General features: G+C 40.4%; 1 protein-coding gene and 1 long non-coding RNA gene across 2 annotated transcripts; both read right to left on the bottom strand.

The window, feature by feature from the left end:
- Positions 1-1,043: 1,043 nt before the first annotated feature.
- Positions 1,044-7,855, bottom strand: LOC133248673 (uncharacterized). The gene is made up of 3 exons (XM_061419038.1): positions 7,798-7,855; positions 5,460-6,413; positions 1,044-4,186 (listed from the first exon to the last, which is right to left on the bottom strand). Exons 1-3 carry the CDS (start codon positions 7,853-7,855, stop codon positions 4,155-4,157), a joined length of 1,044 nt encoding a protein of 347 aa, XP_061275022.1. The 3' UTR covers positions 1,044-4,154.
- A 28,380-nt stretch (positions 7,856-36,235) lies between these two features.
- On the bottom strand, positions 36,236-37,888 carry LOC133247492 (uncharacterized). The gene is made up of 2 exons (XR_009736409.1): positions 36,906-37,888; positions 36,236-36,408 (listed from the first exon to the last, which is right to left on the bottom strand). It is a non-coding gene; the product is annotated as an uncharacterized LOC133247492 (long non-coding RNA).
- Between the last annotated feature and the right edge of the window lie 34,201 nt (positions 37,889-72,089).

The following is a 72,089-nucleotide window of genomic DNA, read 5'->3' as shown; positions in this document are numbered from 1 at the left end:
GACCAGTCTCACCTAAACAATACTCTTTCTTGCTTTAGAACCCAACTTCCCATCGCCATCACTCAGGGCTTAGTCACTGAGCCTCAGGAAGGCTTCCTTCCTCACCCCTCTTATTCCAAGGACTGTTTGCTAAACCGTGTGGTGAAAACGTTTTAGAACCTATGCTGTCTTGTACCCCGAATTGTTCACGTTTGTAGTCTTGTCCTACCAGGGAGACTGTGAGCACGCCAGGGCAAGTTTGGCATTTGATACACAATTAAGACTTTCACACAAATTCCCCGATAACACTGATCAACTCTTCTAGACTGGACAGCAATCTTAATAGTGGGTTAGGAAGGACTCCTTGAAAGTTCCTTACTGTCAAGTTTCAACTGATGAAAATCAAAAGGTCTTAAGTCACTTCTTCATCCAATTTAGTCCCCTGCATAGTCTGAAGTGATTGTGATTGGCAAGTCCTACTCTCAGACTAGTTCTCTCGTCAGTTGAATTTTTTGGTGGTGTGTATCACAGTGCATGGGCTTCCTTGGTGGCTCAAACGGTAAAGAGGTGGCTCAAAAGGGCTCCAGTGCAGGAGACCCGGGGTTCAATCCCTGGGTCAGAAGATCCACTGGAGAGGGAAATGGCCACCCTCTCCAGTATTCTTGCCTGGAGAATTCGATGGACAGAGGAGCCTGGTAAGCTACAGTCCATGGGATTGCAGAGTTGAACATGAGTGAGTGACTAATTTTCACTTTCATTATAATGCATGCTTAAGGGAACCTTTAAATTTGACTCGTGTGTGTGTGTGTGTGTGTGTGTGTGTGTGTGTGTGTAAGTTGGGAGGAGGGCTGTAATCTTGTTCTGATTTTTCTATGACAAGAACCTGAACAGTAAATGACAAAAAAGAGGTGGAGGTGTTGAAACATCAATTTTTCCATTGGCAAGTTTGATTATATCTGATCACTCAAGTGGCTTCCAAGTGAGGCCTCATGTGTTTGAGATTTTGCTCTTACACTCTAGAGTAAGAGCTAGTAAGGGCTAGAGTGCATGGGACATAGTGCTGCTGCTGCTGCTGCTGCTGCTAAGTCGCTTCAGTCGTGTCCGACTCTGTTCGACCCCATAGACGGCAGCCCACCAGGCTCCCCCGTCCCTGGGATTCTCCAGGCAAGAACACTGGAATGGGTTGCCATTTCCTTCTCCAGTGCATGAAAGTGAAAAGGGAAAGTGAAGTCACTCAGTCGTGTCCAACTCTTAGCGACCCCATGGACTGCAGCCTACCAGGCTCTTCCATCCATGGGATTTTCCAGGCAAGAGTACTGGAGTGGGTGCCATTGCCTTCTCTGATGGGACATAGTACCCTGACCCAATTTCTAGGAGACTAAACTGCCAAATTCTTGTTGGTCAGAAGTGCTACAATTTTGCTCTTTTCCTAAGCGAATGTTTAGCAGAACAGTGCCTTTCAAACTGCAGAGTGGGTCCCAGGAGTCGATAGTGATGCATTCAGTGGATTACTACAAACTTTTTTCCCCTTTAATTCAATAGTACAAAATAGAATTTAAAATTTCAGTATGCCATATGTGGAAATGCTAAGTACTAATCTATAAAATTTTACTTTTGATTATGTATAAATATGTATATATCCTGAGTTATGATGTAAAATCTGTTTCATACTGTGAACTGGGATCAAAGAATTTTAAAAGCTAGTGAGAGTAAAGACAGAGACATAATCACAAATATAAGTTGTCAACTCTGGATTTTCAGAAATGCACTACATTGTCAAGATAGTTTGGTAGCAGTTTTTAAGGACGGTGGATAGATTTCTTCTGTAGAATTATTTGACCTTTATCACCTGATAAAAATAGAGCGGGTCTGTTTCTAAGGGCTTCAGTGAATTGTTTCCTAACCTGTGGTTGAACAAGATCATATTTAGGATGGTCCTCAAAATTTTATTCATCCAGCATTTCAGATTGCTTGAAGTGGGCTCAAACACCATATTGGTTCTCTCTACCCTTTATGGGACTTCCCAGGTGGCACACTGCTAAAGAATCAGTCTGCCAAAGCAGGAGACACAAGAGACGTGGGTTTGATTCCTCGGTCTGGAAGAGCCCCGGAGTAGGAAATGGCAACCCACCTTAGTCTTCTTGTCTGGAGAATTGCACGGACAGAGGAGCCTGGAAGGCTACAGTCCATAGGGTTGCAAAGAGTCAGACACGACTGAGCGTGCAGGCACGCATCCCTCCTGTCCAGCCGTTCTCAGGTTGGCTTTCATGGCTGTCTCTGATGTGGCACTAGTCTGTGGCCTGCGTGTGTGCTCAGTTACTTCAGTTGTGTCCAACTCTTTGTGACCCCCTGGGCTGTAGCCCACAAGGCTCCTCTGTCCATGGGATTCTCCAGGCAAGAAGACTGGAGTGGGTTGCCATGCCCTTCTCCAGGGGATCTTCCTGTCCTGGGGACTGAACCCATATCTCCTGTGTCTCCTGCATTATAGGTGGATTCTTAACCCATCAAGCCATCTGGAAAGTCTGGCACTAGCCTTTATTTCCACCCTGATCCCCCACTATTTCTTGTGGTAGGTAGCTTCTGAGATGGAGCTCAACGAACCTCACTTGATATTCATACTTATTTGTAACCCCCTTTCCTTGAATGTGGATTGGACCTAGTGATGTGCTTCTATTCAGCAAAGTGATGGTATATTACTTCTAAGATTAGGTTACAAAGAGTTCTGGCTTCCATCTTGTTCTCTCTTGCTCTCTCCCTCATTTGCTTTGAGGGAAACCAGCTACCATCTTGTGAACTGGCCTACAGAGATGCCCCCAGGGCAAGGAAATAAGTCTCTCTGAACAGCCCAGGGAGGCCTGCCAAGTCACAAGAGTAAGCATGGAAGCTGATCCTGCCCAGTTGAACCCTGAGATGACTGCAGCCCCAGCTAATACATTCGTGAGAGGACCCAAGTAAGCCCAGCCTGGATTCCTGACCCACGGAAATAAGTGATAATAAATGTGTATCATTTTACACCACTAAGTTTTTTACTGGCCATAGGTAACTAATACATTTCCCTTCTTATACCCTATGCTTTTGCCACTCTTCTCACTAGAAACCATTTCTCATTTAAGTGATACCCACTGCTTGGAATATTCTTTATACCTCCTTGTCCCTGGTATTACTATGTATCTAAACTTTTTCCTTTGAGACTCACCTTAATTTTTTTTTTATTTGATACTCCCATTTGAAAGTGGTCATTCTATTTTGAACATTGTACTTTTAAAATATCTTTTTGTGGCACTTCTTTTCCTGTTGTCAATTTACTTGATTTTATGTTAGTTCTTTCCGGGGTTGTTTTTAAGACAGCTCCTAAGCCCCCCAAAATAGTATTAACTCTGAGTACCCTGGTGACTTCGGCGCGTTTTTCTGGTATTGAAGGGTACTCTACTAGGTATTAATTGCTGTGGAACAAATTATTTCCAAAACTCAGTGGCTGAAACTCTCAAACTTTGTATGAATCAGAAATTTGAGAGCAACTCAATTGTGTGTTTTAGCTTGGAATCTCTTATGAGGTTGTAGTAATCTGACAACTATGTGTATAGTTATCTGATGGCCTGACTAGGGCCGAAAGATCTGTTTCTAAGGTCACACACTAACATGCTGGCAAGTTGGTACTGGCCAGTTGACTCTTCTCCAAGAAGGCTTCTTCACAAGCCCGTCTGGTGTCCTCATGACATGGTAGCTGGCTGATTCCAGAGCAAGTTATCCAAGAGTGATCAAGGCAGAAGTTGCAATGTCTTTATAAAGCAGACTTGGAAGTCACACTTATATTTCCACCATATTCTCCCAGTCACAAAAGCAAGCCTGGATTCAATGTAGAAGGGGATTATACAAAGACATGAATACCAGGAGGTAAGGATCATTGGGGCCTTTCTGGAGGCTAGGTACCACCCAGAAAGGTTGTCAGTTGCAGAAAACTGTTTATTGTAAGAAACACAATATGCAATTAGAAGTGGCTTAAATAATGATACTTAGTATCTCATATAATAGAAAGTCTACAGATAGAGCAGACCTAGAATTAATTCTTAGCCTTTTAATCTCCTCAAAGACTGAGAGGTCACCATCTTTTCATTCTGTCATCTTCAGCATGCAGAGATATCTCCTGGCATGGGCACATGTTGGCTGCAGTGGTTTCAGAGCTCCTGGGCAGATGGGGCCATGTCCACTGAAAAAGAAAGAACTGTCAATTCTGTGAATCATTTTTATTAAGAGAGATAATATTTCCTGACAGTACTGTTGTGGATATCTCTGATCCTATTGGCCAGAATCAGGTAATAGTCATGCAAAAAAACCATTTTATATTGTGAGTCTATGTTTGCAGGCATTATGTTTTGCAAGTGCACACCTTCTCATCCAGAAAAGGAAAATTATGGTGCCCACAGAAATTCAATCTTAAAAAAAATTTTAGAAATGTTTAGCTTTACAGACCTGTTAGTATAAGCATATTTAATTATGTTAGGACTGTAGAACAACTACCCAGAGTGTCAGTACTCTGTTTATCGCATTTCCTCCCCAAATAAAAAGGGAAGGAATGACTTGATTAAAGATCTTTTTGTGGTATTTACACAGTGGCCTTTTCCTGAGACCCTGGAAGAGTCCATTTTGGTAGGCGTGGTATATACTAATGAATATGAACAAAAACTGTCAGAAAGATGACAGATTTTTAAACTGACAATAGTTCTTTCACTGGATAAGTTAACATCTGCTAATTAGTAGTAAATGACTTAAAAATTTCACTCATAATTTTCCATAATAAAGTGATTTAAAAATACTTTTATTTTTAGTTTTTAATTGTTAGCATTCTGTTTTCTTGTCCAGAGAAAAAGGACAGCAACTGTGTGATGTATGCCTGTGAGCTCAGTGGTATCCAACTCTTGCTGACCCCATGGACTGTAGCCCACCAGGCTCCTCTGTCCATGAAATTCTTCAAGCAAGAATACTGCAGTGGGTTGCCATTTCCTACTCCAGGGGATCTTCCCCACCCAGGGATCAAACCCATGTCTCTTCTGTCTCCTGCATTGGGAGGCAGATTCTTTACCACTCAGCCATTTGGGGCCATGATGGACATTTATTCCTGGTCTTCAGTTTCCCACTCTTTCTTTGCCCAGGGCTATAAGATACTAAAATAAGGTTTTATGAAAATTAACATATGTACAATTCTGGTTCTTAGATGAAAAGCATTTTAATATCTGGGCTTGGTTCTGGGATCTTTACTTAGGTAAAACTACTGTTTTGACTGAAACATTTGACACCTGGGTCCACCTTCAAGTAACCTTGTCTTGGGACACGTGGTGTACCAACGCCACTTCTCAACCCCTCTCCCTATTCAGCGACACCCATTTGCAAGAATAGTCCAGGGCCCACCAGTCCCCGAAATTGTTAAATTTTGTTTGCTGTCTTGAAGTGAACCATTCACATAACACATCCCTTTTGAGTACCGTTTGTCAACCCTGGATGGGTGAAGTCAACAAACTCCCCGAAGTTGCTGTCTCGGGAATACATTTTATTCGTGGCTGGGGAAATGAAGTGGGGAATGTCAGGGACAGAGAAAACAACTTGTTTTCCAGGTGGTGAGCGGGGTAAGTGAACTACAATAGAGCTGACGACACGCTGTGTCTGAACGACGACGCAGTGCAGGGCGTCAAATGAGTGGAAGCCAAGACGCCCATCGGAACCGTGTCCTCCCTTTGTCTTCTGTCCTTCCCCTGAAAGGTGTGGGGGGACCCGTATCACGCGGATCGGAGGTGGCGGGGCCGTGGGGGCTGTGGCGCCCCTGAGGCGAAGGCGGAGGCGCCAAGACGCCGCTCCTTGTCTTTCAGGATGCCAGCGGGGTACAAGCAAGGTCGCGGGCAAGGCCGCACGGCGGCTCGGAGCTCCAAGGTGGGGCACGAAGGAAGCGAAGACTGCCGGCCGGAGGGCCAAGGCGCGGGCGGCGCCAGGCGGGCGGGGCGCGCGGAGCGCTGCTCCCGTGGGAGAAAGGAACCTCCGCAGAGGCGGCTCGGGCCGCCGCCGGAAGGCTGGGGGCCGGGGTAGGTGCGGGGAACAGAGGGAAGGGAGGTGGGGGCGGGGCCACGGGCGCGCAGCCGCAGTAGGTCTCTGAAAATTTTCCACTAGGGCCCCGAGCGACCTAGCCGCCGAGGCGCTGTCACCCTCTGCGCATCCGTGGCCACGTGACCGTGACTCAACAGGCGCCGCCTTCCGGGTCTCAGGCCGGGTAGTGCAAGGCAGCGGAGGGAAAGTGGAAAGACTGCTAGAGGTGCGGGGATGGGCGTTTATCTCGGCCCCACCAACCCCCCCTCCTCCGTCCAGCTCGGCCAACTGGGAGGCTGCCAAGTGCGCGCCAGCCGGGCTCGCCCGGGACGCGCCCAGCCCGCGTCTGCGACGTGGAAAACCTAGAGAGCCCTAAACATCAGGGCTAATCTGGGGTTCTTTGAGGAAAGCCGCAGCGAGCTTCGAGGCCCCGGGGAGTTTTCGCGGACTCGCCTGACCGCGTGGGGGGATGCATTGCGGAAGACTGCAGCCTGGAAAGTGATCACGCCCTTTTGGCAGCTGTCGATGCTTGTGTACGTGGCTCCTGCCGTGGGGAACTGTGGCTGTGACAGCCTGCACAGGAGGGAGGGACGAAAGAGTGAGGCCTTGACCCATCCCCTGTGCCCAGGGAGTCCCAAAGGCACTGGTATTTTTCAGATGAAACTCCCGGACCCACCAGGAAATCCTCGAGGCTTTCTGTGAATGTGAGATTTGTCGTGCAGCAGGTTCCAGATGGTCCCCCGTTAAGACTTTTGGAAATCGAAATTGGCTTATCGAAAATTTCCTCTGATCCTGCTACTGCATTGAATAGACCCAGACACACCGCCCTATCTGTGCTCTTGTAAGGAAGGAAACGTTTGTTACAGAAATACTCCAACTGTTTCATCTCTCGTGTTTCTTTCTTGTCTTTTTTTTTTTTTTTAAGATTCTTTCTAGTAACTGTGACCGTTTCCTTCTCCTGAAGTCATTCCATCAAAGTCTTGGAAGCAAATTTAAAAAAGAAAAAGAGAAAATACTAGATCAAATTAGAAAGTTAAGATCTTTGTTTACCGACTGCTTTGCCTGAAAAGACAGCCTTATGGATCTGCTACGTTCAGGTTTCCTAACAGCCTCTTCTGGGGGCCTTTTCCTCTCACTCCCACCTTGAGAAAAAAGCCCAGACTGGGACTTGCCCGAGGTCCCTGATTTTCCACAGCGGTTTTAACTTTCCCACCAGAACTGCATTTTTTTTCTTAAAGGCTTGTATAATTAGAATTATTGTAATTAATAAGAATAGCTAATATTCATATAGTACTTGAGGCAGTTGTTTATAAATATGCGTTTATTTAACTCATCCACTGTGTGAAGTATGAACTATTATTGTCCCATTATTCAACTTACTTCATTCCTTAGAGGTGAGGAAATGGAGGCACAGTCAAGTTAGATGACAAGGCTCTTTCAGCTTGTAAGTGGAAGAAGTGGGATTTGAACCCAAAACTGTCTGAGGTAAAATCCATATTGTGGTCACAGTGTTATAGAAACGCTGTGCTAACAAGCATGATTGTACTGAAACATAAAATTTACATTTTGTTAGAGATTATTTTCCTTTTACTTATTTAGCCTTCCTGAAGTTTATTTCGGAGAAATGTCTGAATTTAATGTGGATAGAAAACCACACACAATTTAAAATAGAAACACTTGAGAACAAACCATACATTCTGGGGCAGTTTTATGCTTTTCTTAATGTAAGATTATTGAACTTTTTACCTAGGAGCTTATTTTCGTTGGTAGACTTGTTTTCATATATCTTGAGCCCCGAGAGCATGGTGAGCCCTCCAGGAAAATGATAATGAAGCTCTTCAATCACCAGTTTGAAAAATATATATTGATTAAATGTGCTCAAGAAGTGAACACCCTTGAAGTGATTGATGATGTAATTCCAAATGAAAAGGAAATTTCCAAAAAGAAACATAAATATTAGGTGGATTCAATAGGGAAGATACTCCAGGGTAATTTTTTTTTTTTTCTGGAACCTTCTTCTCTGCCCTTGAACTGACCCTCCACGACTGGGTTAGAAGCCTCTTCTATATGCTCCTGTGGCACCTAGAATCTATGCCTGTGGTGGTACATTGAATTCTCATTGCTTGCTCACCTGACTCTACTTTTAGGAGATCCTTAAGTTTCTGAGGGGCACTCTGCCCTTGTCAACAGTGTGTCTCCAGATCTCAGCACAGTTGTTTGTCTTAAAAAGGAGCTTAGCAATACTAGTTAAAAGGATGAGTTTACTGGTAAGCCTGGTCTTGTTGGGATGTACTGAGTTGAGATTATAATAGAAACTGAGAGATGAGTAAGGGCTTCCCAGGTGGCACAGTGGTTAAGAACCCACCTGCCAATGCAGGAGGTGCAAGAGATGTGGGTTTGATCCCTGGGTCCGGAAGATTCTCTGGAGTAGGAAATGGCAATGCATTCCAGTATTCTTGCTTGGAAAATTCCATGGACAGTGGAGCTTGGCGGGCTACAAAACTGAGCAGACACGAGACCAGTATACCCACTGTGAATGCAGTCTCCATCCAAACCCCTCCCAGTTTGCACCTTTCTTACATTTCTTTGTTTTCTTCCTCCCTTCCTTTCCCACTAGATATAAACTAGCTGTATATTTTGAGTGTTTGTATAGATCCTATTGTCCGGCTTGTTATTTTGCACATAACAGTTTTTAATGTTTATTAGAACAAAACAACCTGAAAAATTTTATGTCAGGTTAGCTAACTTTATTTCTGCACCCAATTAATAATCCCGGCCTTAATCCTGACCTCACAACTCGCAGTCTTTAGAATGACAGAATCACAGGATTTTCCTTTTTTTTTTTTTAATTGCTGAAGGAAACCTGATAACTCTCTAAGACAGCCAGTAGCCACAAGAGACTATTAAATTTAAATTGATTAAAATAAAATTAAAAATTAAGTTACTCCATAGCCTTAGGTACATTTCAGGGACTTAATAGCACATGTGAGGAGTGGCTCCTCTATTGGTCAGTACTGATATATAGAAGTTTTCATTATTGCAGAAGGTACCATTGGACAGAGCTGGTAAGTTACAAAAAGTAGGTAAAAGGGCATAGTTTTATTAATTTAAATATATCACTATTACTAAAAAGTATTTCATACTAAAAAGTATCACAGCAGTTCTTTTACATACAAAGAACAGCACATTCCTCTCTAAGATGTGTGTTATTTCACATAAAGATTTTTCCTTAGTAGTTGTGTTTAATGCACATTTAAACATATTCAGAAGAATATAGATGGTTCAAAAGTATTCCTTTTTGTATACCCCTAATGTGAATATGCACTCAGTCAGTCCTTTGGTAATCTCAATTTTTTCTCTGTTTAAAAATACTCTGATCATCTTTGAGTCACTGCACAAGTTTGACATTCATTAGATTCGGCTGTGCATTTTAAGCTCGCGTGATTGAGAAACTAGAATACTCAGTAATGTTGGTAAAGGACAAATGCCAGATAGTTTTGGACTGACCAAATATATATTTAATGACATCACACATACCATAGAGACAGTTCTCAATTTACAAACACTCTATTCAGAAGCAGCCCAAATATAAAACACACTGGTGTAATTTCCTTAATCTCCTCCTTAGAACAGTATTGCCAAGGTAGTCATGGTACAAAAAAAAATTAGTCAATAAATAAATAAATCTTGGAATTTTTAGAGAATGGATAGCTTGAATTATAGAGGCAGTAAAGACACAGAAAAACCCTGGGGAATTGATAGAGGTTATTTCTGCAGTAGAGCAGATTTGCTTAAGTGGTAACCCCCCTGACAAAAATAGTCTAGCTCCACCTTTCTCCCCGAGGCTCTGCCCTTCCTTGTTGAATTTCTGTTTCTCCTACTCCCCCAGTCTTTTACAGTTCTCCAGTTTAATTTGTAATTCAGTTTTGTGGCCTCACTTCTCTAAGCCTCAGTTTTCTGAACTGTAAAATAGGAATAATAACATGCTGATTGTCAAGAATTAAAGGAACATTTATGTGAAAATACTTTATAGATTAGCAAATGAATGTAAAACAAGAGACTATGATTATATATCTTAATAAAATTCAGCTCACTGCACCCCAGGGTTAAATGGCCCTCGAATGTGCATATGGTCAGAATCTGGTTGATCGGAATATTTAAGCCAGAGTTGATGGTTTGAAGGATCTGAGGGTTGCAGAGGTGTTCTGGGAGATGGAAAAAGATTTTAAAAAGGAAATGGAAGGCTGTGAAAGAAAATAGTTCAAATTTGGCAAGAGTTTGTATAAATATCACCTTTTCCTTTAAGGAATGAATGTAATTGCTTGCATTTTCTCCCTTCTTCCATCTTCTGTTTCATTGATTATTCCTAAGGCTAAAGTTTCTACTTTACATCCTAATTCATCTGACAGGGCGTGTTTTAAAAAACTTAACGTTGCTTACTTTGATTTTCCAGTTGTCTTTTGCTGATGGAGCTTCTGTGAAGGGCAAATTCAAAGTACAACTGACTACCACAGCAAAGGGAGAGGAAAATGGTGGTTGTGTTTCTGAGGGGTCCTGGGCAGCTAAGCCTTTAACTCTTGAGGTAGCAGTGCCAGTCACAGCTACTTGCTGGCCTAAGGTAGAGGAAGCAGTAGTTAGACCAGAGCAAATCAAATCAAACCAAATAAAGCCAAACAAAAATGGCATCGAGGGGTGAAGGGAGAGGGAGAGAGAAGAGAGGGAATGAAAACGAGAATGAACAAGGGAGCGGTGGTGGATGAAGAGGAAGGGAAGGATGCCAAAGAGAATGCTGGATACTGTCAGTAGTTCTAAGCACAGTACATGTATCAACTCATTTAAGCCTCACGACAGTCCAATGACATGAGCACTCTTATTTTTAATCCCCATTCAGTAGATGAGAAAATTGAGGCACAGAGATGTTGAACAACTGTTCCCAATGTCACACGACTCCTAAGTGGTAGAAGGAGGACTTGAACTCAGCCAGTCTGGCTCTGCAGTTTGTGATCTTAATCACTACACTAGCAATTCTCAAGCTTTCTGGTCTCAGGACAACCCTCTCTCCACCCAACCCCCCACCTCAACACACACACTTTCAAAAATTATTGAGGACCATGAAAGTTTTGTTCATGTGAGTTAACCTATTGATATTTACCATATGAGAAATTAAAACTTTTAATGAATAGAGTTCCCTGTGCAATACTGTATGTTCTCATTAGTTATCTATTTTATAAATAGTGTTGATAGTGTATATATGTTAATCCCAATCTCCCAATTTCTCCCTCTCATCCCCCATTTCCTCTTTGGTGTTCATACATTTATTCTCTATGTCTGTGTCTCTATTTCTAAACAAAAATAAAGTCATCTATACCATTTTTCTAGATTCCACATATATGTGTTAATATACAACATTTGTTTTTCTCTTTCTGACTTACTTTATTTGGTATGACAGTCCCTAGGTCCATCTACATCTCTGCAAATAACCCAATTTTGTTCCTTTTTATGACTGAGTAATATTCCATTGTACCACATCTTCTTTATCCATCTAGTCAAAGCTATGGTTTTTCCAGTAGTCATGTATGGATGTGAGAGTTGTACCATAAAGAAATCTGAGCCCCAAATAATTCATGCTTTTGAAATGTGGTGTTGAAGACTCTTGAGAGTCCCCTGGACTGCAAGGAGATCCAACCAGTCAATCCTAAAGGAAATCAGTCCTGAATATTCATTGGAAGGACTGATGCTGAAGCTGAAACTCCAATACTTTGGCCACCTGATGCAAAGAACTGACTCATAGGAAAAGACCCTGATGCTGGGAAAGATTGAAGCCAGGAGGAGAAGGGAATGAGATGGTTGGATGGCATCCCCGACTTGATGGACATGAGTTTGAGCAAGCTCTTGGAGTTGGTGATGGACAGGGAAGCCTGGCATGCTGCAGTCTATGGGGTAGCAAAGAGTCAGACATGACTGAGCAACTGAACTGAACTGAACTGCCTACTTTAATTTTCAATGGGTTGTTTGGATTCTTTCTCTTCTATATATATGTGTGTGTGTGTGTATACACGTATATATACATACATACATTTATATACATATATTTACACATACATACATGTATTTGAGATTCAGTAAAAAACTGTCTGTAGGATAACTTCTGAATTGGGAGGCTTCCCTGGTAACTCAGAGGGTAAAGAATCTGTCTGCAACGCAGAAGACCCGAGTTTGATTCTTGGGTCAAGAAGATGCCCTAGAAAAGGGAATGGCAACCCACTCCAGTATTCTTGCCTGGAGAATTCCATGGACAGAGAAGCCTGGCAGGCTGCAGTTCATGAGGTCGCAAAGAGTCAGACACAACTGAGCCACTTGCATTTTTTTCTGAATTGGGAGGGATTTTAGAGATTATCTGCTTAGTCTTATTTTATGGAGGAAAGCATCTGAAGCCAGGCAGGAAGATGACCTACTGCAAGACTGGTGGCAGAACACAGGTCTCCTGTGTTCTCATCCACTTCAGAGAATCATGGGTATTAATAAGTTGTATTATTCAGCCATTAGATAAATCTGCTTCTACCAGAAAACCTGTGATTTGACAGCCATAAGATCTATGGCACATTCACAGACTTCATCACTGCCATGGTGAAAAATTGCCCTTCTCTTCCCCAAATTGCCTCTCCCCAGATATCTTGCTCTGGTGGGTATTTTGTCAGGACTTATTACCACTCCTTGCTTATTGCCTTTTGCTTTACAAGTTGTGCTGAAGAGAACATGAGCTTGATATTGAAAAGAGGGTAAGGATGTGTGAGGAGCAGCCGTTCTGAGACATCTGAGAATCCTGACTGTCAGCCCCGTTATCTGCAGGACTTGCTTTTCTTAAGGATGAGCATATTTGGCTCTTAAGGTTTCCAAGACAAGCACATTCCTGCCAACATGATCCCCGGACAAGCCGTTCTGGAATTTGAGCTTGCTACTGAAAGGGGTTAAGTCCAGGACACACACACTAGTTTCAGTGGGGGGTGAGCCATAGTTGGCTATGTTAGCACCTCATTATACAACAGTTCCAGAGAAAGTGATTCCAGATGTGCTCTCAGAAAGTACCTAGCACTTAATGTTTTTAACTCATTAAGCCAAAAATCTACCTTTTCAATTTTGGAGAACAAGAAGTTAGTTGATTTACTAGTAATTTCTAGTTACTTTGTAAAGTTGGTTCTAAATTGGCCTTACTTTGCAATGTACTTCAAGTACCTGATTATAACCAGAAAAAACTTATGTATTTACACATTGTTGTTGTTCAGTTGCCAAATCGTGTCTGACTCTTTGTGACCCCATGGACTGCAGCACACCAAGCATCCCTGTCTCTCACCAGAATTTGCCCAAGTTCGTGTCAGTTGAACTGGTGATGCCATCCAGTCATCTCATCCTCTGTCACCCTCTTCTTCTACCTTCAGTCTTTCCCAGCATCAAGGTCTTTTCCAATAAGTTGGCTGTTCGCATCAGGTGGCCAAAGTATTGTATATTTACACATACATCCAAGTAATCATGGGCTTCCTGGTGGCGCAGTGGTAAAGAATCTGCCTGCAAAACAGGAGACCCAGGTTCAATCCCTGTGTCAGGAAGACCTTCTGCAGAAGGAAATGGCAACTCACCCCAGTATTCTTGCCCAGGAAATCCCATGGATGGAGGGCCGGACAGAGGGTTGGACAGAAGGATGGACAGATACTCCATCAGGTCACAAAGAGTCAGACATGACTGAGCAACTAACACACACACATGTGCTCATGCATACATATATCTTTGACTACAATTAGAAATTCGTTTTGAGTACTGACTTATGATCACTAAGTTCCTTTGTCCTGGAAATTTCATTATGAAAAGTAAAGAGAACATATATCTGAAAAGTAGTATTCTAGTTTCCTTCTAACTAATCACGCTGCTTATGATTCTGAAATTTCATGAAAAGTCATTGTTAAAACTCTCCCATCACTCCTTATTTTTTTTTAACACAACTTGAAATTTTTGTCTTCATAAACTTTGTAACCTGAATTTACAAAGTATTGAAGAGAAAAGTTGCTGAATGCTTTCTCTGACAAGTCAGATGATTATTTAGAGTGGGATTTTTGCATCCCTTGGTCCCGAAGAGAGGGAAGATCAGGGTGAGTGTTTCATCTTGCTTTAAATTATTTCAGATCGCAAAAATTATGGTTTCTGTTGAATACAAAGCAGATCTTCTTAGCTGGTCTCTGTTTACTTGAGAACATTGTATCCTAATATTCTCTTTTGATAAGATATCTAAAACATTAAAAAAAAAAAAAAAAAACTAGGGATTATATCTGGCTTCAAGGACCACAGCATTTATTTGCCAGACTTTAACCTGGGGCATTATTTACAACATGGAGGGACTGGAAAATAAGTTTTTCAGAGGTGACTGTTTTGTTGCAGATAGAGTGGCAACTGTGCTGTGCTTGTGTCAGACTCTCTGCAACCCCATGGACTGCAGCTCCCCCAGATTCCTCTCTCCATGGGATTCTCCAGGCAAGAATAGTGGAGTGGGTTGCCATTTCCTGATCTTTCCAAGGCAATCCAGACCAAGGGATGGACTCTGGGTCTAGACAGACTATCTTGATTCTTGGTTCTGTTTGTTAATAGCTGTGAGCTTCAGTTTCCACAAATGTAAACTGGAATAATAACTGCTGAGGATTTAATGAGTTTGTACTTGCAAAGAAAGCACTTAGAATCCTGCCTAGCTCATGTTAACCATTATGCTAGTGTTTTTTTAAGCAAATAAAAAAATCTCAAATTTTGTCTTTGCCATGTCAGAGATGCTAATATCAAGTGGCAGTTTCAGCAATATATCACTTGTTAAAGTTAAAAGGAAGATGATCCTTGTGATTTATCCCCTCTTATGAAGCACCTCCTAGGTGCTTCTATCAGACTGGGGCTATAATCAGAGGACAAGAAGATGAAGAACACATAGCAGAATGTGAAGGCTATTGCTTAGAGCCCCAGGTGGGGGCCTTGCTACATACTGATTTGTTTATGTTATTTCCAATTGGAGATAAAGGCCCTTGGTAGTACCCTTCAGTGTGAGATGGGCCTTAGTCAGTGTGTGGAGTGTCAAGCAATTGTAGTTTGATCATGTGAAAGGCTTTCTCTGGAGAAAATGGAAAAAGTCATGTTTTTTCCCAAAATCATTTATGGACTCACTACTGAGTCAGTCAGGTAAGGCTCACTAGTCTCTATGACAGTTTTGTGACAGCTAGCCTTGCAGCCCTTCAGACTTATGGGCTTTTGATTTGGAGAAGGCTCCCTTTTTCCTGGTGGATGCAGGCCCATCCCAGGGTGCAGGGCTTGACAAGTGGAATACAGGCTGGATTTCAGCCCCCACCCCCTTCTCCACCCAGCATTTGGCGTGGTACACAGATTGCATATTGAATGTGGTAACCCTGAAAGCAGGTGTTTGAATATTACCTCCTATGCCTCAACTCAGATGTGCTGTGCATTTGGTTTGATCATAGTCTACTTAAATAGCTGGAGCTGGGGAAGAGATGGTTGAGTGGTTTTTGTCACTGAATCCATTGGGCAGTTGTTAATTACTACTTAAGATGATCCACAAGCATCTTGCTGACAGTCCAAGACTGTTTTCTATCAGAGGTTTTACTAAGGTAGTTAATTTAGGGTTAAGATCCTGCTGAACTATATATATGTCTAAAAATGAGGAGAAAGGCATCAGGATATTAGACCCTTTTAGCCAGAAATCATATTTCTGCAATGCCGTTGGTTTGTTTTATCAATATGCACTTATAATTTGAGATGATGCTTTTTATTCTATTTCCAATGATTTATAAGCTGAAAGACCAAGTACTTGGTGAAGGCCCTGGCTAACAACCAGTCAGTCTATTGACATAAAATCATGTCAAGAGTGGCCTCACAAGATTTGTGGTTTTTGGCCTAACTTGTTTCTCATTCAATATATCTTTTCAGTATTATCGTCAGTTAAATTCCTCATTGGACAGGCAATAGATTAAAATCACATTAAAGTCTGGACTTCAACCAAACATAGCGGAAAGTCTTGACTCTTTGACATTACCTCCGCAGATTCTTCTATTACAGTTTCAGTGGTCATTGTCTCTGGAATCAATTAATATCTCTACTAGCCTGTCGGGGAGAGTGCCACATGTAAAAAGGCATTTCAGAGTTTTATTGTCCCAAATATATTTACTCACATTCTCAGCGAAACTTGAAAGAACGTCTATTGGTTCTGTTCTTATCCTTTTTTCACTTAGAAACCTTTCCTTTCCATTCCCATCTCCTGCCCTATTTTTTTTTTTATATTCTGAAATGAGTAGGAACTCTGCTTTTTAGCTCATTTGTGGTATAAACATAACTCTAGAAACTGTTGTTTCTATTATCAGATTTCTATTTAATAGTAAGTAATATGCATTCAACACATTACAGTTTCTAAAGTACTTTTCAAATGCGTTATCACATTTAATCAACCTGAGTGTTCGAGAGGGCTATGATGATTTTCTTCATTTTTACAAACTGGCAAACTGGAGTGCTGTCTACACTGCTACCTAAAGGACATAGGAAAAGAAACAGGCTTTGTTTTTTACCGTTTATTGATTAAAAAAAGATGTTTGTCTCCCTATTTCCCACTAACCAGTACAACAATTTAAAAACATCTTTCACTTGCTTAGTTATGTGTAGCGTAGTTCGTGTGGTGGGAAACACATACCTTGGTAGCTAGCCTGTGAATTTGTTCCAATTTATTTAGAGGAAACTTTTGGAATGATTTAAAATTCTTGGGATTTTCAACTCAGACTAGACAAAGGACAGTAAAACAACTCTGGAGCAAATTTTAAGTAGTTAGTATATCTAGCCTTTCCAAGTAAATCAGTCAGAGAACCTTGAATTTCTGTTTTGTTTTGCATATTATATGCCCCAGTTAATTTGACATTTTCACTTTTTCTAACTTTTTTCCTGGTGTGTTGACACTTAGGTTAATTCTGAACTGCTTTTAAGGACAGCCACTGCCTAGCATATTATAGGCATTTAATGCGTTTCGAGTAAATGATTGAATTGTTCAACATATGGACACATGGCAATTTGTAAATACATACCCGTAAATACAAATAATCACATTATATTATGGTTTTAAACTTGAAGGTTTTGACAGTCTGAAGTGGTGAGAAAGAAGCAAGGACTTTGGAAAGATCTGGATCTGAATCTTCACCCTAATATTCACTGTTTGTTATTACACTTTCCTTAGGCAATAACTTCTCTGATCTTCAGCCTCCTTACTTGCAAGTTTGGAATTTTATGGCCTACTCTGCAAGATTGCTGTAGGGATCATTTGAAACAGAACATGCAAAGTATACAAGTATGCATAAACTGTGCTTTGAGTTTATGGTCGGTAGTTGATGAAGACAGAGATAACCGTCATGGGCTCTACATTATTGCACTTTGATAAAGATATTTTTGAGTGCCAGTAGGTATTAAACATGTGATAAGAATGTGAAGATAATATATAACATTCTCCTAGCTCTGTAAATTCCTACGCTTGGGATGGAGGCAGTGACAAGCCTAAAATTTCCAAAGAAGCACAGACTAATTTAAATCCTATCTCAGAATTTGTGTGACTCATGTTGAGGACTCTGAAGGGCAAGCAGTTTGGAGCAGTGCCGGGGAGCAGTATAGATGAAGTGGGACATTCTCCAATCTTGCCTTGCACACTGGCCAGTGAAACAGTACTGGGACTTTCTCCTGTGTCATTAGGAACTGAAGAAGCTGCTGCCAGCTACTGACACTAATCAGGAGGGGAAAGAATCGTTGGTCACTGATTGCCATTATATAAAGCAGAGTGAGGTGGCCAAGTCTCTTATTGATGAAAGACCCAACATCTGTCAATATTCATAACTAACCAATGTTTTACAGCAATCATTTTTAATATGATTTGGGGATATGGCACTTTTCAAATGTGTATATGTAATTATTAGTATTTAAGCTCCCACTGATCAGATTGTACATATCTATTTAATCTTTGTTTGTAAAAATCAGCTGCACAATCCATAGCATAAAATGCTCGTCAGGATAGTAGCAGTTCAACAAGATATTTTAAATTTTGCACAGGAGAGCAAAAAGCCAAAAATAGTTAAGATAATTTTGAAGAATAATAGAATTTTGCTTTAAAAGAAGTGCAGAATTTTACTTTCGTAGATACAAAGACTTACTATGAAGCTGTAGTGATCAAGATAGAATAGTAATGGCAAAGGCTTAGATATTTATGCTTGTGCCATGAACTCCTTACTGCCAAATTCAGACTTAAATTGAAGAAAGTAGGGAAAACCACTAGACCATTCAGGTATCACCTAAATCAAATCCCCTATGATTATACAGTGGAAGTGAGAAATAGATTTAAGAGCCTAGATCTGATAGATAGGGTGCCTGATGAACTATGGAATGAGGTTCGTGACATTGTATAGGCGACAGGGATCAAGACCATTCCCATGGAAAAGAAATGCAAAAAAACAAAATGGCTGTCTGGGGAGGCCTTACAAATAGCTGTGAAAAGAAGAGAAGCAAAAAGCAAAGGAGAAAAGGAAAGATATAAACATCTGAATGCAGAGTTCCAAAGAATAGCAAGAAGAGATAAGAAAGCCTTCTTCAGTGATCAATGCAAAGAAATAGAGGAAAACAACAGAATGGGAAAGACTAGGGATCTCTTCAAGAAAATCAGAGATACCAAAGGAACATTTCATGCAAAGATGGGCTCGATAAATGACAGAAATGGTATGGACCTAACAGAAGCAGAAGATATTAAGAAGAGATGGCAAGAATACACAGAAGAACTGTATAAAAAAGATCTTCATGACCCAGATAATCACGATGGTGTGATCACTGACCTAGAGCCAGACATCCTGGAATGTGAAGTCAAGCAGGCCTTAGAAAGCATCACTACGAACAAAGCTAGTGGAGGTGATGGGATTCCAGTTGAGCTATTCCAAATCCTGAAAGATGATGCTGTGAAAGTGCTGCACTCAATATGCCAGCAAATTTGGAAAGCTCAGCAGTGGTCATAGGACTGGAAAAGGCCAGTTTTCATTCCAATCCCAAAGAAAGACAATACCAAAGACTGCTCAAACTACCGCACAATTGCACTCATCTCACACGCTAGTAAAGTAATGCTCAAAATTCTCCAAGCCAGGCTTCAGCAGTACGTGAACCGTGAACTTCCTGATGCTCAAGCTGGTTTTAGAAAAGGCAGAGGAACCAGAGATCAAATTTCCAACATCCCTTGGTTCATGGAAAAAGCAAGAGAGTTCCAGAAAAGCATCTATTTCTGCTTTATTGACTATGCCAAAGCCTTTGACTGTGTGGATCACAATAAACTGTGGAAAATTCTGAAAGAGATGGGAATACCAGACCACCTGATCTGCCTCTTGAGAAATTTGTATGCAGGTCAGGAAGCAACAGTTAGAACTGGACCTGGAACAACAGACTGGTTCCAAATAGGAAAAGGAGTTCATCAAGGCTGTATATTGTCACCCTGTTTATTTAACTTCTATGCAGAGTACATCATGAGAAACGCTGGACTGGAAGAAACACAAGCTGGAATCAAGATTGCTGGGAGAAATATCAATCACCTCAGATATGCAGATGACACCACCCTTATGGCAGAAAGTGAAGAGGAACTAAAAAGCCTCTTGATGAAAGTGAAAGAGGAGAGTGAAAAAGTTGGCTTAAAGCTCAACATTCAGAAAACGAAGATCATGGCATCCGGTCCCATCACTTCATGGGAAATAGATGGGGAAACAGTGGAAACAGTGTCAGACTTTATTTTTCTGGGCTCCAAAATCACTACAGATGGTGACTGCAGCCATGAAATTAAAAGACGCTTACTCTTTGGAAGGAAAGTTATGACCGACCTAGATAGCATATTCAAAAGCAGAGACATTACTTTGCCAACAAAGGTTCGTCTAGTCAAGGCTCTGGTTTTTCCTGTGGTCATGTATGGATGTGAGAGTTGGACTGTGAAGAAGGCTGAGCGCTGAAGAATTGATGCTTTTGAACTGTGGTGTTGGAGAAGACTCTTGAGAGTCCCTTGGAGTGCAAGGAGATCCAACCAGTCCATTCTGAAGGAGATCAGCCCTGGAATTTCTTTGGAAGGAATGATGCTAAAGCTGAAACTCCAGTACTTTGGCCACCTCATGTGAAGAGTTGACTCCTTGGAAAAGCTCTGATGCTGGGAGGGATTGGGGGCAAGAAGAGAAGGGGATGACAGAGGATGAGATGGCTGGATGGCATCACTGACTCGATGTACGTGAGTCTGAGTGAACTCCGGGAGTTGGTGATGGACAGGGAGGCCCGGAGTGCTGTGATTCATGGTGTCGCAAAGAGCTGGACACGACTGAGCGACTGATCTGATCTGATAGAATGTAAAGTTTAGGACCTCGTTTTATATATGTATAGACCAGATTCAAAACTTGGCATATATGAGAGGTCACACTGGAGAAAGTTTGATGGCTCAGTAATGGATTTTGTTATAACAGGAAAAAAAAGTAGTATTAGATTCCTGTATCATACTATACATAAACATCAACTATAGACAGAGTAAAGGCTTAAATGTGAAAATGATATGTTTTAAACATCAAAAAGAAAAGATTTTATGAACTTGGGATAAGTAGAAATTTCTTAAACAATGTACGGACTGGGTAAATAAACTTGACTATGTTAAATTAGATCCTTCTGTAACAAAAAGACTGAAGTGAAAGACAAGTGAGCAAGTAAGAAACAGATTTAAACATATAAAAAAATTCATGCCCAGAATATATAAATGATCCCTCAAAATCAATATGGAGAAGACAACCCAATAGAAAAATGGGGAAATGATAAGACCAGATAGTGCACAGAAAAGATTACCCCACATGGCTAGTAATCGTGAGAATGTGGTGATCATGATAATGCAATATGAAAACTGTCAGAAGTCTGGTCCCACCAGAGAGCAAGTGTTGGTGAGGATGTAGAACAAGGAGAAATCTTAGGCGTTGCTTGTGGGAGAATTTCACTGGCATTACCGTTTTGGAAAACACTTTGACAAAATGTAGCACAGTTGAAGATGAGCCTGTCATACTACCTGTATCTGCCTTGCTGGGTTTAATCCATGGAGGAAGTCCCACTGTACCAACCATAGTCCGCGTGTGAAGTAGGAGCTCAGTGTATAGAACTTACAGGAGGGAAGGAAGGAGGGGTGGAAGGAGGGAGGAAGGAAGAAAATTTATGTTTTTGACTTCTTTTTGCTTTGTTCTGGGTATTGAGGGACAGCTTCTTCCTTGCCAGGGTGGTCCCAAACCGTCCTAAAAGTCTGTCAACTCCATTGCAACTTTGGGGAGCTCAGAAGATTAGCCTCTATATCTCTGAGAATCTACTGTGAATGGAAATAATGATTTTCATAACTGATGAATTGAGTACATTCTGTAAATGTATTTTTGTATAGAATTCACAGTGGTATGAATACTGAGCTCTAATTGCATATTTAAAATGAATCTATCTAATGCATGAAATGAGATGCACCAGTACATTATGGGTAGCATAAAATATGAGTTATTCCTGGATCCTTACAATTCTATTGGCAAAGGAAAATGAGACCTAATGCCCCCAAAAGATAAAAGTCTGGAGCTGGATGAATTGGGCGTTAATTCATCTTGCTGTACAGCAGAAACTAACATGACATTGTAAAGCAACTATCCTCCAATAAAAGTTAATTTAAAAAGAGAAAGGCAGATGAAAAAAATTCCGCTGGTTTATGAAGAAATGGGTGCTCTTTTAAAATAGTAAATATTCATATACACTAAGCCAGTCCTTTTATAACATATATTCCTAAGAGCATAGAAAACATGGCAGCTCTTCCCATAGCTGGAAAAATGTGTGGTTACCCTGGCAACAGCATCTTAGTTCATGCCAAGTACCACCTGGTGATTTCAAGTCTAACAGCTGTGCAGCATCTACATTTCCATTGAGGAAATAAAATGCATTCATGCATCATCTCATGGCACATTTAAGAAGAAACAAGCTTGCAAATTTGGGGAAGGAGGGAAAGAAATAGCAGTACATACTAGCAGAGCCAATGGAGGTTTGAAAACTAACTGCAGTCTTGGAAACATGCCCAAAGCAGTCAGTGCCACCACGTTAGGGCTGTAGGATCTCGAGGCAGAGTTTTCATCAAAGCTGTAACACTCACTTAGGTCCAGTAGCTTGAGAACATTTTTTATCCCTTACTTAAAATGTGTACATTTAAGTGGGGTTCTCACTCTCCATCCTAACAGGCATTTAAACAAAATCATTGTATTTTGTTTACTATGACAAACAGGATTATGAAATAAAGTGTTCCCAGTTTCATGATTTCTCAGTGCTCCTAGTTTTACCCCAAGTATTGGGATCTTCTTGAGATCTAGTCATATTAAAAAAGCCAAGTCCTACAGTAATTACTACTAGAATAAATTTCATGGGCACTTCTGAAATCAGGTAGTTGAGTGCTGCTGCTGCTGCTAAGTCGCTTCAGTCGTGTCCGACTCTGTGTGACCCCTTAGATGACAGTCCACCAGGCTCCTCTGTCCTTAGGATTCTCCAGTCAAGAATACTGGAGTGGGTGCAGTGGAGAAGAATTGCATTATTAGACTGCAGGGACATAGTCAGCTAGGGAATAATTTCCTGCTCTCTCAAAAAACCCAAAGACTATGAACAAACAATTTAAGATATATATTTAATTTTTTCCCTTTCCCCTTTTTCTGTATTATTGTAATTCTACACATGTGTTATGGAAAATTTAGAAATAGCAAAAATTATATAGAAGGAGAAAAAAATCACTGAAGATTCTAACCTTGTTAATATATTGGAAAATTTCTTTTATTCTTGTTTATGCATTCTTTTTGCCTTTGTGCTGCATTTCAGAAGAGGTACTCAAGTTATCCATCCATACTACAGGTGATTTTGTGCAGGACCAAATGTAAACATTATTACTTCAAGGGAAGACTTTCATTCTGATATGGCATTCTGAACTCCCTTGCATATTTTTTTTCATTCTGTTTTTTTCCTTTCATTGTAATCTATTCATTCTTGAATAGATGTCCTCTGATTTCATGGAGATCATGTTTTCATACACCTCTGTTTAGGACACCAAAGACGACATCGACATTTTCGCTGGTACTGTGAAATCTTTTCAAAGTCATCGAATTGCTTTTCTCCTGCTTCATCTTTGGTCAGGGAGAGCTCTATGTAGCCCAGTATAAACAGGGTGTACTGAACGGCCCTAGCTCTGTTCTGACAACCTTTCCTCTCTCACTAAACACTGAAGGCTGGCTATGTGCACAGCTTCTGTCCAGTTTCCAGGGCTTAGAATTCTTTCATTCAGTTACTTTTCTAAATACCTGGATCCCTACTATGGGCAGACAGTGCTGTAGGTGCTGAAGATAGGGCAGTGCATAAAACCAGTTAATGTAAAAGAGATTAACCTGTAACTGTGTAATTATACAGGATATATTACAAGGGCAATTGTAATATTAATCTGGTAAGGAAAGGAGGGGCTTCCCAGGTGGCGCTAGTAGTAAAGAACCTGCTCGTCAGTGCAGGAGACATGAGAGATGTGGGTTTGATCCCTGAGTTGGGAAGATCCCCTGGAGGAGGGCATGGCAACTCACTCTGGTATTCTTGCCTGGAGAATCCCCATAGATAGAGGAGTCTGGCGAACTACCGTCCATGGGGTCACACAAAGTTGGACAGGACTGAAGCAACTTAGCACAGCACAGCACAAGGGAAGGAGCGGGTAAGGGAGGCAGTTATTTTACCTAAGGAAAGACCCTCAGGCTGATAAGGTAACATTTGAACTAATGGAGATGAGGGAAGAAGTTTTGTGGTTATCTAGAAGACCATTCCCACAAGAGGACTCCAAAAAGGCCTTTAAAGCCATTCTACGGTTTTTATTCTGAGTGAGCTGGAATACCATTCTAGGGTTCTAGGTTGAATGAAGTCCCAGAAGCTGAGTGAATCAAGTGTTTTCAGAAAGAAGCAGACCTCCAGCATGTAGCTGATGGGTGGGTGAGAGGAGGGCTGGGAGCTGACCCTGGGTATAGCAACGTGGAGATCATCTGTGACTTTGACAGGAACTATGTTGATGAAGTAATGAGGCTGAGAGCAGTTTGGAATGGATTCCAGAAGGAATGGGAGGAGCTGGACAGGAGGCAGACTCTAAGGCTACTCTTTAGAGGAGTTTTACTCTTAAAAGGAAGAGAAATGGGGTGGTAGCTGGAAGAGGATATGGGACCAGGAATGTTTTACAATTTTATTAAGTGGGAGAGATTCTGACAGCACATTTGTGTGCTGGAAATGACTCAATAGAGAATAACAGCTCAGTGATGCAAGGGTGAGTATATAATTTGGAGCATTATCTTGGAGGAGGTGAGAGGGACTGGGCCCCAGTGCACAGCGGCAGAGACAGGAAGCGGTCAGTTATGGCCACAAGGGTGAGGCAGGGTTGTGAGCACAGAGGGCCCTGTGCTGGGGGAGGCCCAGACGTCCACTCAGTGTCGCTCAGGTGGACTCTGGCCGGCAGTTGATGTATTTGACAGACTGAGGTGCCACTTGCTGGCCTCTGTCCCATGCGCACATGTGCTGTCTGTGAAGGTCCACCTCTCTGCCCCTCCTCTCATAGGTACACGAGTCCAGGAGCTGTTCCCTGGCCTGGGCTCATTCTCAGCAATTTGTTTAAGCAAATACTACCCTTTTGTCCATTTTGCAGTTTAAAAGACTTGGGCTCACACAGGATCCAGCGATCCCACCTCTGGGCATCTATCCAGACAGGTAAAACTATACTTTGAAAAGACACATGCACGCCTATTTTACAGCAGCACTATTTACGATAGTCAAGACACGGAAGCAACCCAACTGCTCCTCAACAGATGAATGGATAAAGAACACGTGGTATATAAATACAATGGAATATTATTCAGCTATAAAAAGGTATGAAATAATACCATTTGCAGCAACATGGATGGACTTAGAGATTACATACTGAGGGAAGTATGTCAGACAGAGAAAAGACAAGTACCATACGATATCACTTATATGTGGAATCTAAAATATGACACAAAGGAGCCAATCTATGAAGCAGAAACAGACTTAGAGAAATAGAGAGCAGACTTGTGGTTGCCAAGGGGAAGCATGGATAGGGGAAGGAAGGACTGGGAGTACAGGAATAACAGATGCAAACTATTATATATAGAATGGATAAACAACAAGGTCCTACCATATAGCACAGGAAACTATGTTCAATATCCTGTTATAAATCATAATGGAAAAAGAAAAGACTTGCGCTCGGACCGATTTAGTTACTAACGTAAGGTCATCTGCGAGTAAATTGTAGAGCAGAGAACTGACCCAGACACTTTGACTGTTTCTGGGTTCTTCCACACCATCATCGGTGTGGATGGAGGAGACAGAGAATGGAGATTTTACTTCCAAAGATTCAGATTCCACATCTTTCTCCTGCTCTTGTCTGCACTGGGGCCCACCCCAGGGGTGATTGTATAAGTTCAAAGTCCATGCAGACCATGGAGGTGTTTCTTCATCATGTGGAGGGGGCGCCAGTATGGGCAGGAGATGGGGATACATGCCCCATATGCTGAGCGGAGTCTCAGAGCACTCCAGAGGCTCCCGCTCTCTCCATAGCTTCTGAGGGACTGCGCTTGGGTGGCACCTCCCTGCCTGCTCAGCCTTCTACCACTTTTCAGTAGATGCTCCACTTTTTCCTTTTGCGTTTTAGATCTGGGGAGAAGCAGGTTTTTAATGCTCGTTCAATTGCCCCTAGAAGGAGAGCAGAGTTTTGAACTTGGAAGGAACCATTCCAGGACCTCTGGTGTAACCCTCTTCTTGTGTACCCTGCTTTATTCAGCTTCTGTGTTGGCATGGAAGCACCACCAAACATCTACTTCTAGAACTTTCTATCTCAACTCAGGAAAACACACACACACCCACATTTGCTTGGCTCTCTTCTGGAAGAAGCTCTCAGAGACAGGATATGAGGATTTGGCCTGAAAATAACTCTCCTGCTCTTCCAAGGACTGTCGTTGCAATCATTTTTGGGGGCCCGGGAGGTCGGGCTTTAGCGTGCTTCTGGCATTACCTTATTTAAGATGCATTCTCCTCAAAATGGGGCTTCTCTGATGGCTCAACTGGTAAAGAACCCGCCTACCAATTCAGGAGAAGCAAAAGATATAGGTTTGATCCCTGGGTCAGGAAGTTCCCATGGAGAAGGAAATGGCAACCCACTCCAGCATTCTCTCCTGGAAAATTCCATGGACAGAGGAGTCCAGCAGGCTACAGTCCATGGGGGTCACAAAGAGTCAGACATGACTAAGCAGCACCCACAGGGAGGCACTTCTCAAAATTTGCTACGTTGTATCAGATGAACGGTACATTCCAAGCAGCAGGTGTTTTCTATTACACATATTAATACACACATGTGTTCAGTCTCTGTAAACAATGGTGTCATGTCATGGCTAATCCATTCAAACTCCTAATTGTTATGAGGTGTTATTAACAAGGTTCAGTGCTATAGATGAATGAAAAGGGCATTTCAGGTACTGGAATAAGACACATGTAATAAGGACTGTATTTAGATGACACTTAAAAAGTCCTTAAAAATTAAAGTTTAGAAAACAAGTGTTTAGAAAAAAATGGTAAATTGTAGAGTGTTTCTGTATATGTGTGTGTATATATATGCCTATGTGATTATATATGTAAATGAGATATTTTGGCTCAGCTGGTAAGGAATCTTCCTGCAATGCCAGAGACCTGGGTTTGATCCCTGGGTTGGGAAGATCCTCTGGAGAAGTGAGTGGCTACCTACTCCAGTATTCTGGCCTAGAGAATTCCATGGACTGTATTGTCCATGGGGTCACAAAGAGTCGGACCAACTGAGCAACTTTCACTCAGAAGCATAACCCAGGAAAACGTTTCAGAATGAAAGATGTTTAGCTCTCTGCTCTATGAGAGCAGAGAAGCATACTCCTCCTATGGTTCAGAAGCATGCCCCAGGAAAACATCTCGGAATGAAAGATGTTTAGTTCTCTGCTCTCACAGAAGGTTCTGCATGGGTGCTCACTTTGCTTTGCTGCTCATTGCCCCAAAGGTCAAGTTCAGGCATGGGTATGGGGAGAATCCATCATTTTGGTGGAATGAGATGATGGCTTTGCTAAGTGTTCCATATATGTTGATCGTTTGGTGGGGGTGGGGGTGGAGGCGGAGGACTAGGCAAAAGCTAGAATTAGTCATATGAATTATGTGCTTGTTTGGACACTGGGCTACTGCTGCCCAGAACAGTGCCAGCAAATCCTGCAGACAGCTTCAACACCACTGCTCTGTTTCTGTCCCACTCGTATAAAATTCCATGCCAAGGTACAAACCACAATCCTCCCTTTCTTGGTTTTTCATGCAAAAACTATTTTAGAAGAAATTTAAATGTCAAACCTTCAAGAACTTTGAACAGAGGAAACTTTAGCTCACTCACTTTATAGCATGGCTAAAGAAAGTTTTTTTTTTTAATTCTGATGAAAGTACTAACATTTTAGTGGTGTCTGTTTTTCACTGAATTTATGTTCCAGAGAGAAACAAAATCACTATGTTGGAAGAATAAGATTAAAGCAGAAGCAGTGAGGAAAGCATATATATCAACAGCATCACTTTCATGCCCAGGAGAGGCCCCGAGACCCCGTGTGTGAAGGGCATTGTGAGGCTGCTTTATGCAGTATGTCAATAAACCCCACACCATTTAAAATATTCCACATTGACCTAAGCAGGCACAGACAGAAAATGCCTGTCTAGGCAGACATTGATGAATATACACATAGAACATATTGCAGGAGGAACTTGATGCTCCCCTCCACCCCAAACATTTTATTAGGCACAAATTTCAGATTAAATACCCATTCAGAGTTCAGTCTGAGCAATAGAAAACATGTTTCAAAATTAGTCCTAGACAGCAGAGAAAACCTTCTAAAGGAGTTCTAAGAGGTTTGCTCTTCATTTAAAGATGTTTATTGATAATGGAAGGAAGGAAATTATAGGATGTATCTCTAGCTTCAAAGAGTTTACATTGTAATAGAGATGAGGCAAGTCTGGTCATCAGAGAATTTAAGAAAACTTTTATATAGCTATGTGAGAAAGGAAAAAAGTCACAGGGAGGAAAGAGAAGGTCAGAGTTTGGATTTCAGAATTACAGACTAAAAGTGAGTGTCTACGCAATCTGGAAGAGTTTTGATGTAGAAACAGTTGAAACAAACTCATCACTATGCATTTTCTTAACCAGTTTCCTACAGTATACAATCCTTTGATCCCATACTGGACTCCTTTGAGAAGGTGATGAAAGTTATGGGCCTGGAAATAGCTATCTACCCTCAAACTCTCACACAAAATGTCAGGGATTTGGAGTCTAAGTCCATGGGCTTTTGAGTTTAAATTGAATCCAATTATATTTACCATGGTTAGTGTCTTATAACTATTTACATACTTGTCTTCTCTACTAGAACATAAGCATTTCTAGGACATAATTATGTTTTATCTTTTATTCAAATCCCTTTCTGGTTAGCATTGAATACTGTATTTGTTGTTGTTTAGTTGCTAAGTTGTGTCTGACTCTTAGAGATCCCATGGACTGCAGTCCACTAGGCTTCTCTGTCTGTGGGATTTCTCAGGCAACCATACTAGAGTGGGTTACCATTTCCTTCTCCAGGGGATCTTCCTGACCCAGGGATTGAACCTGCATCTCCTGCATTGGCAGGCAGATTCTTTACTATTGAGCCACCAAGAAAGCCAGAATTGTTGTATAGAAAGCACTAAAATGTGGACTGTCTATGGCCTATCTTAATGTATAGGTGTTAGGTTAATACAGCATTTTCCAAGTGTCAGTCATTAGAGTAACTTCCTCTATAATTTTTGCTGCAGATGTTTACTCCTTGAATTATTATTTATTATCTATAGCAGCACAAAAATGATTTTTGGTGATAGAGCCCTACATAATATTGCATTTCAAAATGAGCAAGTTATTTTCACTCTATTTTCTTTCAACATGGCTTATACCAAAGAGAGAGTTCCAGTTTACTTCTGCTGCTGCTGCTGCTAAGTCGCTTCAGTCGTGTCTGACTCTGTGCGACCCCATAGGTGGCAGCCCACCAGGCTCCCTGGTCCCTGGGATTCTCCAGGCAAGAACACTGGAGTGGGCTGCCATTTCCTTCTCCAATGCAGGAAAGTGAAAAGTGAAAGTGAAGTTGCTCAGGCGTGTCCGACTCTTCTCGACCCCATAGACGGCAGCCCACCAGGCTCCTCCGTCCATGGGATTTTCCAGGCAAGAGTACAGGAATGGGGTGCCATTGCCTTCTCCGCCAGTTTACTTCTGGTGTATCTTTAATACCTCTCTGACATTCGGAGATCTTTTGGGGGAACTAATATAAAGGCTTCTGTAGACTGCAGTATCTGGTAGAAGTGAGTAATATTGTTTTGTTTTTCCTTCATCATGTTTAGTCATGAAAAGAAACTAATTTTCTATTTATAGAAGTGACAAAATTTTCTTTTAATGAAAGAGTTTTTTAAAAAGAGCTGATTTAAAGAAAACTGGTGTATCTGTTATTTATTGCTGTGTTAACAAACTATTCCAAAACATAGGGGCTTAAAAAGCAATGACCTCTTAGGACTGTGAGTTGACTGGGCTCAGCTGGGCAGTTCTTCTTTTTCACATGCTGTCTGCTGGGATCATTCCTGTGGCTTGAGTTTGACTGGGACTAAAAGGTGATGGACAGGGAGGCCTGGCATGCTGCGATTCATGGGGTCACAAAGAGTTGGACACGACTGAGCGACTGAACTGAACTGAACTGACTGAGAAGGTCTAAAATGGCTTCACACATGAGTCTGGTAGCCCAACTGGAGTGACTGCAGTTGGCTCAGCCCTCTTCTGTGTGGTCTCTCATCATTCTGTAGTCTGGCCGGGGCTTTCTTATACTGTGCCTGGACCCCAAGACAGTGGGGAAAAAAAAGCTGCAAATTCTCTTAAAGTCTAGGTCTAGAAGTCACACAGCATTCCTCCTGCTCCATTTTATAAGCAAGCGACAGGACAAGTCTAGGTTCAAAGGGAGGAGAAACAGATTTGCATATTTGAGGGGAGGTTAGTGGCACTTGTGTTCAGGGGTGGAAGGAATCTTTGGCAATCATTTTGTAAACAATCTACCCCAAAAGGTAATTAAGTAAACAATAGGGCAAGTTGTAGCAGAGATGCCAAAAATCGTGCAGGTGTTATTTACATGACTGATATTTAGAAGACACTGTGTTAACCTTGGAGAAGGCAATGGCACCCCACTCCAGTACTCTTGCCTGGAAAATCCCATGGACGGAGGAGCCTGGTAGGCTGCAGTCCATGGGGTCGCGAAGAGTCGGACACGACTGAGCGACTTCACTTTGACTTTTCACTTTCATGCATTGGAGGAGGAAATGGCAACCCACTCTAGTGTTCTTGCCTGGAGAATCCCATGGACAGAGGAGCCTGGTGGGCTGCAGTCCACGGGGTCGCACAGAGTCGGACACGACTGAAGCGACTTAGCAGCTTGGCAGCAGTGTTAACCTTACACCTAAGTATCACTGTAGACAGTCTGTAGACAGACAGTTGTTAGTAGCTAGTACATACTAAGCACAGTGCTACACACAACAAGATTAAAGAAAAAAGATAAAACATACAGACTTGCCCTAGAACTCCTTACATTCTAGTGAGGGAGACAGGTGTGTCCCCCATAAACAGTTACAACAAAATAATCAGAGTGCACATTGTAGTAAAGGGTTTAAAATACAGAGCCCTGATATTTTATATCAGTGTGAGAACACATGGATTTTCTTGGACTCATGACTTTGATCAAACTCTTGAGAAGGTGTGAGACCCTAAAAGGACCTAAAAAGCACTGAGTGAATCAACAGGCACAGTGGTGTGATGCCCCAAGATGACAGCCACTAACTGTAGAGTGAAGGAACAGGCTTCACATCAGCGGTAACTCCTACATGTGGGAAGGAGGGACGACTGAGGAGGGCTGCAGGTGGGAACCAATCAGATGCAGCAAGGGGGTTGTGGCAGTGAGATGCCTGGAGGGGAAGAAGGAGGAAAATGGTGCAAGAAGATAGGAATGTGGGAGCTGGAGAAAGGAGGAGAGGGTTAATTCCCGGAAGACTGAATTCTCCAGCTGGGGAGAACGGTAGAAAGAATAAAGAGGAGGTTTTCTGGGGACATCATTCCTGAATTCAGTTTTTTTTCCAAGTTGTAATCGAACTGCCCACATGATAAAAACTAACCAACAATTGAACATGCAGATCTGAAACTCACTACCTTGTGCCAGGCTCCTTGATAGGAATTGGGCATGAAGCAGTGAATATCCTGAGAGAGGTGATGCCTGTGTTCCCATGGAGCTTACATTCTGGTGGGGTTGAGGGGAGGGGGAAGAAGAGCAGAGAGGCAATTCATATGTAAGAGAGTTCAAGTAAATTTTGCGTGCATGTGTCTGTGCTCAGCTGCTTCGATTGTGTCTGACTGTTTGCGACCCGATGGACTGTAGCCTGCCAGGCTCCTCTGTCCATGGGATTCTCCAGGCAAGAATACTGGAGTGGGTTGCCATGCCCTCCTCCAGGGGATCTTCCCAACCCAGTGATTGAACCCACGTTTCTTAAGTCTCCTATATTGGCAGGCAGATTCTTTACCACTAGCTCTACCTGGGAAGCTCCCACACAGATTTTACCTAATATTAACCGCCAATAATAAAATAAATCTACTTAATGGAATAGAGTGTTGGGGCAGTGGCTTTATGTAGGGTAGTATGGTAGTGAAGGCAGCTCTAGGAAACAACTGAAAGCCAGAAAGGAGGACTACACTGTTGTAGCTGAAGAAGGTAGGACAACTGTCCTAGCAGGAAGTTAACCTTGGCAGTGTAACCTTGCCTTACCCAGAGAGCAGCTCACTGTCAGGGACCTTCCCTCACTGCCTCCACCCACAGAAGTCTGAATCTTCCCCGTCTCACAGCAGAACCATGTGGAGTAGATCATGAGAATAACTGAGATCACACTTGGATGGTCAGGAGACCAGAGATGGGAACTTCCAGAAAGACAGGAACTAAAGGAAAAAGAGAGTGAGGATGTACGGAAGATTGGCAAGAGGGAGTTACTCACAGACCACCAGTGGTGTGGCCATATGGGGCTCCTATAAAAGAGACTGAGACCTGCTCCCAGAGTTAGTACTAGGAACGAGTTAGCTAGGCTAGGGACGTCACCCTCAACTCCTCATCATACTTGGAATGTTGTACACGATGGTTTACAACACCTGGACTTGAGTGAAGACGCTGTACAGTCTTCTGCCTTTTGGGGGCGCTGATCGGAGTCAGTGGTAGGACCTGAACCTCCCTAACCATACACAGAGAGAGTTGTCTGGACCTTTCTGTGGGGAGTGATGGGCTAAGAACAGAGTTGCCGCTGGATCAATCTACCACCAGTGACACTTTGACTTGTGATTATTCTACTCCATCTACACTAAGGTATAGTTAATTTTTGAGAAAATTTTACTTTTTAGTCACTCATTTCTGAACACATCTTCCCCCATACATCAAGAATGGTACAATGTTAAGTAAATCAGTCTCTGGCAGTGATTCTCACCACATCTACCTTGGCTGGTGCCAGGATGTCCCTCTAGATTTAAGCTGAACAAGGATAAATTAGTTCATGACATGTGTTGAGATGATAGACTCCTATAAAAGAAAACCTTCAGTGATTGGAATGTATCATTATTTTAGAGCTTATAAAGATTTTAAATATTGGATTGGCAAAAAAATAAAATAAATGATTGGATCTATTATTTTTTTTCAAACCTTAGTTAAAATCTAATTAAAAAACCATAGCCTTTGAGTATTGCTAGATACTGTGGGTAGATGAAGCAGCGATGATCTGGTTTCTACTTGCCACAGCTCCAGACGTCATTCTGAGAGGAGATTTGGGTTTGGGAACAATTTTAGACTATTACTTTTCTGCCATTTGCTGCTATCACCTTGATTCAATCTATTCACTGGGGTGTTATTCAAAATACAAAATATTCTTAGGGAAGAATCACTCCATCTGACACAGGCACTATATAGGGCTCTAAAATGCTAAAAAGCTTTAACATATTACAGAAAATTTGGAGAAAATGTGGGCTTGGTATCCTGGAGCTGTCGTCTTCCTTTATCCCATTGTTTGTGACCTTGACTCTTTGAATCATGACGTAAATGTGTGGAATCAAATCGCTGACATGTCTATGATTCTCTCGTCCCATTTGGTAGTTGTTAATACTGTAGAGGTGGCAAGGACACATTCAATACACAGGGCCTCCTGTCAAGAGAAAGTGAAAACCTTCCAGTAAAGTCCCCAGAGCCCTGGCTTTGTCCTGAGAGTACAGACTCTTAAAATGGGGATCTGAACTATTCACCCTAAGCCAAATATAAGGGAGGGAAAGATAACAGTGTTGGAATCCTTGAGTTGGTGACAGAGAAAACTACTCTTACCACTACTGCTACTAGCAGTAATAACAATACAAATGACAGCTATTACCTGATGCATACTATGTGCTAGGGACTAAGTGCCTTCCCTGTGTTAACCAGTTTAATCCTCACAATAGCAACGGATACCATTACTACCCTCCTCTTATAGATGAGGAGACTGAGAGGTCATACTTCTGAGAGGTGGAGGAGCGGGGACAGGTGATGGTGCTGGCAGGTGAATGATACTGATAATTAAAGTGAAGAAGGTAAAATTTTTCTGTGAGGTGAAGAGAGTCATTTGGGAAAAGGCCGCTCCATCTTTGTAGCCATTGCTAACCAAGAGGTTAGAGAGTGGCAGCCACCTCCCTGCCTCTGGCCTTTGGGGATGGGGATGCGGGCTGAGGGAGGTTCCACTCCACTGGGATGAGAAGGATCAGGAGAGAGGCTGCGTGGGGGCAGCTGCTGAGACTCTTCTCATGCACCACCATGCGTCCCAGAATCATAAAATGTTTGTGCTGGCAGGATAGTTGGGGTTACATGAACACCCCACATTTTACAGAGAGGTCTCTAAGGTACCCCAGGGACTTAATGTTGGGTTGCCAGGGACACCTTTACTTTGATCCTAGGAAAGTCAGCATTCAGGGGCCAATTAATTGAGAAAGCATCTGGAGCCCAGTTTATTTGTGTCTTTCTTTAAATTCTACTGAGGTATAGTTGATTTACAATATTGTGTTAGTCTCAGAGGTAGAGCAAAGTAATTCAGTTACTCATACACATATATTCATTCTTTTTCAGACTCTTTACCCTTGTGGATTATTAAAGAATACTGAGTAGAGTTCCCTGTGCTCTAGTAGGTCCTTGTTGGTTGTCTTATATATAGTAGTGTGTGTATGTTAATCCCAAGCTCCTGATTTACCCCTACTTCCCAAGTTTCCCACTTGGTAACCATAAATTTGTTTTCAAAATCTGCCTGTTTATGTTTTGTCAGTAAGTTCATTTGTATTCATTTAAAAAATTAACTTCCATCTATGAGTCATATCATACATTTGTGTATTTCTTTCCTTTCTGTTCCTGACAGACAGGAATGACAAGGACAAAAGCCAGGAAAAAGCGAAGGAGATCCTACCAGATTTTATGAAGAAACATGTGAATAGGAAGGAGACCTTCAGGCAAGACTTGTTTATAGCACTGTGGGGCGTATGGATTTGTGGTTATGGGTATGGACATTCAGGAACTATGAAGCTTAAATTCTTTTAATGTTCTTTGTAGGTGTCCTGGTGGATTCATTATTTTAGTTTTCATACTGATGCTCTTAGCAAAAGCCACATTTCCTCCTAGAAACTCCTGCTGGCCCCTCCTCAGGAGGGCTACTAGGCTGGGCATTCTTTCACGCTGCATATTTTGGACATGGAGTCCTCACTGTTACCTGGACTCTTTGGATGTGGACTGAGGGATGTCAATTAGGCAAGCTGGAGAGAAGGCACTTTCCATTGCTTCTGTATTTTGCCCCAGCTTCTCGTTAGTGTGTCTTTTCTATCTCCTAATTATGCCTCTAGGTCCTTTCTGGGAAGGGTGACATTTTTCTCTCGACCGGCAGTATTATAGTCTAGAACTATCCTTGTCACTCTTTATTGCTTTTAGTAACTACAGAATCTCTCACAAGATGTCTAGAGTTTCATAAACATATGTTGATGGCCCTGTTTTGTCAGCCTTCAAATGGTCAAGGTCACAGACAATATACCAGAGGAAGGAAGACAGTGAGCACACTATTATAAATAGATGTGTAGCTTGAAGATACACTTTCAGACATGGGGATATTAGCTGGCAATAGGAAGGAAATGATGACATACAGTAATAATTCTATATTACTTAGGGAATTCTCCATGTATGTGCTAAATGCTTGCTGTGTTTAATCTGATGGGCATCTTGGCATGTCAGAGGTTTAAACATTTATTTCATGAGAGTCAAAAGTGAATTAAAAGCTAAGAATGGAGCACAAGTACAGCTTGGATAGTTGAAAGTTGGCATAGGATAATATTAATTTAGGAAATCTAAGTGGGACACATAAGGACAATATACCTTGCCTTTTGTCATTCTGAACTCCTAGAAAACACAAGCTCTGGGGGACCCTTTTAGGTAGAGTTGAAATATTAGTACTGAATTTCATTCTCTTGCCTCTTGATAATCTCATTCATACTCAAAAAGTATATATGTATATATATTTTGTACTTGAAAGGGTTGGAGTATTTTAATAGCCTTTAACGGAGAAGCCTGATAGGCTGCAGTCCATGGGGTCGCACAGAGTCGGACACGACTGAAGCGACTTAGCAGCAGCAGCAGCAACAGCAGGGATAGAAATATTTTTCTTTGACATTTCAAAACTAGGAAAGTGATAGTTTGTTAAAGGTTAGTTGCAATGTGGAAGTAGAAACCATATCTATAACACTTTTTTATTCTGTTAACTAAAATCTATTCATCTATCTGCATTTTGTTTATCTTATTTTCTGGTTGTTCATTCCTAGTTTACAGAAATACAACTGATTTAAGTATTTTGATCTTGTTGTGTCCTGCAAGCTTATTGAACTGACTTATTAGCTCTAAAAGTTTTTATTTCTCTGTTTTTTTCTTAATTTTTATTTTACTTTTAACAGGTATATTTCAACAATGAAACATCTAAAAGGTCTATCAGTTTTGTTATCTGGTGCTCAGAATTGTCCCCAAGGCCTTGTTTTAGTCTTGTGGGTGTATGGGCTCATGATTTGTGCCTGATGGACCTCAGAACTCCCAGCATCTGGAGAGAGAGGAAAGCAACAAAACAGAAGTATCACCATGGAAGGAAATAGCACCAAAAATAATGTCAGTAGTGGTCACTGATAGGCGTACACACAAATGTTAACCCTTACAGTATCCTGTTCAGGCAGGTATTATAACCAAGACTTCCCTAGTGGCTCAGATGGTAAAAAATCTGCCTCCAATGCAGGAAACCTGGGTTCGATCCCTGGGTCAGGAAGATCCCCTGGAGAAGGGCATGGCAACCCACTCCAGTATTCTTGCTTGGAGAATCCCATGGACAGAGGAGCCTGGCAGGCTGCAGTCCATGGGGTCACAAAGAGCCAGACACGAACGAGTGACTAACACTTCCACTTATAACCATAGGCAAGGATTAGCTCTTGGATAAGTTAACTAACTCCTCTCAGAACTGCAATTTTTCGTTTCTAAAGGAAGAAGTATTATTACTTCTAACAATAATTAATACTGCCCTGAATTTTCCCCCCTGAAGATTAGTACCTATTTTATGGTTGCTTGTTACCATCATCATAATCAGTGTTCCATTTTTTCAGATGAAGTCACAGCTCAGAGATTCAGGAAGCTGGGAAATAGAAGGCAGGAATCCAACACTGAGGCGCTTGACTCCGGACCTCCTGCTGATTGACGGCCCACCACCATATAGCATTAGGAAAGAGAAGGTTAGGTTAGAGAGAGGAAGGCATGGGACTGAGGCTTAACTTTTGACTGGGAATCTAACTCGCATTTTGGGAAGAGGTGACAGGAACATGGGGGAGAGCAGTTATTTATAGTCGGGGCCTCAGAGACCTCAGATGCCTGCCTCTGTTGGCACTCTTTCCTCTGCTGGATTTCTGCCTTCTCCCAGCGGTGTTGCCCTTTCCATGTATCGGTTCCATGTATCAGGGTTGCCCAACTCTAGACAAGTGTTTCTTTACTTCATTAACCCCGTTCCCCTTTCTCTGAACTCGCTTCATTTCCTGGAGAACTAAAAGAAGGGAAAGGGACTCAACGACCAGTCAGCTATTTCTCCCTTCTTATGACCTGGGAGACCCTGGACAATTTATGCAGCTTTAAGTGTAGCATCTTTTGTGAAAGACACAACCCGTGATCTTGAGCATTCGTCTGTTAAAATTACCTTCCTGGAACTCTCAGGACCAATAGCCATGCCAAACTGAGTCTGAATGAAGGTGTTATTGATGAGATTTGTAATATTTTTAAAGTTCTTTCGATTGTCCTCACTTCAATATGGCTTGGATTGTCCAAAAGTCGTGATTACCAGTGGTATATGGAAAGTAGTTAAGACTAGAATGATCCTGGTGCTATCTCCAACCCAGGACAAGGATACTGAGCCACTGAGATCATCGGATACATGCTGGTATGTGTTGCTCTTCCTGACTAAGAGGTGGAAACATAGCCTTATAAGAATTTCCTCTGGTCTTCTATTTAGTTCCTCTTGTGCTAAAGACTAAGCATTTTTCCTGTGCAACACCTCACCCCTTGCAAAAAGGAGAGATGCTTTTTGAGGTTGAGGATTTTTTTGTGTGGCATCCAATAAATCTTTATTTTGTACTCTTGTTTATTTAAGTGTTTGTAGAAAAAAAATTTTTTGTATGGTATAATCTCCTGGGGGGGATTGGCAAACTCATCGAAATTTAATCACTTGTCCCTCGGTGATTCTCCCTTGCCTTAGATTTAGTTGTCGTCAGGCTTGCTTTCCTCTGCTGGAGCAGAGGCTTCTTGTAGGCAGGACAAGGCTTCCTCCTCTTTGCTTATACCTGGAACAGAGCACTACTCAGCAAACATCAGAGGACGTAGAGCTAGTGGATCGCTGCGGACTAATCTGGGCTCAACCTTCTTGCTGACAAAGGAGTGAAAAGGAGAAGGGAACTCATAGCCTTGATTCCACAAGACAGAAATAGTTTCAGCAAGTCAGGCTCTTCTGCTTTGGCAGTCATTAGTTGACACTGGCACAGAATGTGGAGAGGGTCAAAAGGGAGGGGAAAAAAGGGGAGAGGGCAGAAAGATGAAGGACCTGAAGGTGAGAAAGAGAATAGGATAGGGAACATATTATTTCACCCAGTTCCTAATCCCTGTCTTGGCCAGTGTGCTTTGCCATTACTCTGACTGCAAACATCTCCATTTCTTTGTTTATTTTTAAAGCCTAATCAAGAGTGAAAGTGAAAGTGAAGCTGCTCAGTCATGTCCAACTCTTTGTGACCCCATGGACTGCAGCCTGCCAGGCTCCTCTGTCCATGGGATTCTCCAAGCAAGAATACTGGAGTGGGTTGCCATTTCCTTCTCCAGGGGATCTTCCTGACCCAGGGATTGAACCTGGGTCTCCCTCATTGCAGGCAAATGCTTTACTGTCTAAGCCACCAGGGAAGATCGGATTTCAAATCAGAAAGAGGTGGCAGTTGAAACTACTTAGGCGGTGAAACATGTGTCACTGTTTTTCTTCCTTTAGTCAGGTCAAGGGTTCAAGTATTAGCAGGGAGTTGGAGATGGTAAATCAGATTCTCTGATCTCCCAGACTGAGAGTCATGTGTTTTCTTTCTAGAGACTTCTCTGAAGAGAAAGGAAGGTGCAGGAAAAGAGAAGAGGAATAATAATGGGCAATGAGTAAAGTTAAAAGGAAACATTTTTTAAAAAGTGCAATACCGATTGCAGTGGATAGATTTGATTTTGGTTGTAATGGAGAGTACAGGAACATCTTATTCCCAAAGACAAATGCAATTCAGTTGGCTTGTTCTGCATATGCATGGCAATAGACAGCTTGGATGCATGGCCAGCATTTTCAGAATCAACTCCATCACGGACGTCGGGGATGATGAGCAACGTAGCCTTCCCCTCCTGTTCCCAGTGTCTTCCATCTGTGACACTTTCTGTCACTTAGTTTCCAATTTGCTTGAAATAGTTTTATTTACTCTAAAGTAGGATGGTGCTTATGTTGCCAGTGATGGTCTCTGTGGCTCCCTCGTTACAGAAAATGCTATCAGTGCAGTATTGGAGAATAAAAAGCTAACAGGTGGAAGCTGAGTAAAGCCAGCAGCAGGCACAGATGGCAGTTTAAAAACCTTAACTGTACTCCACTTGGGGCATGCTTTGGGCTCCCATACTCTTGCTAACGTGGCACAAAGCTGCTGTGAGCCAGGCTCTTTTGATCTGTACTCATGGGAGAGGCAGCCCTAGAGTTTGATTTTGGGGGTTTGGTTTCAGCATCTGTCTCATCCTCCCATGACATCTGTTACCTACTTTGCTAAGGAGCAGCACAACAGGTACTAAAGATCAGGGACACTGGCCCAAAGTCTCAGCTCAGTAAATGTTTACTGCTTCCTCTTACTGCATTTGTAATCCTGGGGTTATAAAGACGATAACAGCACAGTTCCTCATGGCTTAGCCAAGTGAGACAAAGGCAAAGGCAGCCTGGGCTGAGGGTGAGATGCTGCCTATGCTTCATAATATTTGTGGAAGAAATGGATCGAGTGCTAGCTTTCTTGTATCAACAACGCATTTTGGCAAGACAGTTGGAGGTGGAAAGCCCAGAGGGTGAGTAGGAAGAAGGGGGAAATCTGGTGATGGTGCTCTGCCACAGTTATGGGAGAGTGAGGGGAACTTGTTCTATAGAAAACTTTCAGACTGACAGAAAAGTTAGAAAAATAGTGTGAAAAAAATACCTTTTACTATAGGCGTTAACCTTTAACAATGGCTAACATTTAGTTATATTTATTTGCGCTGTGTGCAATAGCTTTGAACTATAAAGTAAGTTGCAGGCGAATTTCACCCCTCGGTTGTTTAATAGGCATGATCACACCCTTAAAATAAATAATAATCCCATAATGGCATCTAATATAGAATCCATATTCAAATTTCTCTAGTGTCCCAAATATCTTTTATAGATTTCTTTTCTTCCCCAAATCATAATTTGATCAAAGTTCACACATTGTATTCAGTTGTGTGTGTCTTATTTTCTTTAGATTTATATTTTGCTTTGCTGTGTTCCATGATATGGAATTTTTGAAGAATGTAGGCTGATTATATTGGAGAATATTCCTTATGTTGAATGTATCTGAGTATATCTTCATGAATAGATTCAGGTTGAACATTTTGCGGCAAGAATCTCACAGATAGGTGTTGATGTAATGTGACAGCTTTAAACTGAGAGTTCAGAGATTTCATGGGTTTATGTATATGTATGTATCTGTTTTCCACTGGGGGAGGTTTTTAGTTTTATCAAACTTTTAAAGATTCTGTGAGCTCCAAAAGTGAAGAACTGGGGAAGAGGAAGAGGAAGTCATTACTAGCGGGAGGTTAATCAGTCTTCAGTTTACAGCTATTAATAAATCTTAAACCATTAGATGTTTTGTACATTTTTAAACAGTATTTTCACTTGTATTTTTAAAGGAATGTGATATACGGTAAAACATTTGAATAATACCAAAATATTACAAAGTGAAACGTGTCCTTCCGACTCCAGTTCTTCAAGTGCCCTGTCCTTCCTGGCAAAGGTAAACTGTATTCCCAGTTTCTTGAGTGTCGCTTCAGATAGTCTATGAATAGGTAAGTATGTATGTGGATATGTGAAGAGCTTCCCAGGTAGCACAGTGGCAAGAGATGGGGGTCTCCCTAGGTCAGAATATCCCTTAGGGAAGGAAATGGCAACCCCCTCCACTGTTCTTGCCTGTAAAATTCCATGGACAGAGAAACCTGCCGGGCTACAGTCCACAGTGTCACAAAGAGTTGGACACAACTGAGCGACTAAGCACACACCTATGTACTTTTATTTATTTTACACAAGTGGAAGAATTTTGCAGAGGAAGTGTACCATAAGTGAATATGACTTAAATCTACTCTATATATCTGAAGTGAAAAATAGAGTTCCCTACATGTACTTGGCAAAAAAACAACAACAATAACACCAAAATAAAAGCAATTAAAGCAGGAGAAATCCGTGCTGGTGATCACACCTGCCATTCCACTCAATGACTGAGCAGGAGGTGGACGCAGCAACCCCTGTTCCTTGAACTGGACTCATATTCAGCATATGCACAGCCCTGCACCCAGAATGAGACTGGCTTCTTATTGTACCATGGTAAGAAAACTTAACACGAGATCTGCCCTTTTAACAGAGGGCAATACAGTATTTTAACAGTATAATATATTAATACAGTATTTTAAAGTGGGCAATACAGTATTGTTAACTCTAGGCACAGTATTGTAAAGCAGATGTCCAGAACTTAGTCAGCATCCATATACATCGTGAAACTGTATACCTGGTGATTAGCAATGCCTCCTTTCCCCTTCCACCATCCCCTGGAACTTCCATTCTAATCTGAGTCTGACTATTTTAGATACCTCATAGGAATGAAATCATGCATTATTTGTCCCTTTGGGATTGGCTTAATTCTTTTAGTGCAGTGCCCTCAGGTTTCATCCATGTTGCTGCATGTTGCAAGATCTCCTCTTTTATGGCTGAAGAAAGTTGGGCTTTTTTTTTTTTTTTCGTTTGCTGAATATTCCCCAAGTCTAGTTTGTTATTTTTATTTTGATAGATCTAACACTCCAAATCTAATGCAATCAGAGAGTAAAAATAAGCTATTCAGAAGCACAGTCAAACATCAACACCAATTTCAAATTCCTATCATAGGAATTTAAAATACAAAGAGAAAGGGAGCATTACAAATAAACAGCTCCAAAAAAGCAATCCGCATCTTTTCACCTGTTAGCCATCAGTATGCTGTCTTGAGGAAAATATCGGTTCAAGTCTTCTGGCTATCTTTCAATAGGATTGTTTGATTTTTTGCTATTGAGTTGTATGAGTTCCTTATATATTTTGGATATTAACCTTTATCAGATGGTTTGCAAATACTTTTTTCCCATTCCATAAGTTGCCTTTTCATTTTGCTGGTTGCTTCTTTTGCCCACTAGGGCTTCCCAGGTGGCTCAGATGGGTAAGTGTCTGCCTGCAATGTGGGAGACCTGGGTTCGATCGCTGGGTTGGGAAGATCCCCTGGAGAAGGAAATGGCAACCCACTCCAGTACTCTTGCCTGGAAAATTCTATGGATGGAGGAGCCTGGTAGGCTACAGTCCATGGGGCTGTATAGAGTTGAACATGACTGAGTGACTTCACTTTCTTCTTTTGCTATTCAGGAACTTTTCAGTTTGATGTAGTCCCACTTTTGATTTTTGCTTTTGTCCTTCACTTTTGCTGTGATATTCAAGAGAGGCTGACTTTTAGGACTGTATCTATTACACAACATGACCTGTAAATGATAGTTAGCTTCATCTGATGTGCAACTGAAGAACTAGCAATGCCTTTCAATGCCATAGGAAACACCGGCTCTGTGCAGGATTTATCGAGAGGTTTTGTAAGCTTCCAAACTGGCTTTGCTCCACGGGGGTCTTTGAGGAACTTTTCAGCCTTACTCATTGACTTGAGAGCCCATGTAAAGTAGGCTTCCCTGCTCCTCCTGGGAAGAACTTTTTTTAAAAGCTCTGTGCTTTTAAAAAAGGTAACAGGATATCTTGGTTGTTCCACACCAGCATATAGAGATCTATTTTATTTTTTTAAATAGTTACATAGTGTTCCATTACATAAATATATCAAAGTTTGTCCAAAACCAGTCCTCTATTGATAAATACTTAGATTGTTTTCAGACTTTTGCTACTACTATTATAATGCTGCAAAGAATAATGTATCCTTCTATAATAATACATTTTGTGGGGCTCTCATGACCAAGTGAGAGCACCACAACATCAATAGAGGACTGGTTTTGAGCAAACTCTAATATATTTATGTAATGGAACAGTCTAACTATTTAAAAGAATAAAATAGATTTCTACTCACGACCAAGTGCGGAGAAGGCAATGGCAACCCACTCCAGTATCTTGCCTGGAAAATCCCATGGATGGAGGAGCCTGGTAGACTTTAGTCCATGGGGTCGCTAGGAGTCGGACATGACTGAGCGACCTCACTTTCACTTTTCACTTTGATGCACTGGAGAAGGAAATGGCAACCCATTCCAGTGTTCTTGCCTGGAGAATCCCAGGAACGGGGGAGCCTAGTGGGCTGCTGTCGATGGGGTCGCAGAGTCGGATACGACTGAAGCGACTTAGCAGCAGCAGAAGCATGACCAAGTGACCATTGGAGAATGATTAGAATACTTTTGTTATATTTATCGAAAATAAGGACACTCTTTTCTGGTTACTTTTGGCCTGAATTCTTATGATTTTGACTTTTCAAATTGACTTTAAAAGATATCCATTACCTTTAAAAAAATCCCAATTACCAGTTTTAAAATCCACTTAATGACATTAGGATTCTAAAAGATAGCATGGACAGAAAAAAGATAGATAGAAGCTGGCCAAGCTTCTCTGTCTATGGAGTTCTCCAGGCAAGAATATTGGTGTGGGTAGCTTTCCCTTCTCATGGGGATCTTCCTCACACCACCCAGGGATCGAACTCCAAACTCTGGATTCTTTACTGTTTGAGCCACCAGGGAAGCCATATTTCTAGTAGTGTTTATTCAACAAATATTTCTTGAGTGCCTCTATGTACCAGGGTTAATGTTAAGGGTTTGAGATTATATGTCTCCTAGTATCACTGGTATTCTGCTGAAATGTAAGATTCAGAAGTACTTATTTAATAATTACTCATTTATTCCATTAAATTTATAAAAAGACATTTGTATACTGCTGACGTAGAAAGGAGGGGAAAAGCAATATATTTGTATTGAAAACTGTATTTTAACCTATTTCCAAAGCAGCAGCTATGGAAACTGGTTTCTTTCTTACCTTTAATTTCTTTCCTATTTAGAAAATACCTATGCTGAGTATTATGGCTTAATGTTATATGGTTTTGGAATATTTGAGTGTCCTAGATTCTAGGATGAAGTTTTCAAAATATTGTTGTTGTTTAGTTGCTAAGTCGTGCACAGCTCTTTGCAACCTCCTGGACTGGATTTTCCAGGCAAGAATACTGGAGTGGGTTGCCATTTCCTTCTCCAAGGGATCTTCCCGACCCAGTGATCGAACCCGTGTCTCCTGCATTGCAGGCAGATTCTTTACTGCTGAGCCACCAGGGAAGACTTTCAAAATATACCACATTATAAACTATTTTCTGTTAAGAAGTATAACTAATCACAGATTATGGTTGTAAATCGAATACATGTAATGGATTGTAGGTGTTTAAATGCAATTGATAAATATTTCCCTTAACTTTGTAGATTATTACAGTCTTCATTTATTCAATTTATATCTGTATATTAAAGTTATTTTAAAGTTTTTGAATGGCTCATACATGCATGTATGTAGTGATAAAAAAATGTAAAACTGATACAAAAGGCATCTAATTCTGTTCCACAGAACCAAGCAATATAGCTAATTTCTTCTGAGATGTTCAGTGCAGTTCCAGACAATTCTATGTTTAAATTTCTCCCTCCTTCCATTTCTTCCTTTCTTCTCTCCCATCAGTTTTAATAACTGGTATGATCAACCCTTCCTCATTCTTTTTTAGAAAAATGTTTTTCTTAGATACTTTTTACTGGCTCTTATTTCTTATTTAGTTTTATATAGGAACTTTTAAATCAGCTTGCCCAGTCTGAAAAAATCCTATCAGCAATTTTGGGAGTGGGATGCCTAGTATTCATAAATTACCTTCTGAGAGAATTGACATCTTAAGATGCTGAGTCTTTTAAACCAAAAACATGATATGCCTTTCCAATTGTTTGAGTCTGTAAAAAAATAACTATTGAGTTTATCTTGAAGAATTTTAACCTTTTTTTCAGTAAATAGAGTGATTTCCTCTATTGTATCTTCTGATTGTTGTTTGTCTGTATGAAGACTTGATTTTTCCATATTACATTTTCACCATACAGGTCTTCATTGTTTGTAATAGTTTTTCAGCTGATTCTCTTGAGTTCTCCACCTAAACAATTATTTTATCTACATATACCTTCAGAGCAATATTAATTATGGTGATCTTACGTTGTATGGCTAGTAACTTATACCTGTGTACATTTTCAAATAAAGTCTCTCTGGCTAATTGCTTAATAAAAAAGCAACATAAACTGTTAAATATGAACACAAAACAAAACCTCCAAACCTACAGTCACCACAAAAACAAAACAAACCAAAAACCAATTAACAAAAACTGTTCTCATCTGCAATTACTTGTGTATCAGACATCTCAATTTTGTGTAAACAAAGCAAAATGAAATTTTGGAGCACTGAGTGTTAAGATTTGTACACTATCATGAATAATCTCCAATTTCAAAATTTTTTGTGTTCCTTAAAACTCGCCATTTTCATTTATTAATTTTATAATAAATGTATGTGACAAATTTGGACCAATAAAATATTTTGATAAAATATTGCTGTTATTATCTGTCATTTATGTTGTAGAGCCACATGAGATTTCATTTGCAAACTGAGTTTAGTTGACATGAAAAACAGAAAATACTGGAATCACTCCCCTGGCCTCTCAGTTTACTGGCAGAGAACTTGTCATTGTAGACTCAGTGTCAGTAGGTCAATGACCCTACAGTTCCCCTTTTTGTGCTGGAAATATCTGCAGAGAGGGAATCTTGGTCTCCTAGGAGTGAAATTCTTAACAATCCTAATTGTTTGCTTACCTGCAATCTATGGATCGTTAAGATAAAGCAGGGTGGAACCTGACCTAACCAGGCATATCTTTCATCTGAATATGAAGGAAATGATTCACTGATGCTCAACCAAAAAGACCTTGCCTGGAAAACACAGATCCGTATTGCGTAATCAAGCCTTCGAAAACAAAGTGTCCAAGAAAACAATTTGGAAATCGATTCCCATCACTTTCTCTTATCAGTTAAACTATTAGTGTTAATAGTAATCGCCAATGTGTTTAGTTTTGCCGTTTATTTAATGTCTTCACGGTCACCTTGTGAGGTAGGTATCTTCATTCTCATTTTACAAGTGAGGAAAGTTAAGCTCACACTTGGCCCACGGTTGCGTAGGCAGCAAGCGGCAGCGCCAGGAATTACTAAATCTAGGTCTGCCGAGGAGGTGGGAGGGTATGGATTATATAACTTCATCTTCTTGAAATTTCTGTTATGCTTCTGTGGAATAAGCATAATAGTCATTTTGCAGTGCTGTTGTAAAAATGAAATGAGAAAATGTAAGTAAAACATTTAGGTTAGTATTTAACATATGCCAGGATTGTAACACATATTTATTTCATTTACTTTCTGCTCTGTTAGTTCCATAGGTCTATTGCTATGGCCCTAGTCGGTACACTAAAATTTCCGCTGCCTATTTTCTATACTATAATAGTAAGTTAGGGTCTTACTGTATTTTATCCTCCATATACTTTTCCTAGAATTAGCTTACATCAAGTTTCTGGTGGTATTTTAGTTACGCTTTCCCCCACTTTTGGGCAAAGGGCCAAGAATATTTTGAGGGGATTAAGATGAACCTAAAATTTATTGAATCAGACCATTAAACAGAGTTAGAGTGAAGTTACAATATGGTTACAAGGTGACATATCTAAAGGGGCAATGAGCAGTGGGCGTAAGCAAAAATCATAAAAATCCATTTATCTGCCAACACATTTATGTAAGAGATTACACCACTGGTCAGGAATTTCCTGCTGTATGTCATTTTTTTTTTTTTTTTTTTTCATGGAACTTTTCAATAGCTGGTAACGGGCTGTCTTGCTTCCTCTCCAGGCTTGGCTGTTATCAGTTCCACTCAGATATTCCTTCCTATTCAGTTTAGAGTGCTTTGTGACACTTATGAATGACTGCATCTATTTTTTAACAATGAGAATGTTGATTTACATCACAGAAGGCTCATCATTTCTGCTTCCCTCGACACAGGACTGTTGTAAGAATTTACTCTTCAAACATACGTTCATTATTTGAACCTTCAGGAAAAGGGCACCATAAAATCAAAAACCATATGTGAGTTTTATAAAAAATAATTTCCTGCTAAAATAATAGGGAAAGGTAGCAATTAAGAAAATTTCCTAGGTAAGTGAGGAAACACATTTGAGTATTCTAATTATGTAGAAAAGGCCACACGAAAGGGACAGCATTGTGGAGAGAATATTTCATGTGAAGCAGAAAACCAGAGTTTGAGGCTGGGCTCTGTGTGTATGGCGTGAGCAGGAGCAAGACACTCAGGTCTGCCAAGTCCCATTGTCTTCAGCTGTAGAAATGGGTGCCGTATCACTGCCCTTAATCCCTGTTTTATTTTATTAGGACAAATGACTCAGAAAAATTTAGTTTACAAATGTGGTGTAAAGCTTTACTCAGGCAACCCTTTTTTAATGGAATTGGATATACGAATTAAATTTGTAGCTATTTCAATGTTTGTACAAGTAATAGGCAAATATAAATATAAAAGAAATAAGTAGATTTAATGTTTTCTAATTTCAACGGTGAAACATGATTTTATATTTTACTTTAACAGATAGATTCAGTAATAGCTGACTCAATGAATTATTTAGCCCTCTAGGCCTCAACCAATTTGTCTTCTTTTCTTTTTATTAATTCTACATCAACAATCTGGCAGCAAAGAGAAAAAAAAATAGTATTTTCTCAAAATGAATTTAGCATCAGCTGTACCCAGCTAATGTCAATTGTATCAAGTCAAATATTTGAATCATATCAGATAATTTGATACTTAAATTAAAATTTCTGGTAGCTTATATGGGCTTAAGATTAAAAAATATTGTTAATGTCTTTTCTTCCTGACTGTTAAAATGGAATTAATTTCCAAAATTTTAAGTATGGGATAAATACAGGGACTCTATTAGAAAACTTCACTATGCTAATAGATAAAACGAGAAAACGAACTAGAAATAAATATGTTTGGAAAGAGATGGCAAAGTTTTCACTATCTGAGGGTATAGTTGTCTATTTGGTGAAACTAGAAAGTCATTTAAAATACTTTTAGAAGCAGTAAAAGAATTTAGTAAAAAGATCGGTTAAAAGTAACTACACAAAACTCAAAAGCTCTTTTATATGCCAAATATTACCAGTTAAAAAACATAAGGGAAAAAAGAATTCCATTTTCACGAGAACACAAAGGCCATGAAGGGAGAGAACAATTTTTGTTCACTATTGCTTTTCTAGCTCCTGAAACAGTGCCTGACATGTGGGAGACAACAATAAACATCTATTGAATAACTGAATGAATAATAATGAAAACATACCAAAATGACTAGGAGCAATCAATATAAAATATATAGGGCCCTTACACAGAAAATCATTAACCTACACTGAGGGATATGGAAGAAGAGTTGAAAAAGTAAATAACTGAATCTTACTTGGAAGTATCTGAGACTGTAAAGCTGTCAATTCTTCCTAAAATAATCACTTTATTCAACACAGTAATCCAGTCTATGCCCCAACCACTAATGCTGAAGAAGCTGAAGTTAAATGGATCCGTGAGGACCTACAAGACCTTCTAGAACTAACACCAAAAAAATATGTCCTTGTCAGCATAGGGGACTGGAATGCAAAAGTAGGAAGTCAAGAGATATCTGGAGTATCAGGCAAGTTTGGCCATGGAATATAAAATGAAGCAGGGCAAAGGTTAACAGAATTTTGTCAAGAGAATGAACTGGTCAGAGCGAACACCCTCTTCCAACAACACAAGAGATGACTATTCACATGGACATCACCAGATGGTCAATGCCAAAATCAGATTGATTATATTCTTTGCAGCTGAAGATGGAGAAGCTCTATATAGTTAGCAAAAACAAGACCGGGAGCTGACTGTGGCTCAGATCATGAACTCCTTATTGCAAAATTCAGACTTATATTGAAGAAAGTAGGGAAATTCATTAGACCATGCAGGTATGGCCTAAACCAAATCCCTTATGATCATACAGTGAAAGTGACGAACAGATTCAAGGGATTAGATCTGATAGAGAGAGAGCCTGAAGAACTGTGGACAGAGGTTCATGACATTGTACAAGAGGCAGTGATCAAGACCATCCCCAAGAAAAAGAAATGCAAAAAGGCAAAATGGTTGTCCGAGGAGGTCTTACAAATAGCTGAGACAAGAAGAGAAACGAAAGGCAAAGGAGAAAAGGAAAGATACACTCATCTGAATGCCCAGTTCCACAGAATAGCAAGGAGAGAAAAGAAAGTCTTCCTCAGTGATCAATGCAAAGAAATAGAGGAAAACAACAGAATGGGAAAGACTACAGGTCTCTTCAAGAAAATTAGAGATACCAAGGGAACATTTCATGCAAAGATTGGGCACAATAAATGACAGAAATGGTATGGACCTAACAGAAGCAGAAGATACTAAGAAGAGGTGGCAAGAATACACAGAAGAACTATATAAAAAAAGATCTTTATGACCCAAATCACCATGATGGTGTGATCACTCACCTAGAGCCAGACATCCTGGAATGCGAAGTCAAGTGGGCCTTAGGAAGCATCATAACAAACAAAGCTAGTGGAGGTGATGGAATTCCAGTTGAGCTATTTCAAATCCTAAAAGATAATGGTGTCAAAGTGCTGAACTCAATATGTCAGGAAATTTGGAAAACTCAGCAGTGGCCACAGGACTGGAAAAGGTCAGTTTTCATTCCAATCCCAAAGAAAGGCAATGCCAAAGAATGGTTCAAACTACTGCACCATTGCACTCATCTCACACGCTGGCAAAGTAATGCTCAAAATTCTCCAAGCCAGCCTTCAACAGTACATGAAACGAGATCTTTCAGATGTCCAAGCTGGATTTAGAAAAGGCAGAGGAACCAGAGATCAAATTACCAACATCCATTGAACCACTGAAAAAGCAAGAGAGTTCCAGAAAAAACATTTACCTCTGCTTTATTGACTAGGCCAAAGCCTTTGACTGTATCAGTTCAGTTCAGTTCAGTCGCTCAGTCACGTCTGACTCTTTGCGATGCCATGAACTGCAGCATGCCAGGCCTCCCTGTTAATCACCAACTCCTAGAGTCCACCCAAACCCATGTCCATTGAGTCAGTGATGCCATCCAACCATCTCATCCTCTGTCGTCCCCTTCTCCTCCTGCCCTCAATCTTTCCCAGCATCAGGGTCTTTTCCAATGAGTCAGCTGTTCGCATGAGGTGGCCAATATATTGGAGTTTTAGCTTCAACATCACTCCTTCAGAACTGATGATCAGAACACCCAGGATGGATCTCCTTTAGGATGGACTGGTTGGATCTCCTTGCAGTCCAAGGGACTCTCCAGAGTCTTCTCCATCATGACTATTCAAAAGCATCAATTCTTTGGTGCTCAGCTTTCTTCATAGTCCAACTCTCAATCCATACATGACCACTGGAAAAACCATAGCCTTGACTAGACAGACCTTTGTTGACAAAGTAATGTCTCTGCTTTTCAATATGCTATCTAGGTTGGTCATAACTTTCCTTCCAAGGAGTAAGCATCTTTTAATTTCATGGCTGCAATCACCATCTGCAGTGATTTTGCAGCCCCTCAAAATAAAGTCAGTCACTGTTTCCACTGTTTCCCCATCTATTTCCCATGAAGTGATGGGACCGGATGCCATGATCTTAGTTTTCTGAATGTTGAGCTTTAAGCCAATTTTTTCACTCTCCTCTTTCACTTTCATCAAGAGGGTCTTTAGTCCTTCTTCACTTTCTGCCATAAGGGTGGTGTCATCTGCATATCTGAGGTTATCGATATTTCTCCCAGCAATCTTGATTCCAGCTTGTGCTTCCTCCAGCCCAGCGTTTCTCATGATGTACTTTGCATATAAGTTAAATAAGCAGGGTGACAATATACAGCCTTGACATACTCCTTTTCCTATTTGGAACCAGTCTGTTGTTTCATGTCCAGTTCTAACCGTTGCTTCCTGACCTGCATACAGGTTTCTCAGAAGGCAGGTCAGGTGGTCTGGTATTCCCATCTCTTTCAGAATTTTCCACAGTTTATTGTGATCCACACAGTCAAAGGCTTTGGCATAGTTAATAAAGCAGAAATAGATGTTTTTCTGGAATTCTCTTGCTTTTTCAATGATCCAGTGGATGTTGGCAATTTGACCTCTGGTTCCTCTGTCTTTTCTAAAACCAGCTTGAACATCAGGAAGTTCATGGGTCACATACTGCTGAAGCCTGGCTTGGAGAAGTTTGAGCATTACTTTACTAGCGTGTGAGATGAGTGCAATTGTGAGGTAGTTTGAGCAGTCTTTGGTATTGTCTTTCTTTGGGATTGGAATGAAAACTGGCCTTTTCCAGTCCTGTGGCCACTGCTGAGTTTTCCTATTTGCTGACATATTGAGTGCAGCACTTTCACAGCATCATCTTTTAGGATTTGAAATAGCTCAACTGGAATTCCATCACCTCCTCTAGCTTTGTTTGTAGTGATGCTTCCTAAGGCCCACTTGACTTCGCATTCCAGGATGTCTGGCTCTAGGTGAGTGATCACACCATCGTGATTATCTGTGTCGTGAGGATCTTTTCTGTACAGTTCTTCTGTGTAATACACACACCTCTTCTTAATATCTTCTGCTTCTGTTAGGTTCATACTATTTCTGTCCTTTATTGAGCCCATCTTTGCATGAAATTTCCCCTTGGTATCTCTAATTTTCTTGAAGAGATCTCTAGTCTTTCCCATTCTATTGTTTTCCTCTGTTTCTTTGCATTGATAGCTGAGGAAGGCTTCCTTATTGCTCCTTGCTGTTCTAAGTGGGGAAAACCACTAGACCATTCAGGTATGACCTAATCAAATCCCTTATGACTATACAGTGGAAGTGAGAAATAGATTTAAGGGACTAGATCTGATAGACAGAGTGTCTGATAAACTATGGTCGGAGGTTCATGACATTGTACAGGAGACAGGAATCAAGACCGTCTCCAAGAAAAAGAAATTCAAAAAAGCAAAATGGTTGTCTGAGGAGGCCTTACAAATAGCTGTGAAAAGAAGAGAAGTGAAAGGCAAAGGAGAAAAGGAAAGATATTTACTGTATAGATCAAATCAAAACTGTGGTAAATTCTTTAAGATTTGGGAATACCAGACCACCTGACCTGCCTTCTGAGAAATCTGTATGCAGGTCAAGAAGCAACAGTTAGAACTAGACATGGAACAACAGACTGGTTCCAAATTGGGAAAGGAGTATATCAAGACTGTATATTGTCACCATACTTATTTAACTTATATACAGAGTACATCATGCTAAATGCTGGGCTGCATGAAGCACAAGCTGGAATCAAGATTGCCGGGAGATACATCAATAACCTCAGATATGCAGATGACACCAGCCTTATGGCAGAAACCGAAGAGGAACTAAAGAGCCTCTTGATGAAAGTGAAAGAGGAGAGTGAAAGAGCTGGCTTAAAACTCAATATTCAAAAACTTAAGATCATGGCGTCCTGTCCCATCACTTCATGGCAAATAGATATGGAAACAATGGAAACAGTGACAGACTTTATTTCTTGGGCTCCAAAATCACTGCAGATGGTGATTGCAGCCATGAAATTAAAAGACACTTGTTCCTTGAAAGGAAAGCTATGACCAACCTGAAAGTGAAAGCGAAGTCGCTCAGTTGTGTCTGACTTTTTGCGACCCCATGGACTGTAGTCTACCACAGTGCTCTGTCCATGGGATTTTCCAGGCAAGAGTACTGGAGTGGGTTGCCATTTCCTTCCTCAGAGGATCTTCCCAACCCAGTGATTGAACCCAGGTCTCCTGTATTGTAGGCAGATGCTTTACCATTTGAGCCACCCAGCCTGCTTGTATGACAAACCTAGACAGCATATTAAAAAGCAGAGTCATTACTTTGTTAACAAAGGTCCATCTAGTCAAAGCTATGGCTTTTCCAGTAGTCATATACGGATGTGAAAGTTGGACCACAAAGAAAGCTGAATGCTGAAGAATTGATAATTTTAAACTGTGGTGTTGGAGAAAACTCTCAAGAGTCCCTTGGACTGCAAGGAGATCCAACTAGTCCATCGTAAAGGAGATCAGTCCTGAATAATATTGGAAGGACTGATGCTGAAGCTGAAGTTCCAGTACTTTGATCACCTGATGCGAAGAACTGACTCATTGGAAAAGACCCTGATGCTGGGAAAGGTTGAAAGCAGGAGGAGAAGGGAACAACAGAGGATGAGATGGTTGGATGGCATCACTGACTGGATGGACATGAGTTTGAGCAAGCTCTTGGAGTTGGTAATGGAGAGGGAAGCCTGGCATGCTGCAGTCCATGGGGTCGCAAAGAGTCGGACATGACTGAGCAACTGAACTGAGATTAATCAAAATTTCATGGATTTTCTTTTTTGACCTGGTCAAACTAATACTATATTTCATGGAAGAATGGTTGTGTAAAAAGAACTAGGAAGTTTCAAAAAAAAAAGAGTAGTGGCTGTATGTAGTATGTTTTTCTCTACCGGATAGTCATTCATTCAACAAATATTTTTGAGAATCTATTCTGTCGTTGACAGTGTTCCAGGCACTGGGGATACAAAAGTGAATACAAGAGAATAAAATCCCTGTTCTCATGAAACTTGTCATCTCATGAAACTCAGTTTAGAGATAACAGATAATAAGCAAATGAATAAATATAACACTTAGGATATCAGATGGAGACATGTGCTAAGGAGAAGAATAAAGCAAAGAAGAGACTGCTTTGTGGCAGGGGGTGGGCAGGGGAGAGGGGAGAGGGAAACTGCAATTGTAAGTAGGCTGCTTGGGAAGGATCTCACAGAAAAGGTGGTATTTGGGTAAAGACCTGCAGGAGGTGAGTCATGGGGTTATCTGGGATATTAAAAGCTACAGTAATTAAAACAGTGTGGTCTTAGCTTCAAAGAGCCACAGGGGGAGAAAATGCAACAAAATATTGAGTTCAGGAATTGGCCCAAATATATGTGAAGATTTAGCATGTGATAAAGTGGCCAAAAAGATCAACTGTTTATAAACAGTGTTGTAACAATTTGCTAGACATTTGTTAAAAAAAAAAAAGTCGAGATCCTACCTTTATAGACAAAAATTGCAAATGGATGAAAGATTTTAATGTTGAAATACATACCCAATGGGTTAGTGGGTTAAGAATCTGCCTGCAAGCAAGAGCCACAGGAGATGCAGTTTCAATCCCTGGGTCAGGAAGATCTCCTGGAGGAGGAAGTGGCAACCCACTCCAGCTATCTTGCTTAAAAAATTCCATGGACAGAGGAGCCTGAGCCCTATAGTCCAAAGAGTTGCAAAGAGTCTGACACAACTGAGCACGGCACAGCTTATATACATTAAACTACAGGATAAATATTTAAGTAAATATATTTGTACTCATATGCTTTGACTAGAGAAAGCCTGTTAAAATGTGATAACAAAGCAGAAAACAAAATAGAAGGTCCACAGAATTGACCATATGAAAGTTTAATGCGGCAAAACAAAATAAACAAAAAATAAAATCCTCATTTATGAAAGTTACATTTGTTTTTTTAAAACAACACACATCACAGAAACACTGAATTTCCTTTTTCTATTTTTTTCACCCTTCCTGAAGTTTGTATATACATTTAATGTTCTGTTTCTTTCCCCTTGTTCTGAACAGTGGTTAAACTGATAGTACATATTCTTATAAACTACTTATTAGAAAGCAGAAATAAGATATATAAAGAGTTTTAGTAAGCAAAAAAATTTTTTTGCATACTCAAACAGCACAAGTAAAAGGAATATGAACAGAATTAACAAAAAAGAGATAGAAATATTCAAAAAAGTTGAAAAAGTGTTTAACCTCTTGAGCTATTAAAGAAAGATAAGGTGAAACACATTGAGATGCAATTTATTACCTGTTGAATAGGTAAGGTTGAAGAGGATTAATTATGAGAGACAAAGGGGAAACAGCATTTTCATTTACTTCTAATGGGAGAGTAAATTTGTATAGTCTTTCCTCAGAACTACATATGAACTACATATGCTTTACAAATTTTCTTGGATTTTCCCCCAGGTGTACCTAAACATGCAATCAAAGATGTATGTATGAGAATGTTTATCTCAGCATCATTTGCAGTAGTGAAAAATTAGAAATGATATTGAGGCCTATAATAGACAAAAGGTTAAATAAACTATAGTATAGAATATGGAATACCAAGCAATTGTTATTTATTTATATGGAAAGATGTCTATACTAAATTTTTAATTAAAATACAGGCTACAGCAATCATTTTGGAAAACAGTTTGGCAGGTTCTCACAAAGCCAAACATGGCCTTATCATACGACTGGCAATCACACTTCTAGGTGTCTATCCAAAGGAGTTGAAAACTTTTCTCTGCACAGAAACCTACACATGCCTTTTTATAGCAGCTTTATTCATAGCTGCCAAAAATTGGAAGCAACCAAGACATCTTTCAGTAAATAAATAGATACATTAACTGTGGTATATCCAGACAATGGAATGTTATTCAGCAATTAAAAAAATAAACAACTATCACTTCATAAAAAGATAGAAAAGACACAGAGGAAACTTTAAATGTATATTGCTATGTGAAAGAAACTGATCGGAAAGGCTACGTGCTGTATGATTCCATCTATATGACATTCTGAAAAAGGCAAAACCATGGAGACAGTATAAAAGATGAGAGCTTGCTGGGGTTTGGGGGAGGAGTGAGGATCGCTGAATAGGTGGAGTACGGGGGACTCTTAGGACAGTGAAACTTTCCTGTATGCTACTCTGATGGTGGACACATGACACTACGTATTTGGTAAAAACCATAGAGGAGTGAATCCTATTGTAAACCTTAGTTAATAATAATATATCAATATTGTTTCATCAGTTGTTACAAATATACCATGCCAAGATATTAATTGCAGAGGGAATGGGTGTATGTGTAGGGAGGAATGTTGTTGTTCAGTCACTCAGCCGTGTCTGACTCTTTGTGACCCCATGGTCTGCAGCACGCTAGGCTTCCCTGTCCATCACCAACTCCGAGAGCTTGCTCAAACTCATGTCCATCAAGTCAGTGATGCCATCCAATCATCTCATCCTCTGTTGTCCCCTTCTCCTCCTGCCTTCAATCTTTCCCAGCATCAGGGGCTTTTCTAGTGAGTCAGTTCTTAGCATCAGGTGGTCAAAGTATTGGAACTTCAGCTTCAGCATCAGTCATTCCAGTGTTATTCAGGACTGATTTCCTTTACGATTGACTGGTTGGATCTCCTTGCAGTCCAAGGGACTCTCAAGAGTTTTCTCCAACACCACAGTTCAAAAGCACAATTCTTCAGCATTCATCTTTCTTTATGGTCCAACTCTCACATCTGTGTATGACTACTTGAAAGCCATAGCTTTGACTAGATGGACTTTTGTTGGCAAAGTAATGTCTCTGCTTTTTAATACCCTGTCTAGGCTGGTCATAGCTTTTCTTCCAAGGAGCAAGCACCTTTTAATTTCATGGCTGCAGTGACAATCTGCAGTGATTTTGGAGCCCAAGAAAATAAAGGATGCTGCTGTTTCCATTGTTTCCCTATCTATTTGCCATGAAGTGATGGGACTGGATGCCATGATCCTAGGTTTCTGAACGTTGAGTGTTTAGCCAGCTTTTTCACTCTCCTCTTTCACTTTCATCAAGAGGCTCTTTAGTTCCTCTTCACTTTCTGCCATAAGGGTGATGTCATCTCCCTGTACTTTATGTTTGCTGTTTCTGTAAACCTAAAATTGTTCTAATAAAGCCTATTAGTTTAAAAGAAGACAGACTATGAAGCACATGTATGTTTGATTCTGTTTCTGTACTGTATGAATGTGTGTGAGTGTAGGGGGACTTGTGTAGAAGTAAGTTCAGAAGGACTACACCAAAATGTTAACCGCAATGTCTGCCAGTAGGGAGTTTTGAATGATTTTTGCCTTTCATTTGGTGTCTTTATGTACTACCTAAATATTTTACAGTTGTTTTATAATCAGGAATAAAAAAGTATTTTTATTTTGAAGACAAGACAACACAGCAAAAAGAAAAACAAGCAACAAAAAAAAATTAAATAGATAAAAAATTCCCATAATCCCACCACCTAAAGATAACCACTATTAATGTTTGGTATACCTCCTTTCAGGCTAGCTAGAATACAATATGCAATATGTAATATATATATATACACACACACACAGATATACACACTGCATGTAATTTTGCAACATAATTATATGTATTGTTCCTTTTGCATTAAGCTTACTTTATTAGTATTAACATTCACCATGGTCTTAAAAATCTTTTGAAAGTATCGCTTTATGTTGCATAATATTCCATCCTAGGCTATATGATCACTTACTGAATATTTAGTTTCTCCCCCCAGTATTTTGGTGTTTTAAATAGCATTGTGGGTGACATCATTATATAAAGAGTTTGCATTATGTTCTTATTATTTCAGGACCAAGGATATTTCGAAGGTGATTCATAGGGACCAATTCAAATAAAGGGCAGCAAGGTAACTAAGTATTTAAGATGGGAAGAGATATTAAGAAACCATTTCCTTCCATCCCTGTTTGCATGGAAGCAATGCAACCAACCAGTTTAGGGCCACATTTCCTTATAACCTTAAATTTTCCCAAATGTACATGATGCCTTTATGAAAAAAGTCCAAAAAGTGGAAATCTGAACTTATATACATTATAAAAGGATATTTCATTTATAAAAGTATGTGATCACAGTTCAGTCAAGATACCAAAGTATTTTAGAATGATGTATTTAATTTGGGGAGTGAGGCATGAAAGAAGAGAAGAACCAAAGATCCTTTGGAGAAACCCATGAAAATTATGTCCCCTCCACTCAAAAAATGTCCATGGACAGATATATTTATGGTTTGCATACCCAGGTGACAATGACAATGGTCCATCAGTGAATCTCAGGTTAAGAACTCTCACTGTAGCAGTTGAACCTTCTCAAGATGTCAGTTCACTCAGATAAAATTACTTGTGCTTTATACAACATTTTGCAAAATTCTTTCCTATTTGAAGTTTCATCCAAGCATCCCAACCATCTGAAATAAATCAGGGATATAATATTTATTCTAATTTTAATGACTGAGAAGTTCAAGTGCTTTATTTGAGGCCTCCCTGTTACTCAAGTCTGTTTTTTTTTTTTTTTTTAAACTTTAAATCCGATTCTCTTTTTCCTCTGCTCTGATCTACCACTCTACTCTACAGGCTTGGGACTCTGTAGAGTTTAGCTAAATAGTATTTAGTAGGGCCTTTGTAGTCTCTGATTTGGTGTCACTATAGCACAATATTTTCATCTAAACAGAATAGGTACTCAATCATGGTTTATTTAGCAGAAAATTCTGGTGTTGTTAAACACTGTCACACGTATCTACGCAACTCTGTGCAGAGTCAAGATTTTGGTAATTGTCTGGTTATTTTGATCTAGGCACGTACCTGCTAATTGATGCTTATGCTTTAAAGGCATCAATTTCCCTCCCCTCCACCCCCGAATTATTGGACTGTGAAATCATGGAAAATTAAACAGTAACAAACATAATATGTACATATTTGGAGATAGATTTTTAAATAGTTTTACTATTGCGTTTTTTTCCTTGTCAAATGTTATTTATGAATAATGTTAAGGGCAACCGGAGAAGAAAAATGCTACAGAGAACAATTCCCTTGGGTTGAGTCATGTTGTATATTAGGTGCCTCTTGTCAGTGATGCCATTTCTTCTTTCAGTAAAGCAAAGCAAGATTTCTTTGACCTATTTGAGTTATTTATTGGCATCAGAGAGGTCATTCCTGACGTATGTTTATTCATATTTTTTAAGACTACACAGTACAAAGTTTAAAATACACAGTACAAAGTTCTTGTGGGATGGAAGAAATTGTCCATAGAAACCTAAAACTTGAAAGTATTTCTTTTAAAGATATTTATTGACTCTTGCGGTTTGGGGGATTAATGGAATCTGCCTAGAGACAGTTTAGAGGAGAAGACAAAGGGGATGGAATATAGTGTGAATGGGGTAGAGGCGGAGGAGGGCCCAAAGGCTGTCTAGGAACTGGGGCATGAGAGCAGCTGGAGGGATGTAACTGCTGCTCCCTAGATTTTCTGTGCTTTTCCTGCTCCGTGCTAAGCGCCCTGCATACGTCTTCTCATTATTCTCCTTAACAAGACTACGAGGGGGAAGATATTATTATCTGTATTTAAAAATGAGCAAACTGGCTCAGAAAGATTTAGCTAAATAACCCAAGGTGTCACAACAGATAAACACAGAGTCAGGATTCCAATTCATGAATGTTTGGGCTCCAAGTCTACGTGTTGTACTGTGATGCATATGCCCGTCAAACAACGCTGACTTTACAATAATTTCTCCCAGTTTGGCTTTGGTGAACTGCCCAGAATTTTTTTTTTTTTTTTTTAACACAAGTGGCACATGCTCCAGTTTATTTTTATTCTAAGATAAGGGTCTGTAGAGAGATGTAGTTCCTTTTGTGGCCTGTTGAAGTTTAGCTTGTATTTAGTCCTTATTGTGGGAGAAGGCGATGGCAACCCACTCCAGTACTCTTGCCTGGAAAATCCCATGGACAGAGGAGCCTGGTAGGCTGCAGTCCATGGGGTCACGAAGAGTCAGACACGACTGAGCGACTTCACTTTCACGTTTCACTTTCATGCACTGGAGAAGATGGCAACCCACTCCAGTGTTCTTGCCTGGAGAATCCCAGGGATGGGGGAGCCTGTTGGGCTGCTGTCTATGGGGTCACACAGAGTCGGACACGACTGAAGCGACTTAGCAGCAGCAGCAGCAGTCTTATTGTGCATCAGAAAGACCTTATGAGTTGAAAATAGAATCTTTGAATTCCTGTGTTGCTTGTTGTTTAGTCACTAAGTCATGTCAAACTCTTTTGAGACCCCATGGATTGTAGCCTGCCAGATTCCTCTGTCCATGGGGTTTCCCAGGCAAGAATGCTGGAGTGGGTTGCCATTTCCATTGGAACCTGAGTCTCCTGCCTTGCAGGTGGATTCTTTACCCCTGAGCCAACAGGGAAGCTTCCTAATTTCTGTGTAGGATTGGGAAAATGTACTCCATAAATCTCTAATTTATCTTTTTCCTGGAGTGGGGTAATTTGTATTTGTCTCTATTCCTGTATGCTTCTGGCAGGAGCCAGAGACTTCAAGTAACAGACATCAGTGAGCTACTGTATATGATATTCTGTATTGTTTGGGAGGGAAAAAGTGGTCTGGGGGACAGATTTGAGTGATGTGAGATTTCAGCTGAACCCTTAGGTCTCTCTGGGGGAGCACTGCCGCAACCTGAAGGTGTGTGAGATGGCACACTGCTGCTATCGGTTTACTTGGAAATTGTGGCAAAGAGCACAGCAAGAACACTCTTGAAGGACCAAGTGATTTCCTTTTGCAGGAGAGAAAAATTTCAAAGTTGGAAACTATGAAAATAACCCCATATCTGATAATCCATTATTCATCAAATATTTGTTGGGTAGGAGATGCTGGAAGTACCATGATGAATTAATCATTGTTCCTACTTTCAAGGAACTCACAGACCAGAGGGAAGACAATATATTATTAAATTCCAGTATGAGAGAGATATCAAGGTCTGTAATCACAGGGCCTTATGAGAGCACAAGTAACAGAAATTGTTCCAGGGTAGGGAACACCGAGTCTGAACAGGACTGGCTACATCATTTGTGGAGTCCACTGCAAAATGAAAAGGTAGACCACTTGTTTAAAACCATTAAGAATTTCAAAATGGGGACAACAGAGCAGTCAGTCAGACACAGGTGTTCCTAATGAATTTCCTTCCACTTAGACTGTGACACCCACAGTAGGAAAATTCCAAACCACTGTTTAACAAAATAAACCTGGTCTGGGCACTCATGCCATTTGTTTCTTCTGAAGTATTATTATGATGCAACTAACATCTGTGGATCTAAGAGAATATTTTCAAATCAATTTGGTGTGGCTATAACAATTTTAGGAAGAACCATAGGATATTAGGATGGGTCATGAATGTTTATTATTTATTGTATTCCTACCCTCCTAAAAGGACAGGGAACTTCAGGGAATATTTAAATACATTCATCAGCAGCCTAAGCCTCTGAAGAACTAATTTGGGTAAATGATAAAAAAAACAAATGCTAGGTTTGTTGGAAACTGAGTCTACCTGTTGATTACAAAAAGCAGAAAACACAGTATCTGTGAAATACTGTATTATTAATCTCAATCATTTGTTGCACCGTTTCATAGTTTGATACATGCCTGTTAGTATCTAGATGATTTATAGGGCCTCTCTGTGGGCGGTGTCTGCCTCCTGGTCCCATTGACATCAGGCTTGGCCACGAGATTTGCTTTGGGCAACCCACTGGGAAGAAGCAGTGTGCACATGTCTGAATGAAGTTCCAGGCAAATACTAAGGGCCTTTACATTTGCCGCTGTCCCCTATCATAGGACTCCTGTCCTCAAAAGAAGCTGTTCGTTCATCTTTGATCCTGAATGGAGAAACTACATGGAGCAGAGCCACAGACTACTTATAAAATGTGAAAGGGAAATAAATCTTTGCTGTTGAAAAACTGCTGAGATTTGGGGATTATTAATGATCATAAGAGATGGGAATACCAGACCACCTGACCTGCCTCTTGAGAAACCTATATGCAGGTCAGGAAGCAACAGTTAGAACTGGGCATGGAACAACAGACTGGTTCCACATAGGAAAAGGAGTACGTCAAGGCTGTATATTGTCACCCTGCTTATTTAACTTCTATGCAGAGTACATCATGAGAAACGCTGGGCTGGATGAAGCACAAGCCAGAATCAAGATTGCTGGGAGAAATATCACTAACTATCAGATATGCAGATGACACCACCCTTATGGCAGAAAGTGAAGAGGAACTAAAAAGCCTCTTGATGAAGGTGAAAGTGGAGAGTGAAAAGTTGGCTTAAAACTCAACATTGAGAAAATGAAGATCATGGCATCTGGTCCCATCACTTAATAGGAATTAGATGGTGAAACAGTGGAAACAGTGTCAGACTTTATTTTTTGGGGCTCCAAAATCACTGCAGATGGTGATTGCAGCCATGAAATTAAAAGACACTTACTCCTTGGAAGGAAAGTTATGACCAATCTAGATAGCATATTGAAAAGCAGAGACATTACTTTGCCAACAAAGGTCCGTCTAGTCAAGGCTATGGTATTTCCAGTGGTCATGTATGGATGTGAGAGTTGGACTGTGAAGAAAGCTGAGCGCCGAAGAATTGATGCTTTTGAACTGTGGCGTTGGAGAAGACTCTTGAGAGTCCCTTGGACTGCAAGGAGATCCAACCAGTCCATTCTAAAGGAGATCAGTCCTGGGTGTTCTCTGGAAGGACTGATGCTAATGCTGAAACTCCAGTACTTTGGCCACCTCATGCAAAGAGTTGACTCATTGGAAAAGACTCGGATTCTGGGAGCGATTGGGGGCAGGAGAAGGGGGCGACAGAAGATGAGATGGTTGGATGGCATCGCCAACTGGATGGACATGAGTTTGGGTGAACTCTGGGAGTTGGTGATGGACAGGGAGGCCTGGCCTGCTGCAATTCATGGGGTTGCAAAGAGTTGGACATGACTGAGCGACTGAACTGAACTGAACTGAATGATCATAATGGGCTTCTCCATGGCTCAGTGAGTAAAGAATCTGCCTACAATGCAGGAGACCCATTTGATCCACCGGGGTTTGATCCCTGGGTGGAAGATCCCCTGGAGGAGGAAATGGCAACCCCCTCTAGTATTCTTGCCTGAGAACTCTCAAGGAGAGAGAAGCCTGGTAGGCCTCAGTTCAAAGGGTTGCAAAGAGTGGGATACAGTTTAGCAGCTGAGCATTTATAATAGGGCCACGATTCACAAATACCGTATTTGCCTAAAAGCCGCTTAAGTGATACCTCTCCTATGCCGAGTGACATTGCTCTATATGATGATTATACAAGTTCTTCTAAGGGGCAGATACACTGGGAATTCTGCTGTGGTAATCTGATTGCTGGGAAATCATGCTGGATCCTAGTGGGGGAAGCAATGTCTAAGGCTGACAAACCCTGGCTCAGCTGCTTGTTGCCTACTTGTCCCTGAAAAATTGATGAGCCTCAGGTTCCCCATCTGTAAACTTGGAACAGCACTAGTCACTTCCTAAGACAGTTAAGGCAGAGTCAGTTTTGATGTATTTCTTTCATATCAATGCCTCTTTCCCATGAAGTTTTACCTCTGCTGATCCTCTCAGCTCTTTGTCTGTTTGACTTTATCATTTTCTAAATTATTAAAAAAAATTTTTTCTCCTGGTGTACAGCAAAATGGTTCAGAATATATAAGTTTTCAAATTCTTTTCCATTATAGGTTATTACAAGATATTGGACATAGTTCCCTGTGTTATACAGTAGGTTCTTGTGGTTTATTTTTTATATCAGGAGTACATACCTGTTAATTCCAAGCTCCTATTTGTCTCCCTCCCACCTTTCCCCTTTGGTAACCATAAGTTTGTTTTCTATGTCTGTGGGTCTATTTCTGTTTTGTAAATAAGTTCATTTGTATCATTTCTTTAAGGCTCCATATATAAGTGAGATCATATGATATGTCCTTTTCTGTCTGATTTCCTTCACTTTAGTATGATAATCTCCAGGTCCATCCTTGTTGCTGCAAGTGGCATTATGTCATTTTTTGGATGGCTGAGTAATATTTCACTATTATATATGTATCACATATTCTTTATCCATTCACTTAAGTTTCTTCCATGTCTTGGAATCACTTCCGTAGCAGTGCTACTGTGAACACTGAGGTGCGTGTATGTCCAGCGTTTTAATATAAAAGAAGTAGGACATTTGCAGATCTGTGTTGAGTTTTTCTTTGTTTCTTTCCAAGTGCTTATACCTTTACTTCACTCTCCAGTGGCAACCACCACCTCATATTTGTCATATCCTTTATTTTGATACCTAAATGTAATTTATTACATATATAACATGTTGACACTAATACTATATTATTATATAATACATAATATTTATTGCATTATTTTAGTATACAAGTTAGAATACTACATTAGAACTAAATATATATCTATATATTATACAAAATATATAACTATATATGTAGCTATAATATATAACATGAAAGTGAAAGTTGCTCAGTCGTCTCTGACTTTTAGCGACTCCATGGACTATACATGGAATTCTCCAGGCCAGAATACTGGAGTGGGTAGCCTTTCCCTTTTCCAAGGGATCTTTCCAACCTAGGGATCAAACCCAGGTCTCCCATATTGCAGGTGGATTCTTTACCAGCTGACCACAAGGGAAGCCCATAATATATAACATAAACTATAATATATAATATATAATTTAGTGTACTACATTATAACTATATTGGTATACACTGTGTTGGATATTTATGTATATATACATAATTCAGAAGAGTCTGGTAGTCTATAGGCCGTAAAGAGTTGGACACGACTGAGTGACTAACGCTTTCAATTTCACATAATTAAAAAATATATATATAATCATATTCTTAATATAGGGCACATATAAGATAAAATAATTAGCAAAAATATTACCCTTTCTTTTTAAAAAAAGGTGAGGAAAAGCACCTTCACATCTATGAAGTTTTTAATTATTTTCTGTCATTTTCTAATTTTTTGTAATTGTCAGTATGAATTACACCCTGTGCTAGGAACCAGGAGAACAGGACAGAAATGCACTTGTCCTCTCTGAGGTTACCTCCTAGTGGGAAGAGGCAGAAAATAAATATTTAAGCAAATAAATATACACAGTAACAGACCCTAAGAGTCACATTATCTGAGAGTCCTTAGGAGGACTCTTCAATGAATGAATAAGAATGATGAGAATGACATGTCTGTGTCAAGGAAGAGAAAGAGTGTTTATTGAGCACCTGAGTTTCAGCTAGTTTATCCTGATTACTTAATTTAAATCTTACAATAATCCTGTGAGTAGTCCATTTTATATATGAGAAAATTCAAAGTTCATGGCTGTCAACCAACTTTCCCAAGATTATCAACTGGTAAATTGAAGAGTGGACTTTTAACTCTAATCTCCTACTTCTTCCTTATTCCTATCTCTTTTAAACTAGAAAAACCATGTATCTTTCTGTCTACCCTCTTCTCTACACATTCTGTTATGCTATTTTTTTAGGAAATAAATTATTTTATCTTAGAATAAAGTTAAATTTCAGCTTTCTCTCCCCCTTAAGAGCAGTACTCTTTATTAAACAAAACATTGAGTTTAAGTTTGGGAGGACTACCTTCAAACCACAGTTCTACTACTTGAGAGCTGTGTGATTTCGGGCAAGTCACTTAACCTCTCTGAGCCTTTGTTTCCCTATCTATAAATGGAGTGAGTGCCAACATTCAGGTTTTATAACCTCAAATTTTAAATGAGTGGGGTCTGTCCTAATGAATTTTACCACACTTTGCACACTGACATTTTTCACACTGATGCAGATTCTCTACCTGGTGGTGTGCACAAGGGTGAGCATAACTCGGATCACTTCCTCAGGGTGAATGGGGGGCCGGAGTCCTTGGAGGACTAAGGACCCGAATCCCTGGGCCTGTGCAAGATCTCCTTTTCCTCTGATTTTTACCCTCATTTTTTTTCTGACTGGGGAAAAGTTTGCCTGTGGTTCACTCTGCCCTTGAGGCTAAAGGGGGCTCAGAGTGACTTCGAAGCTCCTCAGTGAAAGTGGAAGCACTAGGAATGATCATCTTCATTTTCTTTAGCTGCCTGACTCAGTGCAGCTGTAATAGCATGCAGTTCAGGAGGGCAACTACTTTGGAAGAAGACTGGAAAGTGATTCAATTCAAATCACAAGATCAATTATGTAAGGTTCTAGAACAACTGACACTGAGTATTACAGCAGGTCTGTGGCACAGGTTCAGAAGGTCTCTTTCCTGACATTAAAGCCCATTACCTGAAAATGACTCAGCCTTGGCCCTTAGAGGAATCTTAAGTACCCAGCCCAAATGGCACAATCCTATCTGAAATACTAAGATCTCATGATAATGAATGATGCAGAAAGGGAAAAGGCACTTGTCTGGGTTAGAGCTCATCGATTTGATAATTTCCAACCAAGAGCACACATCTCTAGGTAGTTATATGTCTGTAATAGCAGGGATCTGTGGACTTCTATTTGTGTGCTTAGAGCAAACCATCTCAAGAAAACTAGGTAGATAAGGGGGAATAACTTCTCACTTTTTAATGTTCTTGCCAATAAATACTCTCAGACAGAATGGGCTCTATTTGATGATAATTTCTATTCGTACCTGCAAATTGGGAATATTAAATCCTACCTCTCAGGGGTTGTGATGCGGGCAGCATGAGATCATGGAAAGACCTCACATACTGTTTGGCACGGAGCAGGTGTGGAGAGGAGTCACATCTCACACTCTGTTCATTGTACATTTATCCGATGTCTGTTAGGCGCCAGGCTCTGTGTCTTACAAACCATACGGAAGATGTGCCAGCTTGCCCTCAACGAGCATGTGGTCTAGAAAGGAAGGTGAGATGCAGAAATAGATGACTACTCATGGGGCTTGAGGGGGCCAAAGAAATAGGAGATTGAGAGAGTGACGCAGGTGGATTTTGGAGAATGTGGCATGGATCTGTCAGCCGAGGGCACCCACTGATCCTTCAGTAAGGCTTTGGGTGGATGTACCCAAGTGCAGGAACTGGAAACCTAAAGAAGCACAGTCTCCTGTGGGAAGCAGGAAGTGCAGCAGGCTGGTCCACAGAGTGGTCAGAGGTGCTGCATGGAACCATGAGACAGGACAGAGGTATAAGGAAAACCCCCAATCCAGTTTGCTCTCAGTTTAAATTGAAGGATTAAAAATAACTGACAGAAATACTAATACCTCATTACTGACTCATTTATTTGCTTCCCTGATTATTGGCTTCTGACTCTGTGTCAGAATCACCTACACAGATTGAAAAAGTTACCAATGCCTGGCTCTCCATGGGAATTCTCAGTGGGAGGATTGGGGATGGGGCCCAGGTGACAGCATAAAAACGTGACCTGATCTTCCATAAGTCATTCTGACACACCCAGGGTTTTGACACACGATGTTGAGCAATGGTGGGCTTGGTTAATCTTGGGGAAAAAAAAAATTCATAGAGAAGGAACTTCCAAATAATTGCATTATGCTTCTGTGAGAATAACACCCTCAGATTTATTTGATTGTTTTCCAAAACAGATAAGAGAAGCTCAAGCAAGTCAGCAGATAAATTCACTTCTGTATAGTTTTATGTAGAAATGACCCCACAGATTTATTTTTGCTTATCTTTGTGCTGTACTTTGAATTTGCAAAGCCCAAATTTCAAAGGGTGGACTTCCCTAGAAACATAAGTAGGAACATAATAGATTCCTTTGCAGATTTACCTAACTTTTATTACCTATGTACTATGTACTGGGCTAAGTAATCTCGTGTATGTTTCCTCAAGAGAGTCAGGCTATTAATGAAAACACTGTGAATTGGTGAGAATGTTCAGGCATCATGACTTCATGAAGGTTTATCTGCACATGATACTCAGTATCATATGGTGATGCTGTAGCATATACACATCACTGGATACACTGAAAATTAGTTCAACTTTTTTTAACATACATTTGGTTACATATCTTAGGAACTAGACCTATGTAACTGTTCTTACCATTTCACTCATTAATCCAGTTTCTGGGAAGTATCTTAAGGAAACATATATTTTCAAACTACAGGTAGGAAGAGAATAATTATTTTTAAATTATAACAGCAGCTGGAAATTGCAGAAATCACTAAGGAAATGATTAAGTAAATTATTGCATAATGACTAATCACAGTTAAATCTTATATGGTCCCTTAAAACTGGTCATTATAAAGTCTATGTAGCAACAGGTAAAATGCTTATGACAAAATGTCGAATGGAAAAATGTGTGCCAGGATACTATATAAAAGTCATTCACTAGCACGGCCAGGAAATGTGACGGTGGCAAGTGGTTTGCGTGTTGAAGTAGTAGAATTTGGAGTGGTTTTTCCATCATGGTGGTGGTAGACAGATACTGTTCCGGTTATCCAACAACGCTTCTCACCCTACATGGACCTAGGAGGGAAGAGGAACTTCCCATCTCTGGCTAATGAACTGAGATGATGTATGCTTGGAGCTGTTGGTGGCTTTGCCCCTCTTTCTCTCTGCCAAATGGAGAACCCTTGCCTGAAGCAAGAGACAATCAAAAGCTAGGGAGATAGATCGGAAGTCAGAGAGATGGACATGTGGATGTATACATAAAGGAATAAACAGATGAAAGACCCACCTGACGACAATTTACATGTCCCTGAGAGAAACCTCTACCCTTATTTATGCAAGCCCATAAAATTCCTTTCTTATAGCAGTTAACTTTGCATTAGTCACCTATAACTGAAAGGATTCTGACTACAACACTGATTCAATTTTAAATAGTTTTTATTCTGCGTTAGAATTTGTCAAGGTTGTTGTTTCTTTGTTTTAAAATATGCCATTTTACTTTTTGAAGTCACTGGAACATTTTGTACTTGTGTGTAAATACTGCATTTGTGAATCATTTCCCATTACATTCCTGATAGACTTTTGGACCCTCTTGAACCATAATTTCCTCCCATGTCTCTTTCTCAGCTTTTCCTGAAACATCAGCTTTGTTAACTGTTTCCCCACATCCTGTTTCTGACAATAGCTGCCCTGAGAATGCTTTCCAAAGGGTGGTCTGAACCACAATGCGAATTCAAATCTGTACAAGGCAGGAATGTATGGGGAATTTTGAAATAAATCAATAAACATGAATGGAGCTCCTACTCTATGCCAGGCACTGGGGTTACAACAATGAAAACAGAAGTAGACACAGCCCTGTCCTTAAGATGCCTCTCTCTGCGGACGCATGTGTCTGTTCACCGGGGTAGGTACACGGGCGATCCACTCTGGGAGCTTAGTTAACACTTATTACTCATTTGCTGAATATCAAAAGCACAGGATAATAACCAACGCTTATTGAACTTTTACTCTGTGCCACACCTATATGCATTAATGATTAGTTTCCTCATTTACTAGATGAGGAAATTGAGTGCCATGAGGATATTTAATGTGCCCAAGTGGCAGAGGTAGATTTAACCTGAGGCAGTCTGGCAGACAATGCTGGCTTACCCAGTGTTATAAGAAAGCTGCTCTCAAATGCTGGATCTGGTCCTTAAATCAATTTTTAAATATTTTGGAAAAAATATTTAAAAGTTTATTAAACCGAATCTTGGTGATAAAGTTTCCAGATAGCTGGCCGGGATAAGATGAAGGGAGAGTCTCTTCTCACCTTGTTAGACTTTGAACCATGGAGGAAAATGATCTGGAAAACCGAGTTCATTTGTACATGCATCTACCGAGAAAATTTTGTAGGACGCCCTTAGTTTGATAAGGGTAGATGAAAAATAAATCTTTGAAGTATATCACAGTGTGGTAAGTCCTGTAATAAAGGAATTACAAAGATACTGTATATTTTGGGAGGTGAAGGGAGGGGAAGGGGAAGAGGAAATGCCATGGAATAGCTGACAAGTAAGCTGACCATTGAAATATGAGTAGAAACTCTTAGTAGATATAGCGGCCAGGTGGGGGTGGTGCTGGAAGAAAGGCTTCTGAGGGAGGATTCACTTCTAAGCTTACTCAAGAGTGTCTTGAGAATTGCAAGTGGCTCTAAGTACAGGGCTAGAAAGATAGGTGGAAGCTATACAAACTCAGGGAAAGCATTTGGACTTACCTTCAAGGTCAGGGATATATAAACTGTTTCAATTGTTAAAATAACTTGAGCCTGTCCTCTCCAACTAGGTAGTTATTTAATAATTTATATTGATATTTAATTATGTACATGTACATCATACTAGTTTATTGTATCTCTTACAAAATACACAGAGATAAGATTGCATAGACAACATTTAAAATTTTTACTCCCACAAAAATATTATTAAATATTAGGATGAGCAATGTGTTTGAAAATGTTATATATTTTTGAAAACTTTTGTGTGATACCTTGTGATAGGGTAATTTGAAGGACTGGTTTTAAGTTCAGTTTATTTTAATTTCTAGTTTTAATCAAAACAAGATACTATGCAAAGAGAATTTCAACAGGAGTGTTTGTTAGCAGGATTGACCAAATCATGACTCTATTTACTCTGAGCACTATATTCAGATTTTTCTTGAAGTTTAATTAATAACTTCATCCTCTCTGGTGTCAATCATTCATCATTATTGAAAACTCTTTAGAAGGTGTTGCGTTTCTGTATTTTTAGCAGTTGGTTCAAATCCATTGATAATTTTATCTGGGATTAAAAAAATAGGCTAGCGAATTCTGTTTCTATTTTTTTTTTTTTAATGTGCAGATGGGAGTTTTTTCTTCTTCTTTTATTTAATGAAATGCATTCGTACGATTTTCTCCAATTGCATGAGTTATCTATTGCTGTATAACAAAGTATCCCTAAAATTAGTGGCTTAAAACAGCAGACATTTATTATCTCACGGTATCTGTGGTCAGGAATCTAGGAGTGGTTTTGCTGTGTTCTTCTGTCTCAAGGCTGCAACTGGGGTGGTGGCCAGTTCTCCAGGCAGCTCAAGGCTGGGTTGGGGGTGAATCTGCTTCCAAGTTCACTCACATGCCTGTGGGCAGACCTCACAGTCCTCATGGCTATTGCAGAGAGAGTACTTCCTTACCAGTTGGCTTTTCTGTAAAGAGAGCAAGCATAAGACAGAAATCACAGTCTTTTTGTAACTTAATCTCAGAGGTAACCTTGCTATGGGCTTCCCTAATGGTTCAGCAGTAAAGAATCCACCTGCAATGCAGGAGACACAGGAGATGTGGGTTCAATCCCTGGGCTTGGAAGACCCCTGGAGAAGGAAATGGCAACCTGTTCCAGTATTCTTTCCTGGAAAACCCCTTGGAGCCTGGTGGGCTATCGTCCATAAGGTTGCAAAAGAGTTGGACACCACAGAGCAACTGAGCATGAACTCGACCTTCCTATATTCTCTTCCTTGGAAGTGAGTCTTGAGGTCCAGCCCACACTCAAGGGGAAAGGGGTTACACAAGAGCATGAACAGCAGAAAGAGGGGATGGGAAAGGGGAGGGGCAACCTCAGAGACTGCCTACCACACCCATTTTCAAAATAGCAAATTATTTTAGAAAAGCAGTTACATTCTCATTCACCATCAAAAGGCCATCTTTACCTTAAAGAGATTGACCAAGCATATTCCTTTTCCTGAAAAAATCTGCATAATTCTGGCAGCTACTAGTTCTCACATGAAAAAGTCTGACAACTTGGGATCCTTGTCATTTGCAAAAGGAAAATATGCAAATCATCTTGCAGTGGAATAACTCTTTTTAATTATTTGGATACAAAATAACTATGGGTGTGAAATTTTTCATCTAATGTAAAAGAATTGCAAAGAATCTCCTTTATGAAGGACTCAGTTTTCATAACCTAACCATCCATGGCATCTTACAATCTGTAGAATGCAAATCATGACCGTAGGTGAAGGTGAAGAAATGAATGAGGATGCAGCATCACCCCTTGTTTGTGGACATAAAAGTGCTAATAATTGTTTCCTCTGTACCACCATGAACCATCTAATGTATCCCCAGGGTACACACACACCCCTTTAGTGACTTCTGCTCTAGGCCAAGGAAGAAATTCTTAACTCAGGATTTATTATTTATCCTGAGTGATTTGCTTTTAAAGAGTGACAAAGAGTGACCAAAACTCTAATCAAATGTCCCAAACTA

Source organism: Bos javanicus, chromosome 5 (genome assembly GCF_032452875.1).
Source record: "Bos javanicus breed banteng chromosome 5, ARS-OSU_banteng_1.0, whole genome shotgun sequence".
In the NCBI taxonomy this organism is placed as follows: domain Eukaryota; kingdom Metazoa; phylum Chordata; class Mammalia; order Artiodactyla; family Bovidae; genus Bos; species Bos javanicus.
This window is presented reverse-complemented; position numbering and strand designations above follow the sequence as displayed.

Bases quoted from the DNA above. Each gene is read 5' to 3' on its own strand.
- LOC133248673 (XM_061419038.1), bottom strand. From the start codon at position 7,855: ATGCTCTCGGGGCTCAAGATATATGAAAACAAGTCTACCAACGAAAAT. The intron at 6,414-7,797 runs GTAAAAAGTTCA...AGGGCTCTCTAG, and splicing joins CAACGAAAATAAGCTCCTAG to GTTTTCCACGTCGCAGACGC. The intron at 4,187-5,459 runs GTACTCAAAAGG...TTTCTTTTTCAG, and splicing joins CCATCCAGGGTTGACAAACG to TGGACATGGCCCCATCTGCC.